Source organism: Asparagus officinalis, chromosome 8, assembly GCF_001876935.1.
Source record: "Asparagus officinalis chromosome 8, Aspof.V1, whole genome shotgun sequence".
NCBI classification, from domain to species: domain Eukaryota; kingdom Viridiplantae; phylum Streptophyta; class Magnoliopsida; order Asparagales; family Asparagaceae; genus Asparagus; species Asparagus officinalis.
In genome coordinates, this window is record NC_033801.1 from 79,938,810 (window position 1) to 80,010,898 (window position 72,089).

A 72,089-nucleotide genomic window follows, 5' to 3' on the forward strand; every position below is an offset into this window, starting at 1 on the left:
TCCATATGAGTCAGTTGATCGGTTATTAATTGGTAATGGAAATAGCTGAGAAATAGCTTGTGCAACACACTTGAGCTTTATAGGCTACATCTTTAGTGACAAAACCTTTATTTTATGTTACTTGAGACCTTAGACACTTAGGTTATTATAGATGATGACTTTATAAGAGATTATTTTTTATTTGATTGTCATTTTCTCATCTATATGCATAGTTGGGATTAGTTATGTCTTATTATTGATCACTTATTATGGCATGGATTTTATTGTATATGATGCATATATGGTGCACAAAGTGCACTATGTGTACTATAAGAAAGTTACATTAGCAGGTTAGAAATTATATTAGACAAAAGTGTTAGATCTCATGTTTATGAGCCTATTATCTAATCTTGTTTTGATGATTAACAAATATTTTCTAATCTTGTTTTCTAGTATTTATGTTTTCCTCCAACATGCATCCAAGTTGGATTTGCGCCTTAACGACGATATCTTGGAGGTTGGTAAAAATTGGAATAAAGCTTTGCGCATTCAAGTTAAGACTTACTATCATGCTTCATCCCGCTACCAAGATCGAGATTCATGAAGATCATTAGCTTGGTACAGTGTTTATTAGTCTTAGGTATTTATACTTTATGTGTTTAATACTTAAAGCTCAAATTATACACACACACATTATTTGATTTATCACATTATATACATTTTTTAGTTTATTGACTTTATCATATAGTTTTACATCTTTTCCAAAGTCTATAAATCCATTAAAAAGAATCTCAAAACTTGTTTGAAAGAATTTCATCAAAATCAAGTGTTTAACAATTTCGTGTTTTTGATCGTATTTGCAAAATGATGATTTTTCACAAATGGGAAATGTTATTTTAGAAATTCCTTCTCTAATATGTTTATTTTTATATATATAAACATTTTTCCAAGTTTTACTATTTTTGGTTATTTTAGTTTGAATTTAGAAAATTAACTCTTCAAGAAAAACAAAGTATCTGAAATATCATGTTATCAGTTGACCGATTGAAGAAACCAATCAACCGACCAGAGCAATTTTTATAGCCATTCTTTTAAAGTCTAAATCAATCAACCAATAAACTTGATCAGTCGACCGATCAACGGTCATCTTACTATAACAGCTAGTTTTTATTTCTTGTTGTTTGAGAGGCTATAAATAGTCCTCAAGCTTTATTTGATGAACCAAGTTTGTTTGGCTAGTTTTTGGTCTGGTTTTTCAAGAGTTTAAGTGTGTTTTGGTTTATGCAAAAAGTGTTTTACAAAGCGAAGGATTTTAATTTCGGTTTTGAGGTGTTCAACCTCAACTCTCCATATTTAAATCTCTTTGTTTGGAGAAGTTTTCTAAACTCAATCTCTACCTAATTTATATTTTGATTATCATATATAAGATAGAATTAATTGAGTTTGATTTTGTTTCATTCATTGTTTACATAACCAATTGAGCTTTGGTATTTCACATATAGTATACACTAGTAGAAAACAGGGCATTGGCGACGGGGAAATCCGTCACCAATGCCCCAAAATCCGTCACAAATACATATTGGCGACGGGCTTCTTTCCGTCGCCAATAAATCCGTCGCCAATAAGTATTGGCGACGGGTTTACCCGTCGCCAATACTTATTGGCGACGTACGACTATTGGTGATGGATTTCTTTGGCGACGGGTTACTTCCGTCGCTAATAAACATTGGCGACAGGGTAATCCGTCACCAATGTTTAAACATTAGCGACGGGGTAATCCGTCGCCAATGTTTAAACATTGGCGACCGGAAAATCCCCATTGGCGACGGGAAAATCCCGTCGCCAATAAACATTGGCGACGGAGTGATCCGTCGCCAATGTTTACACATCGGCGACGGGTTACCTGTCGCCAATAAACATTGGCGACAGGAAAATCCGTCGCCAATGTGTTAAACATTAGCAACGGGGATCTACCCGTCGCCGATGTTTGAAACATTGGCGACGGATTACCCCGTCACCAATGTTTAAAACATTGGCGACGGATATTCCCGTCGCCAATGTTTATTGGTGATGGGGAAATCCATCGCCAATGTATATATTTACGCAAAAAATTTTTTTTTAGATTCTGGCAGCCTCCCATACGAGAGAATACACATATAACCTGTATCAACATCAATTCAATGACAATATTTACCAACATATCATAAAATCAATCATGATATTCATTCACATTCCAAATGAATACTCATTCAATTTCATCCATCAATCCACAATATCAAATAATACTCATCATATATCACAATCACAATATATCTCACATGCTCAAATAATATTCATTCACTACGCAATAAAATCACAAATATACTACATATATGTAAAATCCAAAAGTCATAATATGTATTAACACACAAGTATCACTCATTCCTCGTCGTTGTCGGCATCCCTGTTATCAGCATCATTAGAACGTCGTATCGTATTGCTGCTCCCTACGGGAGTACCTCCTCCAACCTGAAAATATTATCACTCCACATAAGATATATATATATATATACAAAAAATATCATAATAAATACACTTAGCCAAAAATTGCCTTTTACTTTTCCAAATCTCTCAACTTTTATAAGGGACTGTTGTTGAAAGAAGAATGGCTAAAGCTTCCTAATCAAGAAAAGATGTATCCAAAGATTCTTTAGAAGCATAAAGATGAAGGCTTTTGTAGTGATTTGCTTTAGTAGCTTCCTTTTATTTTTGTTAAAGGGTGAGTATTTTTGTAAGGAATGAACCATCGGTGTGCTACTTTTTCTACTAACATTTAATTAAGCTTTTGTTTCCCTAAGATTTGCTTGGCATTTGTTCAAATGTACTTTATGTATCTTCTTTCCTATATTAATAGGAATTTATAAAATTGTGATATTTGTATGTTCCATTTGCACTGATCAGAAGTGATGTTGTATGTTCCAAAATGCTTAAGCTTATGAATTATCGGTGAATAATGACAATGTTTATCAAGAAATATAGACATGTTGATGTTCATGAAAAGTATATCTACATGTTGATTAGAAGACGGTTTCATCTTTTATGACAGGATTACCAATAATAAGATATATATACCAAAAGTATCATAATAAATACATATATGTCACGTCATACATACCTCTTCATCACCATGAACTTCATGCTCATTAAACGCCAACTTAAATATCTCTAAGTATATCGACTCAGGAAGAATCTCCTTCAACGATGGACAATCACTGAGGCGCTGCACAACATCCCAAGTCGATTGTGCACCTCCTAGCTCGCGCGTAATAATGGGAATAAATTGAAAAAACATGGAGGGTTGAACATTGTCCATTAAATACCGTCCAATTTTAGCCACGACGTACGATGTCCCATATGGTCGCTTTGAGGTCACGGACGTGTTGTTTTGTATATTCCTGCTAGTGGAGACTATCCTAACTTTTGCACTTGATAAAGGCACCCTCCCTTTCTTGATTGGTCTAGAGCCATAAACTCCATCAACAATTTCCCTCCACTGCTCTCTAGTCATGCGATTAGGATCGGTAGGAGTGTTCTCTATGCTCTGAGACTGGGACAAGACAAAGTCTTGTGAAGCTTCAAGCGCCTCCTAAATAACAAATAGCAATAGAATAGTCATATAACAAATAACAAATAGCAATAGAATAACAAATAACAAATATGTACATCAGGAAGCAATAGATTGCTACACCTTAATTATTCAAATAAAAGCGCGAACTATTCATGTCAATAAAATATTTGATTTTTTTCCCTATGCATAATAAGTTAAAAGAATTAGAAATTACAGTTTGAAACAGTCTGAAAATAAGTATTGTGTCAACTGTTCTATATTGAACTGCAGAAAATTCACCTGTGGTTTTATTGAGCAGGTGGTTATTGTGCCTGGGGCTGAGAATTGAAGGCCCTTCGGCAATGAACACGGCGTATCGTCGTAATTGGACAACTAGCTAAAGCATATACTTGTCTAGAAATTGATTTTCAGAATAAAAGAAAGATGATTTTCAAATTTGAAGGTAACAAACACATTATTATGCATTCATTTTTTAAGTGAAATTAAATTACAGCTATTTGTCTTACAACGTGCGTTGATGGTTGTGAACCCCAGAAAAAACCCTAGAAGTTAAAAAACTAAAATTACTCACTAATTACTGATAATTGTCTCTCAAGTTAATTAATTTGATAATTATAGATGTGTATGTAATCATGCATATTTGCAACGAGGAAAGAGTGATTATCGTGGGCCACGCTGGTTCGCTTTTGTCATTACTGTCATAACATATAATAAGGTGATACTTGATTATTAATACCACTATTTCTTGGTCAATAAAAAGGTCCACAAATATTCGAATCTCCACACACATAAATAAATGGTATTCGAACATTGATGTATTCTAATTAGAAATACATTAGTGCCAATATTGAAATTAAGCTTATACTTACATGCTATCCTTAATTTTTGCATCTTTCCCTCCTTATCTATAGCGCCTCGGGTGGTGTATATTCTCTTTTAGCAAGAAGAGTTGGCGGCATAGTCAAGGCGTCCTGTGAATAATCAAATTTCAAGTTATTTCTAATAAAGTATGAAATAATAACATGAGTTAGGTGAAGAATAAAAATTGTCTTACAAAATGACTTTAAAAATGACTTAAAAAGTGCAAACTAATGTATCTATCTAGAACTAGAGATCATAGCTAACAAATTGATTGACAAACATAAAACCTATGAACACCAAGAATTGCATATAAACCAAAACAATCGGACATTTACGTGGTCTATTCTAAGTTTCAAATTGATTGAAGAATTCCCTCCTTTCAATGTCCTCCTCTCAACTTTCAAAAGCAAGTACATTTACGATTGTCCTATCTCAGTTTCCCAAAACCCATGTGTAGCCAGCCAACTATCAGCCAGAATCGGAAAATAATTAAATTATTAATTTAACTTGCTAAGTTTCCTATATATAACAGACTTGTTAGCAGCAGAAGATCACCACATTGCAGACTTTTAACGAGGAATAAAGTCTTTTTGGCCAGCAATGATTTCCCATCTCTTTCACCCCCTCAAAAATAACAATAACAAAATCTATACTCCCCTACGCTTTCTATCCCCCACCGTCTTTCCCCTCCTTAAACAAAATGTAGAAAGAGAAAAAAATGCCCGACCAAAAAATATTTGAAAAGAATGATTTTACAGCGAGGCGGGTCGCGGCGAACGCAGGTGGCTGATCCGGTGGAGGCGGGTCGCGGGCCGACGCAGGTGGCTGGATCGCGCGAGGCGGTCGCGGGCGCGCGAGGTGGCGTGGATCCTGCGGCGGCGGCTGCTAGTGATGAGATATGGAGAATGAGGAAAAACAGAGAGAGAGAGAGGGGCTGAGAATGAGTATAGTGGGCTAGGTTTGGTTTGGGAAACTTAGTTTTAACCCTTAAAGTTTTAATATTTTCAAATATTGCCCGTAAATCATCAGAAATTGCTAGTGCAACCCTCAAATTAACTATTATTATCAATTATCTTTTTACATCCTTAAGGGGGGGGGGGGGGTTATTCGTGGGTAAATTAGGGTAAATTGTTCAATGGGTAATTTTACCCAATAGAGATATTGAGTGGGATAAAGTGGGGGGATAATAGGACAATTTGAGTGGACAATTAGTATGACATCTTTTTATAATATTATATTTAAGTTCAATTAAATTCAAGTTTAACTTGATATAACATCAAATGATAAATAAATAATATTATAATATACAATATGTTATTTTTAAGATTATTTAATATAAAATATTAAAATAATATATAATATTAATAATATCAATAATATCATATTAATCAATCTTTAAATATTTTGATGTTTATTTTAACTATTATGCTATCTTAACAAATTTTTTATTGCAATAAATATTTATCATTCATACATCTATAACAACTTATATGATATATATTTTTTTCCAGATAGAAGGTGGACGTTAAATCACCCATAATCCATTTAAATACATCCATAACCAACATTAAATTAACTACTAGGCTGAAGAGTTCACACAAAAATACAAGATAAAACATTCAGATGATAATTACCAAGAATTTCTCGGATACAAGATAACTTACTTCTCATTTAGGCAGCACTTTTAAAAATGGAGATTTTTTTTAAAAAAAGCACTTTTACAAATTACTCACCCAAATCATGAAAATTTCTATAATACCTCTCAAAACATCACAATATTTATAATTAGTTAAAACGTTAAATTTAAAGAAATATTCCTTTAAATAAATATTTTATCAGTTTCTCCTTAACTTTAAACGTGGAAAACCAAGTCACCCCCCCCCCCCCCCCCCCCCCCCCCCCCTTAAAAAAAAATTCTTTAATATATATATATCATATTCGCTCGAACTCAATTTCGACGGCTCTTTCTCCTCTTAACCTTATAAAAACTCCAAGAGAACTCTATCCAAACTATTTTCATCCGGTTTTTAGTGATTAAATCTAATTTAGCTCTTCTCAAATTCATTAATGATGTTTACAGGCTCAAGTTCATATGTAAACGAAGCCAATAGTAGTAGAGGTCATCTAATCTACTAGCATAAAGAATAAAAATAAATAAATTTTAAAATTAACATATATAATTCCTAATTAGTTAAAAAGGGCTATGATAAGTTCTGGTATATCAATAGCAAGATCAATATGGTTACATGTTCGTACCACGTATAACTAAAAATGATATTCTCATTGGTATCTCACCATTTTCTCATCATTTTTACTTTAAATAAATTTTGATATTAACTATCTAAATAATATGAAATACCTTTAGTTTGGATTCACTGAGATTAGCCAATAGTAGTAGCACACCTAACTAATTGTATGCATTCTTTACAATCAAGATCGTAGAGAATCCGAGATGTCAAGTTAAGAAAGCTTTCATAGCATTAAAAATAGTTCACAGGGTTATGACAGAAACGGCCCAAGTGAAGGAGTAGTTTGTGAAATTTAGCCCTTATTTATTCATATAGGAAACTTGCATCAAACATCCATTCATTTATTAACGAGAAAACTACTAGATTCGTTCTCCAAGCAAATTCAAATTCAGGAAGCATACATCACTTCTCTCTGAAGAAGAGACATGCCTCCAGTGACATAGTTGTGACTACAGCCTCCTCGACGGTGACGCTAGAGGGGAGCAGGGGGCCCTTGAGAAGGTTGCCAAACAACTGTCCTGGGTCATAGTAGACTTCCACGTCCTCAGCTCTCAAGCTATCATCTACCTGCGTGGAACAAAATAGTATTGGACAAAAGCAATCGGACATTTACGTGGTCCTATTCTCAAGTTTCCCAAAACCCATGTGTAGCCAAGCCAACTATCACGCCAGGAATCGGAAAAATAATTAAAATATTATTAATTTAACTTGCTAAGTTCTCCTATATATAACAGACTTGTTAGCAAGCAGAGATCACCACATTGCAGACTTTTAACGAGGAATAAAGTCATTTTTTGGCCAGCAGATGATTTCCCATCAATTTTTTATGATGGACACATTAGCATTGACGACGGATCACCAATAAGTATTGGCGACGGATTCGAATACATTGCCAATAAGTATTAGTGACGTATTTGAATCCGTCACCAATAAGTATTCGCGACGGAACATTGGCGACGGATTAGATCCGTCGCCAACACGTATTGGCGACGGATTAGATCCGTCGCCAATAAGTATTGGCGATGGATCTAATCTGTCACCAATACATATTGGCGACGGAACATAGGCGACGGGTCAAATCCGTCTCTAATAAGTACTGGCGACGGATTTGAATCCGTCGCCAATATGTATTGGCGACGGATCTAATCTGTCTCCAATACTTATTGGCGACGGAATATTGACGACGGGCCGAATCCGTCGCCAATAAGTATTGGCGATGGATCTAATTCGTCACCAATACGTATTGGCGACGGAACATTGGCGACGGATAAAATCCGTCGCCAATAAGTATTAGCGTCGGATTTGAATCCGTCGCCAATAAGTATTGGCGACGGATTAGATTCGTCGCCAATACTTATTGGCGACGGAACATTGGCGACGGATCTAATCCGTCGCCAATAGTTATTGGCGACGGATGTTATCCGTCTCCAATACTTATTGGCGACGGAATTGATCTGTCGCCAATGTTTTTTCGTCGCCAATACTTATTGGCGACGGAAAAACATTGGCGACGGATCAAATCCGTCGCCAATACAAACAATGGCGACGGGACTCTCCCCGTCGCCAATGTTCCGTCGCCAATGTTTGTATTGGCGACGGATATCAAATCCGTCGCCAATACCCCGTCGCCAATACTCAGTTTTCTACTAGTGATATTTGGGTTATGAGAGTGTTTTCATTGAGAGAGCTTACAAATTCGTTCACACTTGTTTAGAGAACAAAATCTTTATTCGAGATTATAGTTAAACACGTTGTAATATACAATGACACTTAGAGAAGTGGTTGGAGAGATACCAAGGTTAATTCTAAGAGGAGTGGGTTGGTAGTAAAGCCTAGGAGAGGTTGTAAATCCAAACACTTGAGGAAGGTAACACGGGTAGTCCAACACTTAGAGGAGTGTGGCTTGTGGGATTGATAACGTGTATTGTAAACGTTATCGGTGAACATTAAAAACCATTATTGTGTAGTTCGTGTTGATATAGTGGAGATCTCCTTGAGGTGAGGAGGGGAGACGTAGGTCGTAGGTTGACCGAACTCCGTGATCAATTCTTGTTTTTTTGCGATTGTGTTTTTGGCGCACTATTTCTCTTTATATCTTATTCTTATTGTTTATATCACCTATTGTATAATTGTTTATCCTTGCATATCCTCTAGCATATCATATTGTCAAGGACTTTGCATTATTAGTTTTAATTTGGCATCTAAATCTGATTAGATTAGCAATTATCCTATTCACCCCCTAGGGTACTTTAAAAAAGATCCCCTTTAAAGATTTGGTATTTGCCAAAGCTGAGACTGAGTACTAGATGTAACGCAACATGAAAGTAAAAAGCCTCAGAATCTATCAAGCGTTGTTCTTTAAATACAAAAAGATATAGCTACAAGAATCAAACCCACAAAGTAATTTAAACGAAAATGTTATTGAAGAAAGATAATGATTCTAGGGCTTATAATTCTCTGCTTAAAAAAAACAAATAAGACTCCTACTAGAACTAAGATTTATCAAAAATAGAAAAATAAAAACCTACCCTAAAAGACTACCTATGATTGAGGAAATAAATTAGTCAAATTTAAAATCAAACCATATTCGTTTCCTAATCAAAACAGACTTCTAAAATATTACCCAAAATATTAAAATGATAAAAAGTCTGATATCTCTCAATTTGGAGGAAATCTCATGAAGAGACAACTATAGACCGAACAATAGTGCATTTGGTTGACTCTGCCTTGCAAAAAATACATAATTTTCAGCTACTACTTGTGCAATTCTGATGCACAGTTTGGAAGATATGACATATTCTTCATTGTGGGTCAAATTATTTTGTGAAGCCCTCGTTTTGACTTATAACAATCTATATTCTCAATGAATGCATCCGCTGTGCACTCTACTTCAAGATGTTATTTGGCTTGGAGTAGTGATACAACTATCATAGTACTGGGTATGGTGATAGTCGTAGTGCTCTATTAGTTGTCTTGACTAGGTTAAGATAAGGTAGTTGTCTATTTATATGCCAAAGCAACCAAAGTTGCAGCTTCACATCAATTGTACCTATTTGCTAATAGCTAGACTAAGGGGTCTAACTGGGCAAATAGGTGTAGGCTTGTCAGGAGATCATAGGCATATCGTGGGGCGATATGATCGGACAAGTTCATTACAAGTAATGGGACTTAAGACTAAACGATATTCATTTAATGATGTGTGCTTTCAAGGTGGGGGTGGGGGGAGGAGATGAAATATTGTATCACATTATCATGCGACATGCGCTTTGGTCGAATATAAGGAGATCAAGTGATGGATCCCTACTCCTTTGGTGTCTAAGCCGTTATACATGATCACCAGTAATGGAGGCCAGTCAACTATACGCTTAGAGACATTAGGATATTTAGAAAGGCTGCTATGAGTGTCTGCTAGTTTGGCTGCTATTTCCTACCATGATGAGACAATACCGCACATACATGATAGTATTAGAAAAGCAAGTAATTAGCACACTTAACTATTCAAGGCTAGAGGAAGAACGATTGACATCTCCTAATTGCAACACATGTGCAACTCTTATTTATGCTAGTGTTAAGATTTAAGGGTGCGATGAAACAAGGATAGACCATGGTCTTTATGTACGTTTTTTTAGGGATCGAAGGCACTTTAGTAGATACGGTTGATCAGATCTGGAGTACAAGATACCACATACTTACACTTTTGGTTTGTATAATTTTATTTTTAGGGAGATTCTTATATCAGTCCTAACAAAATATGGCAATGAGAGTATACGCTTACAGGTTCTCAAAAGTCCATGCTAGACTAATGATGTATGGACATATTATTGATAAAGAAGGAGAATCTTAGGGATATTTTGACTTGAGGAGTCAATGGTTTAGGGAGTTGTCTTAGAGATTGTTAGATGACACCCACTTATTTGTCAAAATGCGAGTATGTTAATAATTGTGTTGCCCAATTGAGTGGGTGAATCCTAAGAGGGCTCAAATTGGTCTTTACTAAACCACTTGCTAATCCTGAAGGGTTAGGTTTTATCTTCTGCTTTATGTATATGTACTTATATAGAGATTAAAATATGGAGAAAACATGCTATTGTCATCTTCTTCCTCTCTCAATTCTATGATTTATGTGTTAGTCATGGGGGTGATATGCAGGGGCTTCTCACCGAAGCAACAGTGTGGTCACCTTCCGGCCATTGTTCAAAGGTCAAAAAGAGATGCATGGCAATCCTTCACGTGATGTGGGGTAGGTAATCTCTAATCAAGATATTTTTATATTCATATATGATCATGAATACTTTACAGTGATGAAGGAGGAGAAAAACCAAGACCACGTTTCAGTGGAGATACAACATGAACTATCTATCGAGGACTTTCTCAAAAAAAAAAAAATGATAGAATTATGATATTAGTTAGTTAAACACACTAGCTTATGCATCAAAAGGCATAAGGATCTAGGTGCACATTGTTATGTAATATGTTGATGTGTGTCTTATGTTTACTGCTTGTGGTTAGTTTCCTGGTTCATGTTTTCCTGATCATTGTGGTTGATCAAAATAAATAAATAAATAAATAAACAAATCATTCAACAAGACCAGCTAAATACAAGTGTCGGGCCATCAAAGACAGTTTAGTCATTTGATATGACCAAGGAACTCAATAATCAAACGAGTCCGTAAATTGGCTAAAGATGTAAACCTACAAAAAAAATACTCATGTCAAAATTGGCTGACATCAACTCAAGAAGGCAGAATTTGGATGCTAGCTCCGCGTGGCTGTTAACCCTGCATGACTGTTAACCCCACATGGCACTTAAGCTAACATGAGCTTAGCCCCACGTGACTCTTAACCCTATAAGGGGGATGATTTTAGTTCCAAAAATTTCATTGTACTTAAAGTATAGAAACATAATATTAAAAATATAACATGAAAACATATAAGTATGGTAACATAATCTAGAGTATAGCCTGAAAAGACATAAATATGGCTAAATAATGAAAGTATAGCAGGAAAATGCTGAAACTATAGCATAAAAAGACATAATTATAGAATTAAAATACTGAAATTACACCAAGATAAGACATAAGCATAGAAACAAAAATCAAAGTATAAGCAAGAAAGAAGATAACTATAGCAATTTCAGTACTAGTTTGTGAAATTTTTAGCGGGTTATTTGCACTTCAATACCGCAAAGTTTCATCATTTTTTAACTTTGATACCCTGTGAAGTTCAATTTTGAGAACTTGATACCCCCAAAGTGCAAAGAAAATACTTTTTTGTTCAAGAATATCAACACATAGAAAAGTAAATGATAAACAAATTTTCTTAACGTTTCCTTTTTTTTAACTACAGTATGGGGAGATTGAGGAACATAGTAAAGGTTTTGGGGGTATCAAATTGTTAAACTTACGTCAATTGTCAAAATAGAACTTTAGCATATATATCAAAAATAAATTAAAGACTGAAATTTTTGGGTAGTGAGGTGCAAATAAGTTAACTTTTAGGATTGTCGATTGTGAGTTGCTAAAGTCAGATGCTTTCTGTGTAGATGGCTACTTTGGCTACTTATTTTGGACTTGGACAGCAAAGGCACAGGTGACACTCTCTAGCTCTTCCTATATTTTGTGTTCCTTTTAAGAATTTTAGGTAAGTTTTTTGATATGGAAATCAATTGTTTACAGGAGCTTAAATTTCAGTTCCTGCTTGCGCTCAGAATGATGAGGAAGAAGGTGAAGAAGAAGGAGAAGAGGGCCTGAGTAAATGTATAGGGAAGGAGTTGAAGAAGCTTCTGCAGTGTCATAGCCATTGTAAATAATTTATGTAAAAGTTTGTAAACAATTTATGTATCTCTTTACTATTTTGTTGAATGTATTATTTGAATATAATAAAATTTGATATTGGAATATAATTAGATTGTGTTGGATATGAATATAATTTATTGTTCAATATCGTGTACACGCACTCAAAGTAGATTCTGCAAAAAAAAAAAAAAAAAAAACTACTGTAGCATAGCATCCTAGACGGAAATTCCGTCTAGGATGCTCAAATTCCGTCTAGGATAGCTTATTTTTTAAAAAAAAATTAAAAAACATCCTTCAGTCTAGGATGAGTATCCTAGACGGAAATTTTCGTCTAGAATACTCATCCTAAACAGAATTTTTTTCCGACTAGGATGAAGTATTCTAGACGGAATTTTCGTCTAGAATATTCCGTCTAGGATGTATTCTAGACGGTTTTGAATTCCGTCTAGAATATTCTGTCTAGGATGTATTCTAGACAGAATTTCGTCTACAATACTACATCCTAGACGGAAACTTCCTAGACGCGTATTCTAGATGGAATTCCGTCTAAAATACACATCCTAGACGGAATTCTGAGTATCCTAGATGGAATTTTCCGTCTAGGATACCTTATTTTTTACTTGTGCAACTTGATCCTTTAACACCAAAAGGCTTAAGTACAAAAGCAAACACATTGATAATTTCCATTTCACATTCAAAACTTACAAAAATATGTTGAAAATTTTCAAACTTACAAGAAGCATAATAGAAAATCATCGAACAAAAACATGCCACCAAATTTTTTTAAGGATTTGCAAGAAAAAACCTTGATGTTTAGGAATGTAAAAAATATCCCTGACAATTCAATATTTACAAAAAAGCCTAAAACTTTAAACCTATAAATAATACACCAAATATCCAGAAATTACAAACACCCCTCAAAAAATTACAATCTGAAAAAATATCTCGAAAAATTCAACAATTGCAAAAACACCCTAAAAATTTATAAAGCACTCTAAAAGGTTATAACTTACAAACATTTGTAAAAAACACAAGTTAATAAGTTTTGATCTTTCAAGGTGTTTTTGTAAATTTTAAAAAAATTGAGGGTGTTTTTGTATAATTTTTAAATCTTATTGGTGCTCTCTATAAATTCTAAATTTATTTGAGGGGGCTATTTATAATTCCTAGTTTGCAGCGTACTTTCTATATGTTTGAAAATTTTAGGATATTTTTCATAAGTTTTGAATTTGTAAGGTGTTTTATGCAATTCAAAACTTGTCGCATGTTTTTGCAAATTCCAATAATTTTAGAGGAGAGGGGAGGAGGATAAAATGGGATTTAAAAAAAATTATAGGGGGTGACAGTTATGTAGTGTATATGAGAGATTAGTTTAGAGAAGAGTACTGAAAGTTCTTTGGCTTTATGGGTACAAATAAAACAACTTGGGTTTAAAGTATATAATCAGAGTAAAACATTACATTTAAAGGCAAAAATCCAAACTTAATTATAAGTAGGATAGATTGATTAGTTTGTAAAAGTGAGAAGATAAAATAAAGTATTGTTCAAATCTTGGGTGCAGTTTGGCAAGGGATTAAATACATATGGTTAAAGAGAAGGATTAACATAGTTAATCCATCAGGAAGGATTAAAAATAATATAATTCCATTTATATTAGATAGTTAACATGAAGTCTAACTTTTCTATGTTTGGCAAATAAGGAAAGTTAAATAGGTTAACCCCTTTATTTTTCTTAAAAAATACCAGCTTTAACCTTATTAAGAGTATAAAATTTTCAAATAAGTTAATATATTAAGATAATTTTTTCCTAATATAACAAAAATATATTCCAATAGTGAAAATGATTAAAAAATTACCTTATAAAGATTTAGTATATCAACTGCCTTTGAGATATAAGAACAAATGATGAAGTAATCGGTGGCTTATGTGCGTTTGTATAAAAGATAAATTCCCTACACACAAATATCTTTCTCTATCAATATCTCCTCAAACTAAGGCTCCGTTTGGATACCATTGTGTTTTACTTATTTTCATGGTGTTTTTACCAAAAACAACACACCATGTATTTGGAAACCATGATGTTTTTTGAGCTATATCATCCTCAAACCAAAAACACAACACTTATTTCAAAACACCTTTTAGGTGTTTTAAGTTCGGTGTTTTGGTTTTGAGTTTGAAAAGGTGTTAATATAATATCTAACATAATATATTAAATCTAATCAATATAGAGTTATTATCGACATGTTTATTATATTATATTATACTATACTATATTATAGTTAATCTAATACATTAGTAATATTTATTAAATAATATAAAAATATAATAAATAAAATATCTTATATAATAATATAATAACATATTAAATACTAATATTATTTGTTAAATAAAGTATCTAATGTATAATAATAATAAGTAAATATAATAAACTAAAAAAAAAATAAGTTATTGAATAAATAATAATATATAATATTATATATAATATACTATACATAGTATAATACTATAATATTATTAACTTTTAAAAAAATAATTAATAAATTAATCAATTATAAAATTTAAATAATAGATAATATTATTTACAAATAATAAAAAATAATATAATAATATTAATATAATATATTGTATTAGTAAGTGCTAATATAATATATAAATATTACCATATTATATTAATAATAATATAATTTATTGTAAGTAAAATAATTTATTTGCTAACAAAATGTAAAATAATATATTCATAAATAATAATATTTGTCTATATCATAAAAATTATTATTATCAATTACTTAAAGTACTAATTAATTAAAAAAACCTCTAACATACTTAAAACTATACTATAATTATATAAATATTAAAATATTTATAATATATTAATTATTAATAACATACTAGTTATAACATAATTCTTTATTTTAATAAATAATATTATATATAATGAATTGTAATATAATAATTATTATAATATAATATAACTCATTAAAGTACAATATGATATTATAATACATTATACAATATTATATAATATTATATTTAATACTTATAATACTATGATAATGCAAACTAAATATTATAACATTTTATTTACAATATATTTATTATATTAATATATAATATATTAATAATATGTATAATACTAGTGTTGTAATGGGTCACACTAATGTTAACAAAAAATATTTAATATGGTGTTTTAAAAATATTTTAAGGGATAAACACAACACCATAGTGTTTTTTTATAAAAACACAACAAAAAACACCATGGTATTCAAATGAAGCCTAAAATATCTTTCATAATGTTTTTCACTCCACCAAAACATTCCCTCTATCAGATTACTATGACAATGTAATTATTTTTTATTGACATCTCTTGCGCTTGCCTGAGAAGGTGGAGTAGCTTACTTAGGTTAAGTGGTCCTAGTCACTTATTAAGGGTTAACAAATCCCTTAGACCTAATTTGATTTTCCAAACAGTGAGGCGTTTTAAAATAGTTCGGGCACACCTCCTCAGCCCTTGTTAGTTTTTTAATACGGTTCGGACTACTTTTAAGTGGGAATTACTTAATACCCAAGAAAGAGACTAAACTAAACTCATCCCACCCATACCTTTATATCAGGTATTAATAATCCAAGTGGGTTAGAAAATTTTTAATAAAATAGCCCACTTTCTCTTCTTTTTTCTTTCCGCTAATATTTTTCCGCCATTGTTTATTTTTTATGAAATATTTTTGTTTATGATTAATTTTTTAGGGAGTATCTATTCATATAAAAATGAAAAAAGAGAAAATTGATGCTCTTCTCATATCCGATTTCACATTTGTTGCTCTCATCCAGTGAAAATTCAACCCATTTTTGTTCCCTTTACATCTTCCAATCGATTGTGGTATGATTTTTTTTTACTTGTGTAGTTTCTAGATCTAGGGTTTGTATAGATTTTTTGTATTTTATTATAGTTGATCTTTTATCGATTTGTTGATGTATCATAAATGATGATTTCAAAAGGGGTATTGATTATATATAAAAACCCACCTATATTGTTTATGAAATAAAGATCTATAACACTTATCAAATTAATTATTAATCATGTATATGTATTTCACTTTTTTTATCATAATTGTTTAATAACATGCAGATAAAAATCCAAAAGTCTAAATAATTCTATGTCATGACGTATTTGAGATAATAGTACATAGTGAAAGAAGAATATTCATATAAACATCTAAAACTAGCGAACCCTTTTTCTACATCTAACGTTAATTTTTGTTAGTGGGACGCTACCCCTAGAAACCCCCGCTAGTCGCGAGTTCTTCTTTTGATATTAAAAGTTGGCTCTCGGTGACATGTAAATTTTGCATTATTGTGACATGAGGATATGTGAATGTGTATATCTGAGTTTCCTAGCATACTATATAGATTGGATTGAGCCTCACTTACTGCTAGTTTCTTTTTGGACTTTTCTTATTTGATAATATATAATTTTTTATAATCCACTATTCGCAAGTTCTCCCAAAAATATTTAATAAACACTCTTCTACATTAAAGCATTTGTTTTCATTTATTCATTCACCATTATGAAACATTAACTTTTTATTCCAGTTGAAAAAAAAATATAGATTCAAGTTTTTACAAAGTTTTGGGTTTTACTAGTTGATGAATTTTTTTATTTAATTCTAATAGGTGCATATGTGTTGTTCATGTATTTTTAGAGATGAGAAACCTTCAAGAATTCGTGGTTGTGTAATAAATTATGCTTACTTGTGCACCATCCTATCACAGTGCATGTTTTATAACTAATTAGTAGGTTGAGGAAAGATGAAAATGGTGAGAGATCGAGCAACTATGGTTTCTATAAGTAGAGAGGACAGATTATCAAGGAGAAGGAGGAGAATGGATTATCTTAATGACACAAATTAACGTTGTGTACTTAACATTGAGAGAACAATTAAGAATGACTAGGCATACATATGATCTATTGCGCCAATTGTTAGGAGTGAATGACTCGAAACATGTTACTGTTGAGGAACAACTATCGTTCTTTCTTCATATAGTTGTTGGCCATCATAAAAATAGAACTATTAAACATAGGATGTCAGGACAGATAGTAAGCAAGTGCTTCAATAATGCGCTTAAGGGAGTTCTCTGAATGCAAGGATAACTTTTAAAACAACCTGAACCTATTACAGAAGCATGCATCGTTAATAGGTGGAAGTGCTTTCAAGTAGAATACACCTTACTTTACACACAAATTCCTCTAAATCTTCATATATTAAAAAAAATTATTATGTCTAGAATTGTCTTGGAGTTCTTGATAGTACATATATTAGAGTGAGGGCACCCAAAAAAATCACCCAATATATAGGAGTAGGAAAGGTAACATTGCCACCAATGTATTAGGAGTGTGCACACCAGACATGTACTTCACTTTCATCTTTCCTTGATGAGAAGGATCAGCTGCAAATGGTAGTGTACTTTGAGATGCCATGACAAGAAGAAATGGATTAAAAGTGCCAACTAGTGAGATAGGTCAATCTACAGTTAATGTTCGTTCTTAATACTTTAAAAATATTTAAACTAATAGGTGTGTAATTTGATTCAGGATATCACTACCTTTGTGACACAGGTTACACAAATGGGGAGGGTTTTTTTGGCTCCTTATAGGGGTTAAATGTCCCACCTGACAACTTGGAGAGATAGGAAACAACCTGCATGTCCTGAAAAGTTCTTCAACATGACACACGCATTTGCCCGGAATGTTATGTAATGAGAATTTGGAGTTCTCAACTTCATTGGGCAACAGTCAGGGGTCCTTCATTTTACCTCGTCAACATTCAACGTCAGATTGCAACTGCAGTGGTACTTTTGCATGGCCTCATTTGTAGGGAGATGGGAGAGTAGGGATCCTATGGAAGCTAAGTATGATGTAGCTGCTACACATAATCATTTACCACTTGATTTTGAGTACAATTTAATTAATATTGTTGAAGCCACTGATGAATAGATTGATAATAAACACTAATGATTGTACTAATGTTTAATCAGTGGAGGGCAAGTAGGGTCTGTCCCTTCGTAAGGACAACCCTAACAACTATGATTTCTTATGAATTTGAGACTTGTGACAAACATCATAAGAAAAAATTGCTTCTTATGGATGTAACTATATAGTTTTTAGTGTTGAGCTCCTTGCATGTTCTAATATTTTAATAATGTAATATTTAAATTCCTTTTTTCCCTATGTTTGCACATTATTTATTAAAAGTTATACTTGGTGCAGACTTATTTTAATTTAGATATTGTTAATTTTATTTTTATTTTTTAATGTTGCTAATTGTTGGGTTTATTTTAACTTCATCTATGTGACAGCGATGGAAACTAACAGCAACCAAAGTTCCTAAATTTTGGTTACACGGCCAAGAGACAAGGTGAAAATTTCAAGGAGATCTTGGACTTTGATTGAGGAGAAAGCACTTATTGATTCTTACCACCACTTGATAGCTACAGGATGGAAACAATAGGATAACAATACTTTCAGACCTAGCTACATGAATGCTTTGGAAAAGTACATGTTAACGTTTTTGCCTACCACTGACTTGAGAACAAACGCACATCTCGATTTAAAAATTAAATACCGGAAAGAAGTGTATGGTTTCATTTATATTGCTTTAAGTACTAGTGGCATATTATGGAATAACACAACCAAAATGATCTCTATTGGCGACGGGGTATTGGCGACGGATTTCGAATCCGTCGCCAACACAAACATTGGTGACGGGAACAACCCTGTCGCCAATACCCCGTCGCCAATGTTTGCATTGGCGACGGGAATAACCCCGTCGCCAATGTTTTTCCGTCACCAATGAGTATTGGCGACAGGAAAACATTGGCGACGGATCTCATCCGTCGCCAATAAGTATTGGCGACGGATCGAATCCGTCGCCATACCATGGTTCGAATTGAAACTATAACTATAGTCCTCAGAGTTAATAAAATATATAATATATAAAAATTTCTACCCTAAACATAAGCTTGAATAAAAAGATTGTGAAAATATAAATTTTAATGTCAAAAGGTACATATCTGTTGAAAGAGATGAATCCGTCGCTAATACTCATTGGAGACGGATGCGTCTCGTCGCCAATACTAATGTGCCAATCGGAAAAATTTAACATTAGTGATTGATTATCCAATTGCTAACGAGTGACCCCCACAACAAATTAAGAATTATTTTAATGTTAGTCCCTCAAATATATAATATTTTAAAAGTAGTCCACTAATTTATGTAAATTGCTACATCTAGGATGTAAATGAACTAAATAATTAACAAATAGTTCGATAATTATTCAAATAAACTATTCAGTCATATTCGATTCGGTAGTTCATTTAACACATTCAAGTTTGCTAACGATTAGAATTTGACCAAATGTATATTCGATTCGTTTGTTTATTAAAGATTCGTTTACAATTAATCACATGTTATTATTTGTATTATTGTATATATGATGTCATATTTGTGAGTTTTTGGCTTCATCTTTGGTTAGTTTATAGAAAATGATGAGAAAAGTGTAAATGATGAGAAAATGGTAAATAATCAAATAATCTTAGATCTTAAATAATCTTAATCAAATAACTATTTCTACTTAAGTTTTATATACCGATTTTTAAACTCAAATAATCTTAAATCTATTTTCTAATTAAAATTTGATTTAAATATATACACATCATATATATAGTATAAAGGAATAATTTTTATTTATGAATTTTAATAATACTTGAAAAATAAATTCTTTAGCGGAATAAATATACTTTGATATTAAATAAGTATTCGTGAGTTTTTGACTTCGACTTTGATTAGTTAGAGAAAATGGCGTGAAAAGTGAAAATAATGAGAAAATGGTGAGATACCAATGAGAAGATCATTTTTAGTCATATGTGTTATGAACATGTAACCATATTGATCTTGCTAATGATATACTAGAACTTATCACAGCCCTTTTTAATTAATTAGGAATTATATGTTAATTTTAAAATTTATTTTCTTTTATTCTTTATGCTAGTAGATTCGATGACCCCCACTACTCTTAGCTTCATTTACGGATAAACCTGAGCCTGCAAACATCATTAATGAATCTGAGAGGATCTAAATTAGATTTAATCACTAAAGAAATGGATGAAAAATAGCTTGGATGAAGTTACTTTGGAGTTTTTATAAGGTTAAGAGGAGAAAGAGCCGTCAAAATTGAGTTATAGCGAATATGATATATGTTGAAAAAAGTCGTTTTTAATTAAAATTCAAGGGAAACTGGTAACAATAGTTTAATTTAAAGGATTATTTCTTTAAATCTAACCGGTGTTAACTAGGGGGCCTAATTGTAAACATTGTGATGATTTGAGGGATGTAATAGAAATTTCATTATTTGAGTGACTAATTTTGAAATATTGAAGATTTGAGGGACTACTTTGGAAATATTAAAGATTTGATGGACTAATATTGGACTAACCTAAACATTAACTTTGAAATTAAGGATGTAAAAGGAAATTTGATAATAATAACTGTAATTTGAGGGTTGCAATAGCAATTCACCTAAATGGCCTAATTTTAATTGTAATTTCACAAAAATCTAATATTACCCTAATTATAATTTTAATATCGTAATAATCCAACATTTAATATCGCATTCGTCGCCAATACTTATTGACGATGGATCGAATCTGTCGTCAATACTCATTGGTGAAGGATGCATTTTGTCGTCAATGCTAATGTGCCCATCGTAAAAAAATTAACATTAGTCATTGATTATCCCATTGTTAATGAATGGCCACTGCTCTTGGCTTCAAAACGAACATGTAACCATTTTGATCATTTTAAAATTTATTTTTGTTTATTCTTTATGCTAGCAGATTTGATGAGCTTCACTAATCTTGGCTTCATTTACGAATGAAATTGAGCATGCAAACATCATTAATGAATTTGAGAGGAGCTAAATGAGATTTAATCACAAAAAAATGGATGAAAATAGTTTGGATAAAGTTCTATTGGAGTTTTTATAAGGTTAATATGATAAAGAGTCGTCGAAATTGAGATAGAGCGAAGACGATATCTGTTGGATACAAAAAAGAAGTTTTTAATGTTTTTGGGTTTTCACATTTTAACGGGTCAACTAGGTCCAAAACGGATTTGATTTTTATAATTAAAAGTCAAGGAAAACTGGTAATACTAGTTAGATTTAAAGGAATATTTCTTTAAATCTAATAAGTGTTAACCAGGGGACCTAATTGTAAACATTGTGACGATTTGAGGGATGTAATAGAAATTTCGATGATTCGAGTGACTAATTTTGAAATATTAAAGATTTGTTAGTGTTTTTTATATATCCTTAAAACTTTTTATTAGTTTATTTCATTTTCCCCGAACTAAAAGAAAATAATTATTAACCACTATCTTCTAATTTGTTTTTGCTTTTTAATCCTTTTCATGAGTTAAAGAATTATTTTTAAATTACAAAAAATAATACATAAAAAATTTAAATTTTATTAATCTATTAAATATTTAATTATAGCTACATAATAAATCACATATTCAATACATAGTCTTAAAATTTAGTGCTCTAAATATATCCCCAAATAAAACATCACTCTTCCTCCGTTCTCTTGGTTAAGGGGTTGTTTGGATGTCTTTAGGAAACTAGTGTATTTATGACACAAAATAGAAAGTGGTTATCCACCTCACCACTTTCTATTCGAGTGTTTACATTATTTGGTTAGGAATCTTTGTGAATCCTAAAATAATAGTATTACATTGTTTGGATAGTATAATGTAAACTAGAATATTTATGACACAAAATGGAAAGTGGTTATCCACCTCACCACTTTCTACAAGGTTTTGATTTTTTTATTATTTTTTTGGACACATTTATGACATTGTGTAAGCTTTCCAACAAAATCACTCATAATTTTGGTGATTTTGCTTTCGGTGACACCTCATCAAAAGGTGTAAGCTTTTCATGTAAAAGAGAATTTAAACAAACAATGTAAAGTGATGAAAACTGACATTGGGACCCACTTTTTTACACTTTCCATCCTTTTACGTGATAAAAACATACAACCAAACAGCCCCTAACCAGCTTCCCCCCAAAATTTTCCCCCAAATTCTAAAATCCCGCCCTCTCTAAAATCCAGCCCCCTCTAAAATCCCTAACCCAATCTCTGTTCTCTCCGTTCTCTCCAACAGCCACCATCAACCTTCGTGCATCCTTCTTCTCCTCCTCCACTCCTCCTCCCTCTCGGACTCCCATCGTCTTCGTCCCTTCGACTCTCACGTGGCGGTCCTTCAGCTCCTGTATTCGTCGAACTTCGCCAACGTCGTGGTCTCTGTCTCCGACGCCCTCGATCTCCTCAACACCACCGCGACTGTCCCCCCTCCTCATCAGTGATGATCACCCCTTCCTCATCAACGATGACTTGTTGTAGCAAGCATAGTCCAGGTACTTGTGCATTCGTGCCTGGCCGTGGTCGCCGCCGCCGCGAAGAAGTCTGTGGCTGTGCTCAAGGGAAACTCCCAGGTCGAGGGCGTGGTCAACCTCCTTCAGGAGGATGATGGTTTGTTTCTTCTTTTCGTTCTAGCTCATTCTTTTCGTTAAAGTTTTGATTTTGATCCGTATTTGATTGCATCTGCCCTGATTGAGGTAGTGTAGCTATCGAATGCTGGGGATTGGGGGTTAAAGATTCATATTTTACGATAGAAGTTCACGAGAAAGGACACGAATAATAGTGTGTGGTCTACTTATCATACACCTTTTTTCGTCCCCTACTTAGTAACTAATATGACCCTGAAATATCATTTTGTTCATTGTATTAAGATCAGTTTGGGGGTTAGGTTAGCCAAGTAGGAGACAAATAGCATAGCAGTGTATGAATCATTAAACTGATATATATGCCACAGTGGGGATATACAAGTAGTGGATGATTTTTTCGGGACACGACATTGATGCGGCAATGCTAGTGAGCAGCAAGAAAAAGTTTTATTGCGGATGAACAAGTTTTGACTCTTCCTTCTTCCATAAATGATCTACGAAATGTCCTGAGTGTATATCTCTGATTCTCAAGTACTTCTCTCTTTTATCAGGTCCAACAACAGTAAAAGTTCGTGTCACTGGACTTACACCAGGACTTCATGGATTCCATCTTGTGAGTTTATTATTCATCCATCTATTATTTGAATCATTTGGGTGTGGCTTACATATCATGTTTATCCGACTTTACAGGAGGACATGAACTCAGCCTCAACACTGGGAATGCAGGGGGAAGATTAGCTTGCGGTGAGCAAATATTTTGTTTTCCCTTTCCAAAGAGCACTGAAATAAACATTATTTTTTGGTTGCCTTTCTCCATCTCTTTCTAACATTACCATTAAAGATGTTATATTTGACCGTAATCCTTTGTAAGTTTGTAGTATTGCACTAGTTTCCCCAATTTTTATCATTTTTCAGCAAGCTTGAAAATTCCTCATGAAGTCTTATTCATAATTCAAAGATTAATTACTCTTTGTTAAAGCATAAAGGATCTATTGGTAAATGTTTAATCTGAATATTATTCAGGCCTTTGACGATTCAAAATTATGATTTTGAACAAGACATGAAGTCTTAGGGGAAAAAAATCTCAAAAGTGGTTTGATTGAGTATTCATATTTATACATTACCCATTTGTTATGTTTGTATCAAATATCGTTTATTTGGTCTTCCGAATGTGCGAGTTTTGCCAAGGGACGTGCGTGTTTACAGAGCGTCATATGGGAAATAAAATAAGAATTCTCATGTTAAATCTTCTACAACTATAATGTTAACAGTTTTTGTTGAGGACTTTACATCATTTTATTTATGTTAATTATTTTAGGTAAGCTGCCTATTGTCATTTAATGTATTGCTTGCTTGAAATGTGCATGTGTTGTTGGGTTGACTCCAACTGAATGAGCTCTCATTTAATACATATTGAACCTCCTGCTTCTTCATCCTTGGAGTAAGGTTGAGGTTGCGTGCTTCTTTTCATGGGGAAGCAGGGTCTTCTTTGATTACTGTATTTGATTGGGGAGTTCATGATGAGTTGCTTACTTGTTGAACACGATTCATGTATTTGTACTGGTAATAAAATGACCTCATTGTAATTGCCCAAATTGAGGATTCATGTGATACTTGTCCGTCGTTGAAGGAGATTCTTCCCGAGTCGATATACTTAGCTATCTTTAAGTTGGCGTTTGACGAGAATGAAGTTCATGGTGGTGGAGAGGTATATATGATGTGACATATATGTATTTATTATGATATTTTTGGTATATATATATCTTATGTGGAGTGATAATCTTTTCAGGTTAGAGGAGGTACTCCCGTAGGGAGCAGCATATGATACGACGTTCTAATGTAGACGACGCTGATAACAGGGATGTCGACAACAACGATGACGAGGAGTGAGTGAGACTTGTGTTAAGACATATTATGACTTTTGAATTTTACATATATGTAATATGTTTGTGATTTTATTGTGTAGTGAATGAATATTATTTGAGCATGCGAGATGTATTGTGATTATATGATGAGTATTGTTCAATATTGTGGATTGACGGATGAAATTGGATGAGTATTTATTTGGAATGTGAATGTATATCATGGTTGATTTTATGATATATTGTTAAATATTGTCATTGGATTGATGTCGATACATGCTATATGTGTATTCTCGTATATGAGGCTACTAGAAAAGTAATTTTTTTTACGTAAATATATACATTAGCGACGGATTTCCTCGTCGCTAATGCACATTGGCGACAAGGTGATCCATCGCTAATGTTTAAAACATTGGTGACGGGTAAATCCTCGTCGACAATGTTTTAAACATTAGCGACGGATATACCCATCGCCAATGTGCATTGGCGACGGGGAAATTCGTCGCTAATGTTTAAAACATTGGCGACGGAGGAAATCCGTCGCTAATGTTTAAACATTAGCGACGGATTTTCCTGTCGCCAATGCACATTGGCGATGGGAACAACCCGTCGCCAAAGAAATTCGTCGCCAATAGTCATCCGTCGCTAATAAGTATTGGCAACGGGGAAACCCGTCGCCAATACTTATTGGCGACAGATTTATTAGCTACGGATCCATTTCCGTCACTAATATGTATTGGTGATGGATTTTGGGGTATTGGTGACGGATTTCCCCGTCGCCAATGCCCTGTTTTCTTCACTTCAACTATTTTTTGCTTTTAGTGGGGAGATAAAGCAGAGGGATACAGGCACGGCTATTTGGATGAGGTGTGGAGAAAGAATTTAATTTATAGTTTACTAATAATTTAATTTAATTTAATTGAAATATAATGTAACATTAAAATCGTTAGGAGTAAAATTGATCGTAGAAAGTTTTATCTAAACTCCTACTTTAAAGGGAGAATGATTTATCTATTTTTGAGGATCTAACTTTAGTTTGTACAAAAATTGTTTTATAATGCACATGCAATTTATGGAAGTTTGTTAATAATTTTGAGTTTATTAGGCATTGAGTAAAAGCATATAGTAGATTTTAATGTCAAATGAAGTAAATATTATTTTGTTCTTTAATTCTTTGAGCTCAAATAACTAACTAATTTCATTTTGACATTTAACTTTGCACCATATTCTTGTTAACGCCGTATGTTAATTTTGAACTATTGACCTTCCTTTAATTATTCCAAGTATCTAGATTTTTAAAATCAAAGGCAAATTAGTTACTCATTTTAATCATAAAACATAGTTTGCAATTTGTAAATAGAATTATTTCCAAATTACATAATAGCATTTTATTATTAAATTGCTTGATATTTTTTTTACATATGATCGGTATGTTTTAATATACCTACAACCAAGGTTTTAAATATCGGTTATCGGGGATTTATCGGACGGTCAAAATCCTTATCGGATAGCGAAAATCGGGGTTATATCGGGGATAACTAGTATTTATCGGAGTGATATAGTGGATGGTGTATATATAATATAATAACTAAAAAATATAATCTAACCATGCTTAATGAAATATAAACATACCAAAATATAAATAATCATGTTTAGAATCACTAACCAATTGTTGAAAGCAAAACTTGCATCTCGATCGCACGATGAAACCATTCAATTGCATAGCCTTGAAAAAAATATACTGTTAGTCAAAATGGAATAATAAACAAGCAAATAATAAGATAACATCAAGAATAAAGAACCATCTAGGCATCTACATAAGTATTGTGTAATTATGAGATTCATAAACTAACTAAGTTGATATTTAGTGGTTATGAGCTATATTAATATCCATAAACAAACAAAAACTAATCAACAATCAACCAAGTTCCAAAAGAAGTAACAAATAGTTCATAATTCTAAACATTTAAATAGCAAATCCAAAAGAAAGCAAAGCTGCAAAAGCAAAGATAACTAAATTAATCTTCATCGGAGATGAACGTTGGAATATTATCCATTCCCTCATCTGAATCAGACTCCGAAGATTCCATGTCTTTCTCCTCATCTTCCAAAGGCTCATTTCCCTTTGATGAAGATTCCCCGAACTTTTTATTTCTTTTATATTGTTTTGTTCTAACACTCTTCCTCTTTTTAGGATTAGCTCCAATGAGATCTCCATATTGCCTCCAAATAAGAGATTCCCCCGCAAACACTTCATCATTGCTCTCATCATGATGACCTCCTCTCTTCTTTGTAGTCATCAACCACTCGGAGGACCTTTCTTCATCATCAAAGGCAATTAAAGAATCTCTATCCTTGTTGGAATGCTTATTCTTCGACCTTGCATTGAACTTGACGTAGACCAAATCATGTAATTTCCAATACGTTAGTCTATTTCTCTTTTTTGTATGAATCTACAAATTAGAATCACAAAGAAGGAAAAATTAGTTTCAAATGTGATCCAATATGATTTAAAGTTAAAAAGAGCCATTACCATCTCGAAGGTGCTCCAATTCCTCTCACATGCCGAAGAGCTAGTTGTTAAGCTCAAAATTCTCATTGCCATCATCCTCAACTCGGAAGCGTCAGTGCCAAAACGTTTCCACCATATAACTAGTTAAGTCATAGTTGCAAACAATTAGTAACTTGTAACATTCAAACAAGAATTAGTCAAATCACCAAATTAATTTGAATAAAAAATGAAAATATACCCGGATTATTATTAGGCTTTTTTGCTTCTCTCTTTGCAAGTTCTCTCCCGAATGATCCTCTTTGATGCTGATAATCAGAGAGTTGGTCTCCAATCTTGCCAAGCATGTCACCATCATCTGAATAGAATTTGTTCATACAATCAACAAGGCAACTCAAGAAACTTCCATCCCTTTCAATTTCTATAAGATTTGGATAGTAGAAATAAGGATTTAAATAATATCCCGCTTTATGGAATGGTTCTTTAAGCTTGGCATCAAATCTCTTATCAATAATCTTCTCTATAAGAAGATATTTCTTCTCTTCATCTTGAAATGCCTCTTTGATCTCCTCCTTAGCCGTCATCATCTTTCCATACACAAACCCCATCGAGGTGATTTTATCACCATCTATTCTCCTTAGAACCTTCACCAAAGGAGAAAAAACTGTAAATGCAAGATCAACGTTGTCCCAAAACTTGTTGCTATGAATAATCTCGGCAACCTACAAAGTCAAAAAACAACATAATAATCAGTAATACAATAGAATTATATATTCTAAAGCAAATAAATATTTTTAGTTATTAGTTACAAACTTTAACTTTTAAATTGTATTGTACATTTTTCCCCGCTTTTTTTTTGAAAGCTCGCATTCCATCTATTCATTAGAGACAAACATTTACTTCAGCACTTTCTTTTTATCTTTTAATGACTCCAAAGCAAGGAATGCCTTAGCGAATCGTGTCACCCCGGGTCTAATAAGGTCCCCCCATGCAAATTCTCTCATCACATGAAGAGATTTCGTGTGGCTATAGATGTACACTGACACAGTTCTTCCCATTGCAATTGCACTAGGTCTTATTTTGGCTATATCGGCTAACATCAAATTAATAGTGTGTGCCACACAAGTTGTCCAAAATATATTTGGCTTCTTAATTGCTAAGCTTTTTGCGGCTGCCATGTTATTTGAAGCTCCATCTGTGATAATTTGCACGACATTTTGCACCCCCAACTCTTCAATTGTTTTCTCCACATAGTTACATATATAATTCGCATCATGCTTGTCTCCCGATGTATCACATGAACCCAAAAATGTTGTTCCTCCATCTGAATGGACAACAATATTCATAATACTTCTCATTTTCCTATCACTCCAAGCATCAGTCAGTATGGAGCATCCGTTAAGTGCGCAACTCTTCTTAAATTTTTTAATGATCTCCCTTGTCTTATCCACCTCTCTTTGCAGAATAGTCTCCCTCAATTCATATGGTGTCGGAGCATCCAAGAAGGCTTCAAACTTTCCAATAGCCTGCACCATTTGTATGAAAGAAGGAATACTTAAAGTATTAAAAGGGATGCCGGCTTCATAGAACCATCCCCCAATGTACCTGTTCACATCATCTCTTGCCTTCTTCCTATACTTGATGTCCATCACTGCTTGTTTTATTTTTAATACTACTTCGGCTGACTCCTTATGAGTGCAGCCTGCAAAAGCGTCCATTAGCCCTTTCGTCTTGAAGGAGGATGATGATGAGCTTCTCTGACTCTCAGTAGATGCGGTCACACTCCCTTCATATCTCTCTTCCTCCCATATATGAACATCATCGAGTAAATCTCGCATTTTCAACTCCTTTGCACCCTTATTCTTCTTGGCATTATCAATGATTTCATTTACTTTTTTCTTCACATCTTCGGGGACCTTCTCACATGGCAAACAGTTCAGCCAAGTGTTGTTTGAACCGACTTATGCCTCCACACATAGACTGCCCACAAAACTTGTAACGAACCTTTAAAGCATCATTACCAACCCGCTCAGTATATGCCCAACAAGAATCTTTACTGGGCTTTGGTGGTTTATTAGACGCTTGGCCTTCAGAAGACATTCTCCTTTCAACATGAGATAGTGAACCGTGAACACAAGTTTGAAAATAAAATAGCAACACAATTACACAATTGTATATTTATTTTATTTATTTCATCACGTCATAAAATTTTATGCCTAACACTGACTTGTTCTATTTTGTTGCAGACTTGAGATCAAAATGACATCAAGATTTCAAGGAATGAAGTAAGAAACTAAGGAAGACAACTTAAAATAGCAATTGTAAATCCAAGTTGTATATTTATTTTAGTTGTAAATTAATTGTAATTATAACTAAATTTTCTTATACAGTCTCACAAGTATTTTCTTAAAATTAATTACAAGTTTTCTGTAAACAACAAACAAGTCTCACAACATATTAAGTCTCACAACAATACTCAAAATTAGTTGCTCAAGTAAAAACCAATTGCTTAAAATTAATTGAAATTACAATTAAATTTGCTTATATAGTCTCACAAGTATTTTCTTAAAATTAATTACAAGGTATTTTCTATAAACAATAAGTCTCACAACAGAACAAGTCTCACAACAATTAATTACAGATTTACAGTCTCACAACAATTAATTACAGATTTACAGTCTCACAACAATTAATCCCAGTAATACAGTCTCACAACAAGTCTGAGAAGTCTCACAACAGAAATTCTATAAGATTAAAAAGGAAAAAAAATACCTGTTTGAGTAGATAATTCACGGAATTTCTTCACAAGAAGTCTCAGTGTCTCATAAGTCACAAGCAGAAAATATCCATTCAAAAAATCAACTTAAAAAATAAAAAACCACAGCATAGCCAGAGACGAAGGCTAGAAGAGAACAACAAAAATAAACTTAGCAAATAGCAGCAAACAGAGAGACGAAGGCCAGAACGACAAGATTAAACTTAGGAAACAGCAGCAGAGATAGAGACGAAGGCCAGAAGTGAACAAAAATGAACTTCGAAGGTGAGAAGAGATGAATGGTACCTGTTCGAACTTCGAAGGCGAGGCGAGCGTGGAGAGGCGAGGTTCTCAGGAATTCACGAAGACGAGAGAGGCAGTTTAGGGTTTGTTGGAGATTCACGAAGTCGACGCAAGAGAGGAAGTTGAGGATTCACGAAGTCGCTGCTCGCTGGAGATTCACGATGTCGCTGACTCGCTGCTCGCTGGAGATTCACGAAGTCGTGGTTGGCTGGAGATTGACGAAGGCGAGAGGAGAAGAACAACCGCCAGAGAGGAAGTCTAGGGTTTTCAGACTTGGATTCACAAAGGTTAGGGCTTAACTTTTCATTTTATTGTGAAAACGGGTCGGGTCGGCTTTCATATCTCAAACTCAACAACACAACTCTTGGCCGATAAATCCGATAAAAATAACTCTGTTATCGGATGATAATTCCCTTTTATCGACGATTTATCGCCGATAATGTGCCAAAAACAATAACCGATTACAATTTCAAGTTATCCTAGCGGCCAGCCCAAAAATCCGATATATCAGCGATAATATCGGATTATCGGCCGATATTTAAAACACTGCCTACAACATATTCCTGATTATTTGATCAAATATAGAAAAGGAATATAAATACACTGTATTCCAAAACATACATTTACAGTCTCTTTATCATTTTCATGCCATGGAAAAGATAAAAATGTAAAACAAGTATATATACATGCGACACACGTGCCCTAATATAGTAGAATATTAAAAAAATCTAGTAAAAATATCAAAAAAAATTTAAACATTAATCATCATCTTGCTCCTTGTAGTTAGAATACACCCCAAAAAAAGTATGAAGCACAACAGGTGCTGCGAAAAAGCTTGTTTTATGCCAAATGAAGGTACGGATCTTCTTAGCATTGAAGTTTCAAAATTCTCCAAAGAGAAGTTTTGTCTACAGGCTTGATCATAAATCCATCATCAATAAAACAAATCTAATGCTACCATGAGATAACATTTTATTCATATGACAACAAGGCAATTGTTCAACGAGTGTAACCTCCAGGACCACCATAACGGAATTGGTAACCGTCTGCGGTTTCGGATGCATAATTGTAATCAATGTTATAATATTCTGTAATATCAGCAATTGTGGCGACATGATAATCTTTTGGATCATAGAGCTCATTTCTTTCGTTTACTAACTGAACATTCAGAAAATAACATGTCTTGTTTCGACCTTCTTCAATTGGATGACCACTCCCCATCGGAGGACTAGGCTCGTTGAAGGGAGAGTAAACCGTACCACCATAGTCAACCTCAGTAGCTTTCTCTAAATTATTGAAAAGCTCCTTTGGCCAATATCCCACAAAAGATCTTTCATGTCCATATGTTAACCACCAATTTCCAGTTTCTTGATCCTACAGTTAAAAAGAAAATAATGGTTACTTATAGAAAAACCTCATGCATTATAGACCGGTATAGCTGATAACAACTGTTAATATTCTTTTTTTTAACACATAAATAATTCCGGTGATGCTGTTGTGTTTCATCCATTATCAAATTAGAATTCGAACACTGTGATAATGTTCTTGACATTTATTTTAATTTAACTTTCACATTATTACCACGAAGTTGAAAAGCAAACAAAAATAGCACATTCTCAAAATCATGGGATATATGTCCTAGTAAAGTATTCTATATATAAAAACCTAAGTATAGGAATGCAAACTCTATGTCAGTCTTAAATTTATAGAAATATCCCTTCCCTAACGCTAAACGTGCACATAAGATATAGAGAAAGCTAGACGGCTGACATAAATTTCCCAAAACAAAGTTAATACCTTGAAGATACTTATTTCAATTGATTTTTGTATCCCACCGTAGACAGAAAGCTCTGTTATTTCACTTCCAGGACCAAAGTCTGGAGACAGTGCAACAAATCCCGGACAGTTGAAGTTGAAGCAACCTGTTTTATATCCATCAGCCTGCACACATTATTAATCAACTTCTGTAAATCTCGATCGAGTACATATTTTATGTGATAAGGAACAAAATCTCATCTAAATTTAAGACGTAGTTATTAGATTATACCGTCCAAAACGTAGATAGATGGGTTAAAGAGTCACCATTTATACCAGGGTATACCTGAAATGTTATAAATGTATTTAGCACAAAATATTTAGTGGAAATCCAAAGTACTAATTTGTTTTCGAAAAAATAGAAAACTTTTTAAACAAATCTTAACAGTAATCTTACGGACATGCCATCCTGCTTGTACGGTGTTTATTTTATCTTCAGGTCCATGAGCGCCTCCTATGACCCATATTTGGCTTATGGTGATTTGATCAAGTTTAACATTTGGGAAGCCATAAACAATAAGCTTTGCACTTGCTCCATAATATTCGCCAAAGTCAGTTTTCATTACTGCATACTGTTTAACAACTAATTAATTCATTTTAAAGAAATTGATAATAGTTAACATGTGCAATACGAACCAGAACTGATAGAAATATATACCATAAACCGTAAGAGTCATAATTTATGGCTATTAATGTCCGGCAAATTACTTATACAAGCTCGTCGCAGAGTATATATAAGAGTTTTGCCTGGGCTAGATTGCTTAATATGTATTTTGATGTCTTGGTGTTCACATGTGATACCTCAGTTTTGAGAGTTGGAGGCAAATTTTTTGAAGCTGGGTGTGTAGATTCTAAGTTCATCAGGGGCTTATGTTGAGAGATGTCAATTGTACTCTAGGTAGGGGTGGATTCATTCGGGATAAAGCGTTGTTGCTCTTTGTATTTAGCCTAGGTAGATAATTACGAACCTCTTATATACTTAAAAGGGATAAAGCGTTGTTGCTCTTTGTATTTAGCCTAGGTAGATAATTACGAACCTCTTATATACTTAAAACGAGCATATGTCTACAGAGATCGTATGTCTTCAAGTTGCGCATGTTGAGAAATCCATCTAGAATGCTCCATCTACAAAAATTACTCAAGGAAAAAAATCCTCTATATTGTTACATCTTAGAGATCGTAGTTCAATTCTTTCCCTTTTTTTCCATTTTCTTTTTTGACTATCAATTGTGTGTGTGTATATATGTATATATGTAATTACTTTATCTTCTTTGTTGGTTCTATAATAGTATTATATCTAATTTATAGTCGACTTTACGGAGAAAGCTAAAAAAATTCATTGCGAAAATCATAATATTAAAATATTGTCAGTGCAGAGATATTGTCGTAATACCGAGCAAAATACAATTACGACACTATTCGTACTTCCGTTCTCAGCCTTTCGATATCTTAGAAGAGTGCTTGAATGAACAGAAAAGGTTAATATAATTCATTTTCATATGATTTTGATTAACAAGAAAGTTGGTAAACTATAGCTAAAATTGCAAAGTGAAAGAGGGTTACTCACATGGCTTCCGTCATTAATACTACTTTTGAAATTTGCACCGTGACTTTTCACATGATTTTGAAGAGTTTTGCCATATATTAAGTCATTCTTTGTAGTTCTGCGAATAAGAGCCGTTCCTGATGGACAAGTGCTATTTTGGCGCAAATTTGAGTTTATAGGCATGCCTTTTGGGAAACTGCTAGGCCACATCTGCATTAAGTAACTCATTGTTCAATTAATCAGTAAATAGAGATAAAGAAAAATGTCGATTATACTACTAAAACATTTAATTTTTTAGGCAAACCCGATTAAATGAGGATCTCTTAATTTGTCATCTCTCTCTGGTCAAAATGACACATGTATACTACCTCCTTCTATAAATTAATTATTATTAAATTCATTTCAGAGCAAACTAGATATTTTTTTACCAGTTAATTTTTCCTCCTATGTCTGTCTAATCTTTCTAGTAAACGTATATTGAGCCTATTTCGGTACTTACTTCATACTAAGAGGCTATAAGGTTACATAGCTAATAGTTTTTGTAATAATGGGAGGTTGTAACTTGTAAATTTACTTTCCGCAAATGGTTTCCAACCATTTCTTTAAAAAAGCACCGAAATGAGTTTCTTAGAATTGGGATCAAATCAACAGATAGAAGAGTGTCACCTCACCCTCTCTCTTGGTTTCCAAGTGCGAACTAAACACACATATATAAAAGTAAAGCATTACAGGAAATGGTTTCCCATAATGCAAATTTTTTGTTTTTCCTCACAACCAAACAGGCCAATGCATGTATCGAGATATTCTAGAATGGTATCATATAATATATGTCAGTCACAAAAATGAGCTAAAGTGAAGGTTTGAGTAGGGTCTGAATACTGCAACCTAAAAATTATAACCAAGTTCAGAATGTAGGAATTCAATTTGTACCTGAAGTTTGTGATCTTTCAGAAGAGGATTGTCAAAGGCTGGCTGTTTGTAGATATCAATACAATCATAAATATGTCCACTTTTAGACTGCAAAATAATAAACCTCCATCATCAGTGCATAAAATAAATGAAGCCCCACAGACAAAATTTATAAAGATGTTAAATGGTATTTGATTGGCATTGGTATTTAAAAAGCTACTGCTCAAAGATTTCACTGCGAACATATATAATTATTGCTGATATTTTGTTTGAGCATAAGAAATCTTATAACTGTTACTACGAATGTAGGATTAGATTTAGAGGAAAAATTGAAGAATGATCTGTGACATTAATTTAAAGTTAAAAAAGAAGTACCTGAAATGATTTTACAGGGGGCTTGTTAAGCACCTTCAGCTGTTTTTCAAGCTCCAAGTCTTCCTCCCCCTTCATGCTCCATCTACTCTCAACTCCTCTCGCACGAACATCGAGCGAGAATATTATAAGAAAAAATAGGGAGATTGATTTTCTCAAAGCCAAAGCCATGGATGAAGATTGAAGCACAGCTTCCTTCCCTACGTACGTACCCTCCTTTTATAGCATACTTGATTCTTACTTGGTAACAAATATTTTATTATTAAGATTCATAAATTGCCTTCTTCTAGAATATTTCCGTTGCATCAATTAGCTTTTATTACTTTCCATGGGAGAGAGATTTTATCCAATTTCAATGAATATTGTTGTCAATTACCCTTTTTGTATTACTATTTACGTCCGGAGATTATTTGCAACTGAAACTAAATTAAAAGCTATAAAAGTTAGATATAAATCAATCATTTACTCGTAGCATATCTATGTCACATTATCACGTATGCATAATCATTAACCATAACAAATGCTCATATGCTTATTTATGCGCCTCTTCTTGTAGTTGCAAATTTGCAGAAGAAAATGCAATCTTTGACAAAAAGGATTGATTTTTAGACAAGTAGTATACAAGTCTACAAGTATAGCTAGTTGTTGATGTCAAAAAATTGAGGTGTGATTTGGATACAAGTCTACAAGCAAGTCTACAAGTATAGCTAGTTGTTGATGTCAAAAAATTGAGGTGTGATTTGGATACAAGTCTACAAGTATAGCTAGTTGTTGATGTAAAAAAATTGAGGTGTGATTTGGGGGAGTTAAACTTTATTTTTGGGTCTCGTAATTGCCTTTGATGGTTAATCATTAGTTGAGGGTCTTGATATATACTTTGCTTTATTTTTGGGTCTCGTAATTGCCTTTGATGGTTAATCATTAGTTGAGGGTCTTGATATATACTTTGCGACACAAATAATAGAGGCTAGAGGCACCAAAGGTTGTTTCTTCCTCTATCCGACACTCAAGCCAATAACTATTTCTAGTTAATCTGGAACGAAAAATAGAGTATAGCCTTGTTGATTTTTTGTATGTAATATTGCATAACTTAGTTTGGTGGAGTTTACCATTGTTTATAGAGGGTTTATAGGGACACATTGCTAATTTTAATCGAGTGTGTGAAGTTTTGGTTCAAACCCTACAATACACGTGCCCGTAATTGATTGATCTAGTCACCTCTATACAATATCGGGAACGTTGGAGTAATGGCTTGTCCGAGAAGCTTTGAAGGGTCTTGCTCAAAAGGTCATTATGACTCTGATGCTGCATTACTTGTTGATGGTGACTGACCGGCGAAGTGCTAAGTCCCAAGAAATTCAAAGAGCATTTAAGAGAAGCTCAATAGTCTTAAATGAATTAAATACTAGAGAAATAAAGCCCACAAAGCCCATCTCTCAAGTATTGAATCAATGACGTAGATTATTTTGAGAGATTCTTTAGTTATGAGGATTACTTGGGGACTAAGTGAAATCCTATTGTTGTGAGGGTTATTTGGGGGTAAGACAAATCTAAAGATTGTGAAAGATTCTTACTATCTATAAATAGAGGGATAAAGTGAAGGTTTGAGAGTGTAAAAAAATTTATAAAAAAACTCTATTTGGAAGAAGAGTTTCTCTTAATTGAGAAGACCTTTCAAAAAAAAAATTCCAGTTAATAAAAAATTTTCTCAACCTTTTAAAATTTCTTTCTTTTTCTTTATTGATAGAGATGAAGATAGAGATATGCTTTCAAGAGCCATCCCCTTACAATGTATTTTTTTATTTTTCTATTTTATTTTCATGCTTTAAAAATTTATGCTTTAAATTTTTATTTTGTCTTTATTTTTGTTGGTAGAGTAGATTTATTTTATGTATTATAGCTTAGATTTACTTTCATGCTCTTTTATTTTTATCGTTTATTTTTATGCTACGTAGAAATTGCTTTTTTGTATTTTTTGGTAGTATAGATTTACTTTTATACTCTTTTAATTTTGTAAGTTAGATTTCATATATGCTCATAGTTAAGATCTTTATTACCTCATTTTTGTTGTTATCTTTGTAGTTAGTTTTTATTTTTATTTCCTTCCTCTTCTGCTTTTTAGCCTATATTGTATTTTCTTATTTATATTATTTAAAATGTGCAAATAAACCTTGTAGAATTCTAGAATTGTAGGAAACTAGTTAAAAAAATTTATTATAATTTTTGGATTGCTCTCTTGTGCTCAAATTAATCATGTTTAGAATAATCAACTAGAGAACTAATTGATAAAAGAAGAATTTGATTATCTATTTTAATCTTAAGTGGTTTGATAGGTTAAGCTTATGAAATCTAGAATTACTATCTAATTGTTGTTCTTTTTATAAAACGTGATTTTACTTAGATAATAATTTGATGGACTATAATTCTCTTAAGTAGTTTGATAGTCTATACTTAATAATTCTAAAGTAAAATGTGATAAAAAGAGAGTAGTTCATAAATACTAAATAAAATTAACTAGTGGATTAAATTCTAGATTTTTATCTTCTCTTTTGATTTCCTCCATATTTTATTTGTTTCAATTTTCCCCTTTATGGTTAATTTTTTAAATCTAAATTTTATTTTTTTTAATTTTCTTTATTTCTCCTCTTTGTTATTATTTATTTTCTTGTACTTATCCACTCTCTTTCTTCCCTCTTATTCTAATTTTTTTATGAGTAAATAATTACACACTCTTTATATCTCTTCTCTTTCACTCCTATTTTTCCACACACAACTCTAAGATCCAATTTAGAGTTTTTCCTACATACCTTTCTCGTGGGTTCAATATATTTCTATACTATAACTTGATAGTTGTGACCTTGTAACTTGACATTATTTAACCTCTATCACTTTAAACCTAAGACTCTTACTCTGTCACGAGCGCATCTTGTTATAAAAAATCTCACCATAATCAGACCATCTCTTCTCCTGCTTTGATGGCTTCCAATGCCCAACCAACAATTATATTCAATGAGGCCAAAGTCGCTTTATTGTGTTAGTATGACTTGAATGTGCTTACGAGTTGCTTGGAGTAGTACACCTAAAATTTTAACATCCCCAGTGCTTATACATTATCAAATTTATCATCATATATAACGGGGGTTTGGTGCCATTTTACTGGCATCATGTTAACTATGGCCTTCCGCTGCCGTTGCACCCATTCCTTTAGAAGGTCTTTAGGGCTTTGGTGGTTGCACCAGTGAATTTGACACCAAACTCAATCACTTTTCTAGGGCCTTTCTTGTCATCTACCATTATGTAGATGTTAGACTGATATTGGGCATGTGGAGCCACTTAGTGTGCATCAAGGCTGGTAATTAAGAGGTAGGGCCACTTTCATTTGCAAATAGTTGATGACTGCCGTCTAGTATCCAACATGCCCAAGACAAATAAAGGATTGTGGGAAAGATTCTTCTTCATCATGGGTGTTGATCCAATCCTGACTTGTCCTTCAGGTCCAAGATTAAGGAGGAGGACCTATGGACGAAGAATCATTTGAACACAGAGTTGCGAGACTTGGACAGGATCTGGACCTACAAGGGGTCACTGGTGCTAGGAGAACTTGTTTGACAACGCCGTCCTCCATGCGGCCAACATATCTATCGTATCTACTACTAGGACGGATTTGGCCCAAACTACGCTTCTATCTCTTGATGAGCAACTGATCAGTTGGCTCCCATTTTAGTACTCCTCTTGTGCCTCAAAAGTGACTCTGCAACAATCTAGAAGTAGAGGATATCTAGGTCTTGCTATAGTAGCCTGCCGCTGACATTACTACCAAATCTAGTTTGAGCGAATCTCTAGTTCAGACTGAGGGGTCCAAGAAGAGAAGGAAGAAGGTAGCCTCCAAGGGGCATTGCTAGGCTGAGAGTAGCACGCGGGAGCTATTCTCTCTTGGAGGTAGTTGAGGCTTGACCCCTGTAGATTGAGGTTTCACCTGGGTCGACTGGTGGGGTTGCAACTTTAGAATCTTTCCAAGATCCGTCTGAGTTTATTGAAGTGGAAGGAAATTCTCCGCATCCGATTCTTGATGATGAAGTCGGAGAGGAAGTTATTCTTGTCAGGGAGTAGGTAGGAAATGAGGACCCAGCTAATGTTAGAGTGAAGGGGTGTTGTCTGGACTGGAAGAGGGGGCACAAGTCATTTGGGGGACCTAAAAAAGAGTAGGTCATTGATGATCTTGTTGTTAAGGAGCATGTGCAATTTACTCTAGGATCCTTGCGTCTCTCGATTGCCGGGCATGAGGGTCGCTATGATTGGCCCTTTCCCATTGTGTCAGCGATCTCCACCCTTGTACTTAGGAGGAGGTGTGAGCCATCTTGAGGGGCCCTAGATCCCGTCCTCTCTATGAGAGAGAGTTGGAAGAGCATCCTTTCATCCCGAGTGTCGCATGGATGCAAGTGGTCAGTCCTAGAGTCCAGGACATGGTAGTGGAGTAGTTCCTTCTTCCTGCTAATGAGGCACCGCTACGTGAGATTTCTGACGTCGGTCTTTACTACTTAAAGGGTGAAAATAATATAAACTTGCATCCCACGAGGAAGATGTGTAGGAAGTATTCTAAACTTAATCTTATGTGGACAAAGAGAAGTGAAAGTGTGAAGATATAAAAAGTGTGTGAGAAATTAGAATAAGAGGGAAGAAAGAGAGTGAACAAATAAAAGAAAATGAAGATTAAAAAAGGAGGAAGAATAGGAAAATAGAAAAGAATCAAATAAAAAATAGAAGAAAATCATAAAAAAGAGCAAAATCAAAGTAAGTCAAAGATGTAGGAAATCGGGCAGAGAAATTAGGAACCTATAATTGAGTTCATTAATTTAATTTCATTTACTATTAATGAACTACTCTATTTTTTAATCATATTTTACTTTAGATTTACTAAATATAGATTATTAAACTACTAAAAGAAAGCACAATCTATCAAATTATTATTAAAGTAAAATTTCGTTCATGAAAAAACAACAATTAGATAATAGTTGTAGAATTCATAAGCATAACCTATCAAATTACTCAAAAGTATCATAGATTGTAAATTTTTTTCTACTAATTAATTATGTAGTTGATTATCCTAAACTTGATTATTTTTAGCACAAAGAGAGCAATTCATAGATCATAAAGAAAATCAAACTAGTTTCATACAATTCTAGAAATTTTAAAAGATTTTAGCACCTCATTTTATAAAATAAAAACATGGAAATAAAAGTTAGACTATAAGGCATAAAAGAGAGAGAGATATAATTATAACAAAAATTGAAACTATACTAAAAATGACAACAAGAATAAGAAAATAAAGATCTAAACTATAAGCACAAAAGAAAAAGAAAAATAAAAGAGCATAGAAATAAATCTACACTATAAAATAAAAATGCAAGTATAAAAGAGCATAAAAATAAATCTACACTATAAAATAAAAATTAAATACTACAAAGTGTAAAAAATAAATAATAAAATAAAAGAGCATGAAAGTAAATCTACACAACAAGACATCAAAATAAATCTAATCTACCAACATAAAAATAGAAAGAAAATAAAATCCTTTGATATGAAGCTCTAAAGCAAGAACATAAAGAAGAAAAATAAAAACTTACATTACAAGGGGTTGGTTCATTGAGAGTCAGTCTTCATTTTCACATTCATTAACAAATAGAAGGAAAAAAATTAAAAGGAGAATTTTTTTATTAATTGCAAATAAAGTTTATAATTTTTAAATGTCTTCTTAATTAAGAGTTACCTCCTCTCCAAATAGAGTTTTTATTAAAAAAATTTATACTCAAAACCCTCATCTTCTACCCCTATTTATAACCTACAACAATCAACGAGAACCCTTAGATTAGCCTTGGGCTCTAAGGAATTAATCTCAGCCATTTATTTGCTTTCGTTATAAAGCAATCGGTCAGCCATGGGTTAGCTAATTGGTTGGTCAATCGATTCGCTGGTCAACTTTTTGCCAATCGCTCGGTGAGCTAATTGGTTCCTAACAGAATTGATTCATTAGTTGACTTGTTGACTCGATATTTTCTTAATTCATTGGGCTTTTGTGTGCCTCTTCTTAGCTTGATATTGGGCTTCAATAGCTGATAGAAAATAAGAGAATTTGGTTCTTTTGGGACTTTATTCAATAATTCTTTATTTCTTATAAATTAAGAGAAAAATCCATTATTAGTGATATATTTATTCTAAAAAATAGATAGCAAGGGAATAAAAATCTAATAAAATATGATAACTATATACCCTTATTTGCGTCGAAAATTATTTTATTTGTTGAACTCATTACAAATCGTTTATCGAATACAATGAATTCAAATAAACAAGCCTTTTTATAAGACTTCTCGTTACAAACAAATAACCTTCTAGAGAAACACACGCAGATGATATTTATCACATGTTGCTTGCGTGAGATCTTTGCCTGTGCTGGGGGTGCGTTAGCCCGTGGACGACCGAATCATAGATCCAAGTTGAATCGTGAAGAATGCTTAAGGTCGAAGTTTCGTTTTAGAAATAAAGACAGAAGTGGATATCTTAGCAAAGTAAGATAAAACACTCTTCTCAAGATCAAGTCAAAGCTTAGATCTCGAGGGAACGCCAAAGGCTCTTGGAAGTGTTTGAAAACAATGAAGACTCTTTCTGTCTTGCTCAAAATCACCAAATTGCTTAAGTCCCTGCCTTTTCTGCCCTCGTCCTCATCAGTAATGGTCCTAGGAGGGTAACTATAACCCATAAGAATCGTAACTGAAGTCTGAAGTTGAAAATAAACTGTGTCGAAGAACCTGTGTTTTCAAAACACTCACGGCTATCTAATTACCATTATTCCAGCAGTTATGGACGTGATTTTCGCTTGTAATGGCTCCCCTACATTTATGGATGATCCCCAACAGTTATGTAGCCACGTGGATAGCACAAAACTTGAGAAAACCGTCGCCAAGTCCACTCTAGTTTCCGAGACAGTCACAAGTGTCTCGGAAACTATGATTTGCCTTCATAGCTTCCGAGACAGACGCAACTGTCTCAGAAACTATGAGTTTTCTTATAATTTCTGAGACATGTTCTGTGCCTCAAAACTTGTGTGGTGCTCTTCTTATGCATTCCTTAGTTGATCTTTGACTTTGGATGATCCTTTATAACTCAGATAATGACGTTTATCGCCTTCTCTTCATCTTGAGCTATGGATGGTAATCTATAGGTAATTTTTGATGCCTACAGATACCCCCTCCAAAGTGTTTCAGCCTTATTTTTTCATAGAGGATGATGGAATACTTTTGATATGATACACTCATACTTAAATTCATTTACTTCTTCATATTTTAATCTATTCAGTATTTTGTCGAATAGCTAAAATTTTTCCGGTGTTGCGTTTATCGTTTGACCGTTGTCGAAATCTTGAACTGAAGCTATTGTGTTGAAATGTGAATTAGCTCGTATCATTGAATTGATGATGAACTGATCATCTTGGTTAGGAATTCGTATCTGAATTGTGATTGAACTCCCAGGGATAATCCTTGGACTTGGAATAGATCTGCGTCTTGTTTCGGCAAAGTTATTGACGTGTTGACTGGCGTCGACCTTCATTGCGATGAAAACACAGTTTATACTCATACGTTAACTAGAGTCTACATAGTTTAGGCTCTAAAGGCATTGGAGCGGGGAGAATCAGTTTATACTCATGTACTCCTCAGAGTTTTCGGGAATCAGTTTAACCTCGTGTACCCGTTGGAGGTTCAAGGAGATGTAGTTTATACTCTTATACTCATCGAAGTGTTCAAATGTACTGAAAATGGGTCGAGAATGCCACGCGAATACAACTCTAACTCTCATTGAATTAGCCTATTTGCGAGACAGTCGCCACTGTCTCGGAAGCAAGAGACAATGTCACTGTCTTGGAAACGCAAGACAGTTACGACTGTCTCACGAATGGGCCGACAGAGAGTCGCTAGGCTTGTACGAAAGTCAAGACTTAGGCTATTTTTTTGCTCACTTTGTGCCACCTCTTTGCATTCAAAAACATCTTTAGATCTTCTCCAAAGAGTTCTTGAACTCGTCCTACTTCTTTTACCTTCGGATTTGATCGGGTTTTGCTCGAGAGATCTAGGGTTTCACGACTTTCCTTCGAGGTATGTTCTTCTAACTCTCATTTCTTTTCACCAAAGTTTATTTTTTGTTGATCCTTGATGAAAACCGAACCCCTAGTCATATCTTAGATCTTTTTGAAGCTTTGTTTAGGTTCCTAACAAACCTTGATGAAAACCGAACCCCTAGTCATATCTTAGATCTTTTTGAAGCTTTGTTTAGGTTCCTAACAAACCGTAGCTTCACCTTCAAGATTTCGGTTGAGACCCATTTTTCTACTATGCCTCCCAAGAGATCGAGAGTTCCCAAGGGTAAATTAGTAGCCCAATCACATGGAAAGGTGGAGGATGCTGACTCGTCATTCATAAGTGAGATTTTACCCCTTTGTCAGTTAAAAATTTAAGATTTTCCATATGCATCCTCGTTTGTTCTTCTTCGTGAGATCACTCGGGAAGAGCCGATATCCTCCTTCGTGGGGATCGATGCTTACTAGGAGTGTTTTGCATGATCAAAACACATCCTAATGTGAAAAGCCAGTTCCGTGTCTTTACAAATTCTTACCTTTGTTTATGTTCTCAAGCTTCGACCATGGGCCATGGTGAGGAAAAGCTTGCTCTTCTCCGGCTTATTCACTCGAAGGTTTGCATGGACAGCCTCGTATAGATTTACGATCTTTATGACATCCCCAGGACTCTTACATTGGTTGTACCTAAAAAGAGTGATCTAGTGTATTGTCATGGCGTGAATCGAGTGCCATTATATCTGACCCATCTGGAATATAGTTTACGGCTGCCTCTCCATTCTTTCATTAGGGAAGTACATGTTGCTTTAGGAGTTTCCCCCTCCCAATTTCATCCAAGTGTGGTTGGGATTTTGGTAGCCTTCATAGTTATCTGCCGTCGTATTGAAATCCAGCCAAGTATAAGGTTACTTAGTCATCTGTTCAGTGTTGAGTCGACTGAGAAAGACTCACACTACTTTTATCATTACTGAGGTGATTTCCAACTTATCACTGACACTTTGGAGCAGGATGAAGACTGGAGAGAGGAGTACGTGTCGGTTTATGGTGTCGACAACATCCTCGCCTGTTCGATTTGGCCTAAGGTGAATAGGGACGTGTTAAGTCCGGTTCCTCTAAATGGCTTAGAGAGGAATCATTTGAAAAAGATTCTGTCCTATGTCGAATCTTGAGAGAAGGATGACCTTTTCGACACAACATCTCTTCGAGTGTCGGGTGTGTCCATGACCTCACCTTCTATTGATGATCAGGCTAGGGTTAATCTTCTATTATTAGAAAATTTTGGGAGGACCACAATGGGTGAGGAATCAGGTTCTACCGCCAAGTCTCAGAAAAGATTAAGAGGGATCCTTGCTTCTGAAAAGGGGCTTGTGGGTAACCTTGACCACACGATAAGTCTCTCCGAAGCTGATCGCAAGTTGAATTCTGAACTGCTATTCAAGCGCTGCTACAGGACCGACTGTTGGAGCTGGTTCATTTACAAGAATGACTTTTCATTCTCAAATTCCATTTATCCCTTTGTTGTTCAATTCAGATACTTATACAGAAATTTTGACTATAGGACCGGACACTGGTGTCGATACAACTACAGTTGTTGAAGCCTCAGAATAGGTCCAGCATTTAGGCTCTTCAAGTGCTAAGCGTATCGTAGCTGAGGTCGAGCCATCTTCTTTTCAACATCAAACTATTATGGAATCAGCTCTAATACTAACAGAGGTCCCAGCTGCTAAACCAACCGACAAAGCGGGTCGACCATAACAATTTCTGAGAATGCTCCAGCTACCCACAAAACTGAACTGACATCATCGGGGTAAGAAAGCCATGCTAAAAGTTCTTCTGTTGGACTTGGTACATTCCTATTTGATAATCACATTTTATTACAATTTTATACCCTCATTATCTATTTTATATGAATAAATACAGCACTAATAATTACTTTTATCTTTAATTGCAGGTTAATAAAGAATAAATCCCAAAAAACCCATCTCTCAACAAAGACCCTTGAGTAAATGAAGAAATAAGAGAATTAATTTTTGAAAATCACATGTGTGCAAGGAACCGGATTTGGACTTGGTTGCTTAAAAATGAATTGGACTTTTATGCAAAAATCACAAGCTGCTACAGTGGACCGGAACCAAGGCTGCAAAGTTTCAATTGGGCCGGACTTGTTTTAGCTTTTCATTTTCATTTTGGTAAATCATCAAGGGAAGCTAAAGTGGACCGGACTGCTTGGTGTGCAATCAAATGAATGGGCTGGATTTTCACAAGAAAAATATGCAATCAAATGAGTTGGAAACCCAAAAACAAATTACACTCCATGGTCGGATTTTTCTGCAGTTCTTCCTTTTCTATTTTGAAGATCAAATGACATTTAATTGGGCCGGACTTCATAGGACCTGCTGCATTTTTGGAGACTTGGAAAATCAAGGCTTGGGCTGGTTTTAGTTAGATTTGAAGTTTGAAGACCCAAAAAATGGAATGGGCCGGACTTGAGATTGCGATGAAAACACAGTTTATACTCATACGTTAACTAGAGTCTACAAAGTTTAGGCTCTAAAGGCATTGGAGTGGGGAGAATCAGTTTATACTCATGTACTCCTCAGAGTTTTCGGGAATCAGTTTAACCTTGTGTACCCGTTGGAGGTTCAAGGAGATGTAGTTTATACTCTTATACTCATCGAAGTGTTCAAATGTACTGAAAATGGGTCGAGAATGCCACGCGAATACAACTCTAACTCTCATTGAATTAGCCTATTTGCGAGACAGTCGCCACTGTCTCGGAAGCACGAGACAATGTCACTGTCTTGGAAATGCAAGATAGTTACGACTGTCTCACGAATGGGCCGACAGAGAGTCGCTAGGCTTGTATGAAAGTCAAGACTTAGGCTATTTTTTTTGCTCACTTTGTGCCACCTCTTTGCATTCAAAAACATCTTTAGATCTTCTCCAAAGAGTTCTTGAACTCGTCCTTCTTCTTTTACCTTCGGATTTGATCGGGTTTTGCTCGAGAGATCTAGGGTTTCACGACTTTCCTTCGAGGTATGTTCTTCTAACTCTCATTTCTTTTCACCAAAGTTTATTTTTTGTTGATCCTTGATGAAAACCGAACCCCTAGTCATATCTTAGATCTTTTTGAAGCTTTGTTTAGGTTCCTAACAAACCCTTGATGAAAACCGAACCCCTAGTCATATCTTAGATCTTTTTGAAGCTTTGTTTAGGTTCCTAACAAACCCTAGCTTCACCTTCAAGATTTCGGTTGAGACCCATTTTTCTACTATGCCTCCCAAGAGATCGAGAGTTCCCAAGGGTAAATTAGTAGCCCAATCACATGGAAAGGAGGAGGCTGCTGACTCATCATTCATAAGTGAGATTTTACCCCTTTGTCAGTTAAAAATTTAAGATTTTCCATATGCATCCTCGTTTGTTCTTCTTCGTGAGATCACTCGGGAAGAGCCGGTATCCTCCTTCGTGGGGATCGATGCTTACTAGGAGTGTTTTGCATGGTCAAAACACATCCTAATGTGAAAAGCCAGTTCCGTGTCTTTACAAATTCTTACCTTTGTTTATGTTCTCAAGCTTCGACCATGGGCCATAGTGAGGAAAAGCTTGCTCTTCTCCGGCTTATTCACTCGAAGGTTTGCATGGACAGCCTCGTATAGATTTACGATCTTTATGACATCCCCAGGACTCTTACATTGGTTGTACCTAAAAAGAGTGATCTAGTGTATTGTCATGGCGTGAATCGAGTGCCATTATATCTGACCCATCTGGAATATAGTTTACGGCTGCCTCTCCATTCTTTCATTAGGGAAGTACATGTTGCTTTAGGAGTTTCCCCCTCCCAATTTCATCCAAGTGTGGTTGGGATTTTGGTAGCCTTCATAGTTATCTGCCGTCGTATTGAAATCCAGCCAAGTATAAGGTTACTTAGTCATCTGTTCAGTGTTGAGTCGACTGAGAAAGACTCACACTACTTTTATCATTACTGAGGTGATTTCCAACTTATCACTGACACTTTGGAGCAAGATGAAGACTGGAGAGAGGAGTACGTGTCGGTTTATGGTGTCGACAACATCCTCGCCTGTTCGACTTGGCCTAAGGTGAATAGGGACGTGTTAAGTACGGTTCCTCTAAATGGCTTAGAGAGGAATCATTTGAAAAAGATTCTGTCCTATGTCGAATCTTGAGAGAAGGATGACCTTTTCGACACAACATCTCTTCGAGTGTCGGGTGTGTCCATGACCTCACCTTGTATTGATGATCAGGCTAGGGTTAATCTTCTATTATTAGAAAATTTTGGGAGGACCACAATGGGTGAGGAATTAGGTTCTACCGCCAAGCCTCAGAAAAGATTAAGAGGGATCCTTGCTTCTGAAAAGGGGCTTGTGGGTAACCTCGACCACACGATAAGTCTCTCCGAAGCTGATCGCAAGTTGAATTCTGAACTGCTATTCAAGTGCTGCTACAGGACCGACTGTTGGAGCTGGTTCATTTACAAGAATGACTTTTCATTCTCAAATTCCATTTATCCCTTTGTTGTTCAATTCAGATACTTATACAGAAATTTTGACTATAGGACCGGACACTGGTGCCGATACAACTACAGTTGTTGAAGCCTCAGAATAGGTCCAGCATTTAGGCTCTTCAAGTGCTAAGCGTATCGTAGCTGAGGTCGAGCCATCTTCTTTTCAACCTCAAACTATTATGGAATCAGCTCCAATACTAACAGAGGTCCCAGCTGCTAAACCAACCGACAAAGCGGGTCGACCATAACAATTTCTGAGAATGCTCCAGCTACCCACAAAACTAAACTGACATCATCGGGGTAAGAAAGCCATGCTAAAAGTTCTTCTGTTGGACTTGGTACATTCCTATTTGATAATCACATTTTATTACAATTTTATACCCTCATTATCTATTTTATATGAATAAATACAGCACTAATAATTACTTTTATCTTTAATTGCAGGTTAATAAAGAATAAATCCCAAAAAACCCATCTCTCAACAAAGACCCTTGAGTAAATGAAGAAATAAGAGAATTAATTTTTGAAAATCACATGTGTGCAAGGAACCGGATTTGGACTTGGTTGCTTAAAAATGAATTGGACTTTTATGCAAAAATCACAAGCTGCTACAGTGGACCGGAACCAAGGCTGCAAAGTTTTAATTGGGCCGGACTTCATAGGACCTGCTGCATTTTTGGAGACTTGGAAAATCAAGGCTTGGGCTGGTTTTAGTTAGATTTGATGTTTGAAGACCCAAAAAATGAATGGGCCGGACTTGAGATTGGTTATGAAAATCAAATGTGAATGGGCTTTTAATTTGCTGCAGTGGATTTTCAAGTGAAGACCTGGCTTGTGATCAAATGAAGACCGGACCTACAGTTGGACTTTCATTTTGTTGTTTTGAAAATCAAGCTCAAGCAAAATATTTCATGAGGAAAAACACCGGACCTGCTGCAAAGAAATGAAGGGAATGCTGGACCGGACTTGTGATTTTCTTTTGAAAATCAAAATCATTTTAAATGAAGAAATGGGCCGGACTTTGGACTGCTGCAGTGATTGGATTTTCATTTTTCTTTTGAAAATCAAATGAATTAAATGGGCCTCTTATGTTGGGCTAGAGAAGAACAAAAAGCAAATTCAAAGGTGGAGATTGTTGCTTGGGGCTCAAGACAAATCCAATGGCTCATATTCATTATAGATTACTATAAATAGGGATAGAGAGTGAGGGGTTAAGGGTGTAAAAATTTTTGTAACTCCTTTTGGAGAGGAGGGCTACTCTTAATTGAGAAGGCCTTCCAAAATTATAACTTTAGTTGCAATTAATAATAATAATTTTTCTCTTCTTCTCTTTGTTGGATGATGAAGATGAAGATGAAGATGGAGAATTATTTGAAGGTTTGCATTTCTTTTCTTTTTCTCTTTTATTGCTTATTAGTTTAGATTTATTTCTATGCTTGTAGTTAGATTTTATTTTCTTGTTAAATAGCCAAGAGGCTAGAACCCTCTTGCCTTAGATTTATTTTATGCTTATAGAGTAGATTTATTTTCGTGCATTTAATTCTTGCAATTTTATTTTGTAGTTTAGATTTTACAATTTATTTTTTAGTTAGATTTAATTTCTTATACTATTCACCTTGAGGCTAGAACCCTCGTGGGTTTAGTTTTTCTTTTTGTTTATTTTTATTTTGTTTGATTCGCCTTTAGGCTAGAACCCTCTAGGGAATCACCCTTTTCTAAGAAGTGGGTTCAATTTTAGATTACACATATCTATAATTGAATCCACCATCTTTAATTTCTTGTATTTTCTTTTATTCTAGAGTTTTGTTCTTCATTCTTGATTTTTATTTGTTTCTTGATTTTATTCATATTTTTCCTTCTCACCTTATTGATCATACTCATTCTTTTTCAAATCCACTCTTACTTACATTTACACCTATTTACACACCATTTTCACTCTCTCAATCTCTTCACAATCACATTCACTTATCAATCTTATTTGTCACGCACACAACATAAGAACCGATTTTATATTTTCTCTTACAAAACACCTTCCTCGTGGGATCGATATCTTTATACTATAACTTGACACGGTTGTGCACTTGCAACCTTTTTGGTACATGTTTATGCTGCATCAAGTTTTTGGCGCCGTTGTCGGGGAAGGTGCTTAAGTAGGTTTTAATTATTTTGGTTCTTAAACTTGTGTGTTTCTTGTGAAAGAACAACTTGAAGATTAAAGATCGAGAATTGGAGATTGAGGAATTGGATATTCGCTTGTGGTAAGTCTTCTTCCTTATATTTTCAATTCCACACCTTTAGTTAGTTTCTCACAATTAGTGACAATTAGGATCTTAAAAAAAAAGATTTTATTTCCGTTGACCATAATAAAATTCACCCTTCACTTTGACAAATAATTTCCCCCTTCTCATTTGCTTGTTTGTTAACCCTAATTAAAAAAAAAGATTTTTCTTTTCCATCCTTTTTAGTTGCTTTTAATTCATAGGGTTGTATTTCATATTGATAGTAGGAATTCACCAAGTGATTTGAGCATCTTGATTTGGCACACACTTAAAAGTATCTTTAAGGGCAAAACCCCATAATCAAGATAAGGTGAGGGATTTCATTACTGTTTCCTTAGCCCAAAAATCACTAATTCCTCACTACACTACCTAAGCCTAATAAAACTCATTAGACGTTGGCCCCTAAGGATTCGAGCTCAATAAGGAACAAGAAATCCTTAAGTGAACCGGTTTAAGTTTTCTCAGATTAGTTGGTGTCTAAGGCAAGGTTTAGGGGTTGCGTAAAGCGTTCCGCAAGGAAAGAGGTACTTAATTGATCTTTGATCACCCTCTAGTACTATCCTTACCTGGCTAACTACCCGGGTAAAATTTTTATCTTTTCACTTAAGGAATTTTTGGTTAGGAGCTAGTCTAGTTGAGTTAGGCTTAACCCTAGAGTTAGAGTGATTGAAAAGTGATTGATTTTGATTTGTTTTAGTTAGGATTTTCCATTTTCTTCTTAAAAAAAACTAACTTTTTTTTTCCAAAAAAAAATTATATAAAAAGAAATTGTTTTTGGTGCATGCAAAACGTGGATTAGGGACAATACACATCAACAAATTCATTTTGAACAAATGGATAATCCACAAGTTTTTCAAAATTTATGTTATCCCAATAGAATTGAAATTTCCAATGAAGTACGGGAGTTTGTAGAGAGTCCATATAAGTATTCGGTAAATGATCCATTTTTTCCAACCTACAACCCAGGTTGGGCAAGTTACACAAACATTGCATGGAATCAGGGAAACCACTCCGAAACTCAAAACTTCACTCCCTCTTCGACCCAACATTTTCCTAGGAAAAATACAGTTCCTTTCAATTCTCATCCACAATTTCAACAACCCAGTCTGTCACATCAAAATCAGTCTCCTCATCATCAAGTTGTAACTCACACTCCTCTTGATACAGATCATGATGAACGTCTCAATTTTTTGGAAAAAGGTTTTGAAATCATTATTAAGGCCTCCACACTAGCCACGGATATGTTAATTCAAACATCCTACACGATGAACTCCTTTATGCAATCAACCGAACTCATACTTAACTCTAACACTCAGGCCCTAGCTAGATTAGAAACCCATATTGATCAACTAGCTAGTGCCATAAGTGAAGTAGAGGAAGGAGAAAAACTGAGTCAACACATGATCAATCCTAAGGACACTCAAATGAATACACTACAGTCAGGAAAACAGGTCGATAATCAGGAAAGAACACCTTTAAGCCAAATTCTTATCCCAATTCATTCTTCCCCTGATAATTCAATTCAGGAAAGACCGGCGGAAGAAGAAGAAGAGTCAGATCCAAGTTTTGAGGAAATTTATGGTGAGGAGCTGAATACATTAGGAGAAGCAGATCAGGTTTGTCAAAATAAGAAAACTGTGTTAAACAATTACTGCTTTGAAATGAATTTTGAAGAACTCTTTCTTGATAAACTAAGATTTTTGGAAAATAAACAACAACCAAATTTTTACACATCAACCATGAATCTTGGGGTTGAGAAATTTGTTAAAGAAAAATTGGTTGTTAGAGAACAAACATTCACAAATCAAGAATCTAAGTCCAATATGCATGACACCAATAATACCTACCTTCCATTACCACAAAAATCAGTGAACACCCCGCAATGCTTCAAATTTCACATTATTGATTATATCATTCTGAATTTGTTTAAAATCCGGGGAAGAATTTTTAGCAATAAGGTAGGAATTTGTTTAAAATCCGGGGAAGAATTTTTAGCAATAAGGTAGGATTCAATGTAGAACAGGAACTCTTCATGTTGAATATTTGAAGAATTTTTAGCAATAAGGTAGGATTCAATGTAGAACAGGAACTCTTCATGTTGAATATTTCATTCTATATTGTTTATTTTGTTTATTTTAGAATAATAAAAAGAATTTATTCTTCTCTCATTTGAAAGTTTCTTGTTCAGTTGTTTAAAAAAAGAAAAAAAAGAAAAAAAAAGAAAAAAAAGAAAAGAAAAAAAAGAAAAGAAAAAAAAAGAAAAAGAAGAATACAATTTTTTTCATCCTCCTCAGACCAAGGGTAATTGCAGATTTTTATCAGCCGACCAAATGTAAGTGCTTCACTTCTTATCTACTTTACTTTATACATCATAGAGTTTGCATTGAGGACAATGCAAAATTTAGGTGTGGGGGTGAGAATTAGTTATTTTTCTCTTTATTTTACATTTTTAGTTACATTTTTTTCCCTTTAAAAAAATTATAAAAATATCGTCACTTGCCAAATTGATAGAGTTATGTAATAATTAATTTATTTGATAAATTTGAAATTTTCTAATCCCTAGTTGGTTATTTACTTAAGTTCACTTTTTATGATAATTCTAAATAAATTTCTTAAGAAATGATTTTCAAAGTAGTATACTTTACTTAAGCCTTAACTTGGACTTTTATTTAAAATAATGAAATTTCTGCATGCCTAACTTAGAGTTGAAAATAATTTTTCAAAGTATCTTGATTTACATATTTTTTAAAATATATATACATATAAAAAAAATATTTGCAAAAGAAGAGTGCGAAAAATGGGCACAAAAAAAAACTCTTGAATTCGAGGTGATTCTATCTTATAAAGCCTAAGCTGACCGAGTAATTAAGCCCAAGGAGTATTTCCATACTTAATGACCTAAGCTCAATTGAGATGAGATCCATTGGCCCAAAACTCGTTAAATGGTCACTTAGAAAGCCTGTTAAAGTAGAAAAAATCACCAAGGGATCCATTGGCCCAAAACTCGTTAAATGGTCACTTAGAAAGCCTGTTAAAGTAGAAAAAATCACCAAGGAAAAAAGAGTGAAAAAAAACTAATAAATGTTTTATAGTTGTATATATGGTCTTGGAAAATATTTTAAATCAAGCAACTTGGAAATTATTTAAAACAAAGAGTTAGCATGTTCTTTTCAAAACTTTTAAATTAAATTTCTAAGTTTGGCTTGGTTTTGTATTGCTACAATGAGAAGATTTTCTTGAAAATATACCTTAGAGTTATATATAAAAATGTTTTCTTGAGTGATAACTGGCTCCAATTAGATTATCTAAAAGTTATCAAGTGAATTTAGTTATTTACTGACTTCTTTAATTTGGCAAGTTGACCGAATTTTGTGGGTATATTCACTGCAAACCCTCACGAGACTACAACTCGTCCACTAGGGTAACCTAGGGGTTTAAAGGCTTGTTGTATGCGCTAAATACAACCGCGATTCCTGCGAAAGTAAGTTAGGATTTTCTTTTTATTTTCTTTGCTAGAGGACTAGCAAAAGTTTAGGTGTGGGGGGATTTTATAATCACATTTTATTACAATTTTATACCCTCATTATCTATTTTATATGAATAAATACAGCACTAATAATTGTTTTTATCTTTAATTGCAGGTTAATAAAGAATAAATCCCAAAAAACCCATCTCTCAACAAAGACCCTTGAGTAAATGAAGAAATAAGAGAATTAATTTTTGAAAATCACATGTGTGCAAGGAACCGGATTTGGACTTGGTTGCTTAAAAATGAATTGGACTTTTATGCAAAAATCACAAGCTGCTACATTGGACCGGAACCAAGGCTGCAAAGTTTCAATTGGGCCAGACTTGTTTTAGCTTTTCATTTTCATTTTGGTAAATCATCAAGGGAAGCTAAAGTGGGCCGGACTGCTTGGTGTGCAATCAAATGAATGGGCTGGATTTTCACAAGAAAAGTATGCAATCAAATGAATTGGAAACCCAAAAACAAATTACTCTCCATGGCCGGATTTTTCTGCAGTTCTTCCTTTTCTATTTTGAAGATCAAATGACATTTAATTGGGCCGGACTTCATAGGACCTGCTGCATTTTTGGAGACTTGGAAAATCAAGGCTTGGGCCGGTTTTAGTTAGATTTGAAGTTTGAAGACCCAAAAAATGAATGGGCCGGACTTGAGATTGGTTTTGAAAATCAAATGTGAATGGGCTTTTAATTTGCTGCAGTGGATTTTCAAGTGAAGACCTGGCTTGTGATCAAATGAAGACCGGACCTACAGTTGGACTTTCATTTTGTTGTTTTGAAAATCAAGCTCAAGCAAAATATTTCATGAGGAAAAAACACCGGACCTGCTGCAAAGAAATGAAAGGAATGCTGGACCGGACTTGTGATTTTCTTTTGAAAATCAAAATCATTTTAAATGAAGAAATGGGCCGGGGGAATGCTGGACCGGACTTGTGATTTTCTTTTGAAAATCAAAATCATTTTAAATGAAGAAATGGGCCGGACTTTGGACTGCTGCAGTGATTGGATTTTAAGAAATGGGCCGGACTTTGGACTGCTGCAGTGATTGGATTTTCATTTTTCTTTTGAAAATCAAATGAATCAAATGGGCCTCTTATGCTGGGCTAGAGAAGAACAAAAAGCAAATTCAAAGGTGGAGATTGTTGCTTGGGGCTCAAGACAAATCTAATGGCTCATATTCATTGAAGATTACTATAAATAGGGGTAGAAAGTGAGGGGTTAAGGGTGTGAAAATTTTTGTAACTCCATTTGGAGAGGAGGGCTACTCTTAATTGAGAAGGCCTTCCAAAAATTGTAACTTTAGTTGCAATTAATAATAATAATTTTTTCACCACTTTAAATTTTTCTCTTCTTCTCTTTGTTGGATGATGAAGATGAAGATGAAGATGGAGAATTATTTGAAGGTTTGTATTTCTTTTCTTTTTCTCTTTTATTGCTTATTAGTTTAGATTTATTTCTATGCTTGTAGTTAGATTTTATTTTCTTTTTAAATAGCCAAGAGGCTAGAACCCTCTTGCCTTAGATTTATTTTATGCTTATAGAGTAGATTTATTTTCGTGTATTTAATTCTTGCAATTTTATTTTGTAATTTAGATTTTATAATTTATTTTTTAGTTAGATTTAATTTCTTACACTATTCACCTTGAGGCTAGAACCCTCTTGGGTTTAGTTTTTCTTTTTGTTTATTTTTATTTTGTTTGATTCGCCTTTAGGCTAGAACCCTCTAGGGAATCACCCTTTTCTAAGAAGTGGGTTCAATTTTAGATTACCCATATCTATAATTAAACCCACCATCTTTAATTTCTTGTATTTTCTTTTATTCTAGAATTTTGTTCTTCATTCTTGATTTTTATTTGTTTCTTGATTTTATTCATATTTTTCCTTCTCACCTTATTGATCATACTCATTCTTTTTCAAATCCACTCTCACTTACATTTATACCTATCTACACACCATTTTCACTCTCTCAATCTCTTCACAATCACATTCACTTATCAATCTTATTTGTCACGCACACAACATAAGAACCGATTTTATATTTTCTCCTACAAAACACCTTCCTTGTGGGATCGATATCTTTATACTATAACTTGACATGGTTGTGCACTTGCAACCTTTTTGGTACATGTTTATGCTGCATCACTATTCACCATTGCCTTCACATTCTATCTCAAACATTTATCCAACTGTTCTTTCGAATACTTATTTTCTTTGCTCCTGTTGCAGTGCCTCCTTCATCACTACTTGAGCCCATCAAAGTCTTGATATCAGATGAGGATCCGGACAAGAGTGTTATTATTTTAGATATTCAAAGCTTCGTTTACTTCCTAAACCTCATGATCGATCGAATTCTTCATAAAGGATCATCTTTTGACAGCTTTAGGAGTTCACTCGATCGACATGTGTTGGGGATTAAAGAAGATGGATACCCTGAGCTGGCTGATTCTATTGAAGCCTATTTGGTCCAGCTGAAACAACAAATCGAGTATATGAAGGATCTCCAGAATAGGTGTGTTTCTTCTTACATAGCTTCCCAGATAGATATAAGGCTGAAGGTATGGCATGACTCATAAAAATCAGCTGAACTCGAACTTTAGAGGTTACTGAGCTACGTGAACCAAATGAGATTGAGTATCGGCAAGAAAATGAAAGCTAAGGATGATTTGCTTCAGTCTTTAGAATCACGTCGAGCAGAGGTAGCCCACTTAGAAAAGGAACTCGCGGAGGCTAAGGATGCTGAGGGCATTTTGGAGCTTGATTTTACTAAGGCGGAACATGTTGAAACAGACCTATTCAGACAATTGGAGCTCTAAGACAAAAAACTTACTGAAATAGAACAAGAAGTTCTCAAGGCTTAGAATACCAGCGAGGAATGCTTAAAAGCTAGACTGATAGCTGAGTTTGAACAAGCTTACATGGAAAAGATTTCTACATTTGAGGCTCAAATCCGTAGCTACAAGTTGTCTTTAGATTAAGAATTCTTTCTTGTATCGGCACTTCTTTTGTATTTCCTTAAACTTTTTCTCGTAAATAAAGCACATTTTTTTGCTCATTCAAGTTTTATTATGATTACTCATTCTTCTTTAGAACAAATAAACATAATACTTGTAGATTTTTTGGCAAATTCTCAGCCATCATTGGATTTGATGTGCTTTTACTGATTACCGTCTAAATCGGGCTAGCATGTAGATTATCTAAATCTGTTCTACATGTAACGTTGTGCTAAAAGAATGAACTCTTTCAAACTTTATGCTACAATGTTGAATATGTAGGCTACAATATTAAGGGAACGAGATAACGTCCCTCATGCATAAAAGGCATGGATTGGGAGATTATTAATTTAACAATAATCACCGGCTACGATATTGAATACGTAGGCATTATCGTTTTTATGGTAACGTACCACCCGACAATATGTGTTAGACGCAGACTTATCTCTAATAAGGGATCGAGATAACATCCCCCATTCATAAAAGACATGGATTCGGAGATTATTAACTTAATAATAATCATCAGCTATGATATTGAATACGTAGACTTTGTCATTTTTACGGAAACGTACCACCCGATAATGTGTGTTAGACGTAGACTTATCTCTAATAAGGGATCGAGATAAAATCCCCTATGCGTGAAAGACATGGATTTTAGTGGTGTCTTCTCTTGGGGCAAAGAGGAACGCAGTGCCGGAGAGGAAGAATTTTATATTCTATCTCCATCTTGCCTTCTCTTAGGGCAAAGACGAACCCTTTGCTGGAGAGTAAGAATTTTATATTCTATCTCTTGCTGCAAAAGAAACTCAAAGTGAGATCTCCACTTCGAGAATCTAGAAGGTGAAACTAAGAGTGAGATCTCCACCCCAAGAATCAAAAAGATCCATATAATTCTAACTTTTATAGGATTGATTACCTAATCTGAAGATGAATATCTCATTTATCGAAATTAAATTCCAACTTTGGCCCTAACTATTTAAAGGTTTAATCAAGATGGGATTTGAGATGATCCTAACTGTTTAAAGGTTTGATCTTTCAATTTGAGTGGACCTCTCATTCATGGAAGGAATCGAGAGGGCATTTTGGTTTTGGCCCTAACTGTTTAAAGGTTTGACCATATAAGCATTTGAGACGACCATAATTGTTTAATGGTTTGATCGTTCAATTTGAATGGACCTCTCGTTCATGGAAGGAATCGAGAGGGAATTTTAGCTTTGGCCCTAACTGTTTAAAAGTTTGACCAAATGAGTAGTTTGAGACGACCCCAACTATTTAAAAGTTTGATCGTTCAATTTGAAAGTGGACCTCTCGTTAATTGAAGGAATCAAGACGGGATTTTGGCTTTGGCCCTAACTGTTTAAATGTTTGACAAAATAGGAGTTTGAGATGACCCTAACTATTTAAAGGTTTGATCGTTCAATTTAAAAGTTAACCTCTTGTTCATGAAAGGAATCGAGAGGGGATTTTGGCTTTGGCTCTAACTATTTAAAGGTTTGACTAAATAGGAGTTTGAGACGACCCTAACTATTTAAAGGTTTGATCGTTCAATTTGAATGTGGACCTCTCGTTCATGGAAGGAATCGAGAGGGGATTTTGACATTGGCCCTAACTGTTTAAATATTTGACCAAATAGGAGTTTGAGACGAGCCTAACTGTTTAAAGGTTTGATCGTTCAATTTGAAATTGGACCTCTCATTCATGGAAGGAATCAAGAGGGAATTTTGGCTTTGGCCTAAACTATTTAAAGATTTGATCAAATGAGCAGTTTGAGATGAGCCCAACTGTTTAAAGGTTTGATCGTTCAATTTGAAAGTGGACCTTTCGTTCATGGAAGGAATCGAGAGGGATTTTGGCTTTGGCCTAACTATTTAAATGTTTGACTAAATGGGAGTTTGAGACGACCCTAACTGTTTAAAGGTTCGATCGTACAATTTGAAAGTGGACCTCTCGTTTATGGAAGGAATCGAGAGGGGATTTTGGCTTTAACCCTAACTGTTTAAAGGTTTGACCAAATGGAAGTTTGAGACGACCCTAACTATTTAAAGGTTTGATCGTTCAATTTGAAAGTGGATCTCTCGTTCATGAAAGGAATCGAGAGGGGATTTTGGCTTCGGCCCTAACTGTTTAAAGGTTTGACCAAATGAGCAGTAGGAGTGGAGGTACAAATAACAGTGGGAATGTTGACTTCTACAAATCATTCAGTGGGGTTTTTGTTGTCTAGTGGCTAGGACTTAACACGAAGGGGTTTGATAATCACCATGGATTAGCAGATTAAAATTTAGGATGTCATGTCAGGACATTAGTATTAGGAGTGTTAAAGGCTTAGATACAGTGAGAGTTTGAATGGATTTAACCATAAAGAATTTTGGTGGACCCACCGTTAATTAATTTGAATAGTGAGAGATTTTGTGGTGGAGGGCCGTGAAACATTAAGCACTTCAAAATTACACCCTGAGAGTTTCATTTGGAAAGATTGACCAAATGCAGTCGTTGAATCTCATCTTAACAAAAGAGTGCTCCGAAAGTCACAGTAGGAGGGTTTTAATCATCTTAAAAATGATTAAATAACCACAGTGGGAGGTTCTTAATCATGATTAATAATGAATTATTCTGATGATTGGTTTTCACCTCGAATAATCAGTTTTGGGTTATCGTTAAGAATACCATGTGTAGTATTCTCCAGGAACTTCCCATTAGAATGCATTGAGGTATTCCACCCCAGCTCTGTGGCGAATCTGAATATAATTGTATTCAGTCACATTGTTTGGTTTCCTTATGAATATTAAGAGTAGCATTCTCCAGGAACTTCCCGTTGTTGGAAATAAGGGAATTAGTTTAACCTCATATATCCGTCGGAGGAGAGGGAGAAGCAGTTTATACTGTTATACTCTTTGGAGTTTTTACCGTTCTCATTTAGCTTGTTTCACCATTACGATGTCGGTGTAAATCAAGGCTTGGATTCTATTTTTGAGAACGAAACAAGCCTTGGTGGGATGAAGAACTCTCCTATCGTACGCATAGTATTTTAGGTTTGAACTCTTGTTGGCTTCCTCCGAATTTTTAATAGGTGGTAGCTCAATTTTGTCGTTATTCAGTAGATATTTGAAGATGGCTGGAACCTCATCGTCCTTGAAGAAGTACCGTTGCATTTGGCGACTGTTGTGGTGATTGTTGTCATGATTGTCACTGTAATGTTTGATTAGCATCCGCAACAATTACAGGCATCGTCGGTTGGCTTCTCTTAGCCTTCTTTATTTTGAGAAAGCATTCAGTCTGTTCACCGTGTAGCTTTAACTCTTTCCAAGTGGCTGAAGACACAACTCCTATGGTTTCCAACACATCAATGGAAAGGTTATTATGACAGGTTTGAAGTATGAACTCCTCTATGATTGGATCTCGACAGTTAATTGCCCTGTTACGGAAGCGTTTAACGAAGGTGTCGACTGACTCTCTACTCTTCTGCTTCTCATCCAAAAGGGTTCCGATTAACACATTGGTATCATCATCGAAGAAGTTGCTAAGGAACAGATTTTCCATGCCGTCCTAGCAGTTAACATTCCCTGGCTTGAGACGTCGATACTAATCGAAGGTGGCCCCACGAAGGGTGCCTTGCGAATGACCATATCATCAAGGTATCATTACCAGAAATCATACCCAAGTGAGACTTGAAGTAGATCAAGTGTTGAGTTGGCGAGCCTTTCCCGTTGAATGGCGTGAAAATGATCAAACTAAACTTCGACGGGTATGGAATTGACTCCTACTCCCTCGGGTATGGGCACGGAATACCGGTCTTTTTCACCTCTTGAGCCAACATCAAGGCGTTGACCTTGTCCTTAAGCTCTTCCATCATTTTATTATCTCTATCCTCATTTTTCTTTGGGGGACATTGAGAAGGAACAACCGGACCAACCCGAGTGTTATGGATGTAGGGAAGAATGTGTTCATCCACATCTATGTCGCTATCATCTACGTCATTTTGACCATGACAACTAGATTCAGCTTGCTGACTTAGCTTAGGTTGTTGATGAGACTGAGTCTGCAACTCCCTTATTTGGTGCATGGCTAATTCCATCTCCATCTTCATATCAGCTTGAATTTCTTCTTGCTGTTTAGATAGAGCTTCTTGAAGCATTTGAGCCAATTGATCAGGTGTGATGGTGAATGCCTCCCTAGCTTGCCTTATACTAGATGTTGTATCATTGGAAGTAACCGCGAAACAAGTATCTGAGGACTCATCATCTGAAGATAGCCCTTCGTGCATTCTCCTATAATCTCTGCGTCTAGTTGCCCTTAGCTGTAGCCATGACATTCTTTAACAGAGCCTTTGATCAACTCTTTCTCCTAGAGAAAAGTCGGGGTCAGAATTGGTAGCCTGTTGTTTCCCTTTATCAGCCATGTTGATAGTGAATTTTGGGAGTTCATCATCTTGAACAGCTGATCTTTTCTTTCGTAAACGTCTCGGTTTGGATTTTGATGTTTCAGTTGAAAGTCTCTAAAATATAGAAACCCTTGGTGGAGTGCCTCTAGAGCAGCTACATTTAGACAGTTGCTCTGATGAGTCTTTCACATGAGCAATGAGAACTTATTTCTCGAATAGTTCTCTTCCGAGATTTATTCTTACCTCCAGCCTGATAGTACAACTCGTCAGTATGATGATCGGAGCAAGTTATCAAATGTTAGTGTGGTTGAGCCTTGTTGACATTCTCAAGATGACTTGTCATCGCCTTTGAGCGATCTAAGGTCATACCAGGAGTCACACATTTAGACCTACCCTCTTGCGAGTGTGGACTCTCAACAGGCTCCCGAGTTTCAACATGCACCCCCAAGTGTGTGGAAATCGGAGTTTTCCTAACTTGTGATCTTTTTGACTTGGTGTGAGGATGCGTATGACCCCAGCGTGAGAAGTCACTTAGGATTTATTCACCGGACCCAAGCGTTCTTTGACCAAAGCTTTTCCTCGATCCTCGTGTAAAGGCCAAGGCAATCCGCCATTATAATTTTGAAGTTTGATAGGTCAGGACTGTCCTAAGGCTTCACTGGTGGCTTAGTAGATATGGTTGTAGCAGACAAATAAGGAGCGGACGTCGACGGAGTTGAAGGAGAGCCCTCGGGAGTTGGCCTTTGTCCTAGACACTTGTGTGTGTCTCGGATATGGCTCCCTTTGACGAGATAGATGCTAGTTGTAGGCTGTCTAAAAATCACAATAGATAGCCGATCCCTATCAAGCCCTGATAATGGAAGTTACAATCGGATGACTTTCTAATCACTGCATCCGCAACTCTGCAACCGCTATAAACACGACCTCATCTCTGAGATGATTGATCTTGATGGCTGCGACAACAGCATGACTAATACTATATTAGCAACTATTAGAGATGCTGATGAGCAGTGTAATGATTTCAGAAATAAAAGGTTGGACTTAGTTGGTGAGTCGCTTGGTAGAGAGCTGTGGGCAAATATCCATCTTCAAAACACTATGGATGTTGATTCCCGTCAAGCTCTCACAACGAAAGCTACAATCAAATAGCTTTCGGGTCGACAGTCGGAAAGGGCAAATAGGAGACTTTTCACACAGATCGAGAAGAGTTACAATTTGACGACGCTTCCGACAGCTGATGAAAAGCCTTCGCAATCAACAGTGAGAGTTACAATCTGACGACTCTCATATCCTATAACAGGCAAAGATCAATAAGCAATAGCCTTTGCAATGTTATAATGGATGAGGTTACAAGTCAACAACCTCTCTCAAACGCAGAAATTCACTTCTGTGTTTCTCGAATTCAAAAACGCACACAACCTGTGCGTTCCTCGGCAGACATTGAACTCTGTAACGCAGAGTTAAATCATGAAACACACACACCCTGTGCGTTCTCCAGCAAATATCTAACTCTGAAACACAGAGTTAAAGCACTAAACGCACACATAACGTGCGTTCTTCAACAGGCTCAACTATGTGCCCCAAACTCTGGACGCAGAGTTGAACTTCAATGCACCAGCGACCTGTGCGTTTCCAATTCCAGAACGCATGCGGCCTGTGCATCTCAAATCTCTAACAGAGATTTAACTCTGCGTCTCAAGCCTTGGACGCAGAGTTAAAGCCCAGAACGCCAATTGAGGCATTTGACTTGTTCAAACACAAACCGAACGACCTCAAAACCGTTATCCCACGTTCTGAGGGATCTTCGCCCACTTAGGAGCAGATTTAGGGGTTGGTTACGCCCCTAATCCCCCTATAAATAACCGACTTACTCAACTGAGTAAGGGGTTGATCGGTTTTCTAATAGTAAAACCGCATAAGGTTAAGGTGAGCTGGCATCAAAACCGCCTAAGGTCAACAAATCTCAGCAGTTCCGAATCCCAGAGGATTTCTTTATCAACGGCATAATTCACTTGGCAATTAACCGAATCTTCGGTTCCAACAACTCTTTTACAGAGTTCCAACTCACTCTGAGTTTTGAAACTCATTTAAGAGTTCGTGATTAAGCTTGCAACCCAACTTAATCACATCAAACCAGACATTCGGTTTTCAACAACTCTTGTCAGAGTTTTTAACTCATTCAGAGCTCCTTATGCTCGTCAAAAGTTCTAAACCAAATTCATCAAGCAATTCAATCGGTTTCGTGAGATAGAACGGTCGGATCGTCAACGGAGAGCAAGTTCAATACAAGCATTCGAAGGAGGCACTCCATCGCTGCCAAGAAGAACCCAGTTTTAAATAAAGGGGAGAATCAAATTCATTCTCCTCTCTTTTGTAATCGGAATCCAAATTGTAATTGATTTTGAGAGGAATACAAGTCAATTTTTCTTTCATTTCTTTTACTGCAAATTTCCAACAAACAAAAGATGGCGACTCCGCTGGGGACAAGCTTCTCTGACGAGGATGTGGTGACGCAATCTGACGTTCACCTTACTGGAACCACCGTCGAAACTCTCGTCGTAGAGTTCGACCAAGCCAAATATGAGGAGGTCCTCTCCTCCGGGTCGCTTAGCCCTAAAGCTAGGCGTGATACCCACAAGACCTCTAAGGAGGTCATCACTACTGCTGAGATGCCAAAGAAAGCCCTCTCCTTTGGTCAAGACCTTAAACTCGCTCTGCGAGTTGAAGACTCCTCCCCCGTATCACTACGGCACATAATAGGTCAAAAGAGACCTATGTCGGAGGAGAATCCGACCAACGCCGACGATGCTGCGGCCAAGGCCTTGAAACAGGCCAAGAAAAATGCTGCTCGACGAAGGAGAAGATCCTTACGGTGAGCGTACTTGCGGAATAGCCGAGCTACTGCCCAACGCAAAGACTGCGTTTCTGAGCCTGTGCCCGAAATGTGCGTTTCTGCTCCAGAACGCACACTTCGTGGCAATGAACCCGACTATGAGCCTTGGGTTATCCAACTCAAACGCGACCCTCAGTGGCGCGTTGTTCAACATAGACGCACACCTCAAGAGTGCGTCCCGAAACGTGGCTTCCAAAAGCACGTTCAATCATTCAAACGCACACCGTGTGTTCAATCAGAACAAGACCCTCAAGGGTCTGTTCAAATAACCAAACGCACACCACAAGGGTGCGTTCATCCTAAACAAGACCCCCAGGGGTCTGTTCAATCATCTAAACGCACACCACAGGTGTGCGTTCAATCAAAACCCGACCCTCAGGGGTCTGGGTCATCAACCAAACGCACATCACAAGTGTGCGTTCAAACAAAGAACGACCCTCAGGGGTCTATTTCATTATCAAAACGCACACCTCAAGTGTGCGTTCAACCAAAACAAGACCCGCATGGGTCTGTTTCAACATCAAAACGCACACCACAAGTGTGCGTTCAATCAGGACAAGATCCACAAGGATCTAGTCTATCAGTCAAACACAGGCCTCGGCCTCGTGTTTATAAACCTAAACGCGACTCTCGTGTTTCTTCTCAAGAACATGACACGGTCCGTCAGGTTCAAAAGGGACAGCATGGATTTAAGATTCGTGCCCAACCCATCCAAGGGCAGGGGGTTCCATCTCCACCTTCACGAAATCTTTCCCAGGTCTCTGACCTACGTGAGCTACTGTCAAGAGGAAGGCCAACACAGCAAGTGGCTCATTCATGCCAGTGTGAACGGCTCATTTCCGCTGTCCTCTCCGAATGCAGTTGTTGTTCACCTACGCCTAGACATTCGGTGTTCAATAGGTTAACGAATATTGTTAGACCTCCCAAACGACAACGGTGACAGAAGAAGACCTCTGAAATCGACTATCCCGAGGTTACTATCAACATGATTGGCAGAGGAAGAGCCTCACATTCCGATTCTGACGAGTCACAAAGAAGTCATTCCCCAACTGTTAGGGAAATTTGTGACCAGTTCGAAGGAGTATATCAGCATACCCGGACTCGGACAGGAGCTATTCGCCCGGTTAACTATCAAAAGTTAGCCAAAGGGATTACCACAAGTGATGAACATTCGGCAATAGCCGAATCTCAATCTTCGAGCTCGGTCGGACCACAAGAGGTATCTGCTTATATGGCGGGAAATCCCGAGGACATAGCCAAAAGAGTGGACGAACATCACGTCATGCTCTAGGCGCAACAAGAGACACTTCTCCAATTGAAGGACATGTTGGCCCAAGTTCTGGCAGAAAAAGGCCAAAAACCTGAATCTTCCCGGAGGACAACTTCCAAAGGAAAACAGAAAGTGACCGAGCATTCGGATCGTGAGACTCACAACCTAGGATCCTCTTCTGAAGGTGAGAAAGAGGTGGAAAAAGAACGGCACCCTTAGTCCACTAAAATGGATGAATTGGAAGCTCGCCTCAATGCAATCGCCAACAGAAGTGAGCTCCACGAAGAAGGAGTGGTGAGGCCTTATCCTGCTGAGTGGGATATAGCTCCATACCCACCGAAGTTCAAAGCTCCAACCTTGCAACCGTTCGATGGCACAGGATCGCCAAATTAACACATCTACTACTTCAAATCTCAAACTGGAGATGTGGTGGCGAACGATGCCATCCTGACACGCTTGTTCATTGGCACTACTAAAGGAGTGGCCTTTGAATGGTTTATGAAATTGCCTGCTGGATCTATTCAGAAATGGGTAGATTTGGAAAGGCTTTTCTTAGCTAGGTTCTTTGAGGATGATACAGAAGTTTCTGTCCCAACTCTTCTCGCCACCAAGCAGAGGAAGGGAGAATCCATCAAGGCTTACGTGGAGAGATTCCGTAGCATGGCATTGCGATGCCCCTCAGGTATGACTCAGTCAACCCTGGTTGAAACTTGCAGGCACAACTTGCAGACTCAGCTCCTTGCCCAGATGGGGGTAGCGGAGTGTCGCTCCTGGAGACAACTTGTTTCGCAAGGAGAACAAGCTGAAAAGATTGTAGCTCAGGTGAAAGCCGAAGAAGCTGCACAGCCCAAACCGCAACAGCAGCAGCAACGCAACCAGAACAACGCTCAGCGGTCTAAGGGAAAAGAGACCCTAGCAGCCGACTACTCTCAAGTACCACCGCCCACGAAGCAAGGCAAAGCTCCCAATAAGCAAAAAGTGCCCAAACAGTATTCTTTCAAGGAAGAGCATGTGGATACTTTATTCCAGCTACTGCGAAAGAATAACAAGTTACAACTTCCTAAAATTAGGAAGCCAGAGGAGGCAGGGAAGGTAGATGACCCTAATTACTGCCGCTATCACAGGTTCCTGGGGCATCCTACCAGAAGGTGTTACATCTTTAAGGACATCCTTCAGAATTTGGTGGACGCCAAAGTGCTTACTCTGAAACCTGAGCAGAAGACTGTCTCTACCAACATGATAGCAATCCAGTTCGGTGACTTCCCTCCGGTGACGACCGCAGATGGCGTTGTCCCCATCCACAAGGGAGAAATGCACCTGAAGAATACTGACTTGCACAGTCAGAAAGACAAGGGGTTGATACCCCTCACCACTTCGAAAGGAGAAATCATGTGGGTACACCCGGATCTAGTAGGAGACCAACAGTGGACGAATACCTCGTCCAAGAAGAAAAGAGGCAAGGCTAAATCTTCCAACATGATTAGCCCCTCCATTACTGAGAACGATGATCACCTCAAGACCCTCACAGATTCAGAGAAAGAGAGAATTGCCCTGGCTGCATATCCAGGAGATAACCCTGGCACTCGGTCAGGAAAGGCTTACTTGAAAGACTACAACCAGAATACTCAAGAAGCTGAAGAACATCCCCAAGACGCTGGGGGTTCTGTCCCAAAGAAGCCGACTGATAAGGGGAAACAAAAAGAACTCCGGTTCAACAGGAATCTCCACCAGGAACACGGGGAGTCGAGCACTCCCTTCCAATTTAATGTCATGGCACAGTTGGCTAACATACCAGCCAGAATTACGCTATATGAGCTCCTGAGGTTGTCCAAAACCACCAAGGAAGCTTTAATTGAAGCGTTGAAAAATACGGAGAGTTTTATCACCCAAGTCACTCCGATCGCCGAAGCTTCTGAAGATCAAACTTGTCGGCAATGTCTGCAAGCGGCAAGAAGTTTACCCTGCATATCATTTACTCAAGAAGACATGCAGGTCAAACACCTGGGGAAAATCAAACTCAGGTGTCAAATTGGAGACCTCAAATCCGAGGTGACATGCTACATCATAGATGCGGACACGTCCTACAATCTTTTGCTAGGACGACCATGGATACATGCAAACCGCATTGTCCCGTCTACCCTACATCAGGTCATGAAATATGCCAATGATGAAGGAGAAGTTCGAACCCTAATTGCGGAAAAGTATCCTTTCCGAGGGGTAGAAAACTTTCACACCGACTCTGTTTTCTACTTGGAATCTCAGGAGAAGGAAGATATTGACAGTGGCAATGAAGCTGATATCGAACCAGATCCTGAAGAAGATTGTCCCTGGGAATTGAACTTAGATGTAATGGGTCAGGATGAGAGTAATAATAATGTACCGAGCGAGGGTGAATGGTGCATTAATGAAGACTTTCTTTTAGCGTACTTGCCTGATGTGTCCTCTAAAAATAAATCAGTAGAGAATGATTCTAATGCAGGTACCAACCCATGGCACACACTGTGCATAGAGGCATCACTTACGTTGCCAATCAAATCTTTCTTTGCTTCAGATGAAGAAGCAGAAGACATACAGAAGGCTTTCTTCAAAGTCCCATCCAAAAGGAAAGGGCAAAAGCCGATCTGTTTTGGTAAAGTCAAACCCGAACAACTCAAACGAGGAAGTTCAGAGGAAGACGACGGAGTTCCCTAATTCCATTATCATGAACCCAATTCTATATACTTAATGAAGCAAATGGGGTATAACTTTAATGAGAAACATGGTCTGAACTTCGGGAAAGGTAGGCGAACCCCAATCCGGATGTCGCTAACCCCTGAAGGAAAACCTCCGGATTACTATCAAAAAACCGGAAGGGGTTTAGGTTATGTCACAACTCCTCCTGCCTCAGAAAATGAAATCAGTAATTATCTGCATCAGGATCATTCGTCCGGAACCTCTTCCTAGGAATCCGACGTCAGTGTTGGACCTTTCTTTAAAAGTTTGACTGTGAACATGGCTTCAACTAGTCACCCTGATGAAGATGCAGGGGGTGATGAAGAGTTAATCGAATTAACCGACGACCCTTGGATCAAACGTCTTAATATTTTGTGGGATATGCGCTTCGAACAACGCGAACCACCCACTGAAGATAAAGTAATTCAGGTCAACATGGGAGATGAATCTGATCCCAAGCCTATCTTTATAGCTGAAGACCTATCATCATCCGAGAAGGAAGACCTTATATCTCTCATCCGAGAATATATAGATGTCTTCGCTTGGAATTATGAAGATATGCCTGGTCTTGACCCGAAGGTGGCCATGCACCGTCTCAACATCGATCCGGATGTAAAACCCGTTAAACAACAACAACGCAGGTTTCGTCCAGAGATCATGGAATCAATTGAGTCAGAAGTTAAAAAGCTTATAGACTCAGGTTTTGTTAGGGAAGAACAACACCCTGACTGGGTGGCCAACATTGTTCCAGTTCCCAAGAAGAACGGTAAGGTCCGGATATGCATTGATTTCCGCGATCTTAACGCAGCCTGTCCAAAAGACGAGTTTCCTCTTCCCATCACTGATGTCATGATCGACAATACTTGCGGATATGAAAGGATGTCTTTTATGGACGGATTCTCCAGGTACAATCAGATCAAGATGCACCCGGACGACGAAAAACACACTGCTTTTAGAACACCACTGGGGGGTGTATAGCTACACAGTGATGCCCTTCGGCTTGAAAAATGCAGGTACAACTTATCAACGTGCAATGAACACAATCTTTCACGAACACCTATGAAAGAAGATCGAGTGCTACGTTGATGACATAGCAGTAAAGAGCCAATGTAAAGAAGATCATCTTACAGATCTGAAGACAATGTTCGAAATCATGCGAGCACATCAGCTGAAGATGAATCCGACAAAATCATTCCTCAGAGTTTCAAGTGGAAAATTCCTAGGATTTATCGTTACTTCCAAAGGAATCTTTCTTGACCCAGAAAAAGTGCGTGCCATCCAAGACATGCCACCTCCGAAGAATCTCAAAGAGCTCAGAGGTTTGCAAGGCAGACTGGCCTACATTCGAAGATTCATATCAAATCTTTCAGGGCGCTGCCAACCTTTCTCTAAGCTTATGAAGAAAGGAATATCCTTTGTTTGGGATGTAGAGTGTCAAAGAGCATTTGAGGAGATTAAGAGATATCTAACTCAACCGCCAGTTCCCGTGGCCCCGATATCAGGAAAACCATTCCTGTTGTATGTGAGGGCCATGGATCATTCTCTTGGTTCTTTATTAGCCTAGAACAATGATCAGGGTCAAGAGCAAGCCATCTATTACCTGAGTAGGACTATGATGGGAGCTGAACACCGGTACAATCCGGTCGAAAAAGAATGTCTCGCCTTGGTATTCGCAATCCAAAAGATGTGACATTACCTAGTTGGACAGACCATTCAGGGGAGCAATCACCGCGGGAGTAGGAGTAGTATTAATCTCTCCGAACGGCCATGTAATTCCCAGAGGATTCTCCTTAATCGAACCTTGCACTAACAACGTAGCCGAGTATAATGCTCTGCTATTGGGAATGCAATTTGCTGAAGAACTCAATGTTCGACACCTTGAGGCTTACGGTGACTCCCAACTCATCGTTAATCAGGTCCGAGGAGAATACGAAGTTCGTCATGAGGATTTGATCCCGTACTACCTCGCAGTGCTAGAGCAAGCTCAAAAGTTCGAAGGTTTCTTTATCGAATACGTGCCAAGAGCTCAGAATGCATATGCCGATGCTTTAGCCTCTTTGGCAACTTCGCTAGCCTTGCCCCCAGGGATCGAAACGACGATTCCGGTCATAGGACGTAAACTATATTCTTCCAAAATTCCTATGGAGGAAAACTCAAACGAGACGACGTCAGGAGAAGTCTGTACGGCATTTATGGAATTAGAATCTAGAGATTGGCGATTCCCGTACATCGACTATGCCTTATATGGAATTCTACCTGAGGACCCTAAGGAAGCGGCTGCAATCAAACGAAAAGCCCTCCGATTCTATTACGATGCAGTCTCTCAAGTCTTGTATCGTAAATCACATGATGGAGTCTTACTTCGATGCCTTTCTCGGAAGGAAGCGAAAGAGGCCCTCAAGGAAGCTCACGGCGGAATGTGCGGAGCTCATCAACCTGGAGCTAAATTAGGAGATTGTCTCCGACGAATCGGCTTTTATTGGCCGAAGATGTTTTCAGATGCGGTTGACTATGCTAAACGTTGTCACGCATGCCAAATTCATGGAGATTTTATCCACCAAGCACCGGGGAACTTACACCCCACATCGGCAACTTGGCCATTCGAAATGTGGGGCATGGATATCGTCGGACCGATCTCCCCTCCGACGTCCAAAGGACACCGGTTTATTCTAGCCGTGACCGATTATTTCTCCAAGTGGGCGGAAGCAATTCCGTTGAAAGAAGTCAAGACTTCAAACGTGATCAAGTTTATCAAACATCACGTCATCTATCGCTTTGGAGTCCCGATACGGATAGTTCACGACAACGGGACACAATTCGTCAGCTTTGGGTTTCAGAGATTTTGTGACAGATTCAGAATCCAAAGTGTCGCATCTACGGCGTATTACCCACCAGCAAATGGTCTTGCAGAAGCTTTCAATAAAACCATAGTGAAGCTTCTCAAAAAGTTTGTTTCCAAGAGCCGACGCGATTGGGACGAAAGACTTGGTGAATGTCTATGGGCTTACCGCACAACGGTGAGGACCCCTACAAGGGCTACCCCATTCTCTTTGGTATACGGCTACGAGGCTGTACTGCCATTGGAAATCCAGATCCCTTCTCTGAGAGTTGCTATTACAACGGGGCTAACAGAAGAAGAAAAGCATTAACGACGTCTGCAAGAACTTGAAGCCTTAGATGACAAACGACATCAAGCTAAACAACAGATCGAGCTATATCAAGCCCGTATTTCCAAAGCCTACAACAAAAAGGTTAAGGAACGGATTTTCAAGAAAGGTGATCTAGTTTTGGCCAACAGACGACCCATGGTGATGACACACAAAACCAAAGGGAAGTTCAATCCTAAATGGGAGGGGCCCTTCGTAATAGAATCAGTCTATTCGAATGGAGCTTATCGTCTCATCAATCAAAAAGGAGATAGGCTCATGATGCCAATCAATGGGAAGTTCCTTAAGAGATATTTCCCATAAATCATGTAGCCCCCTAAACCCCAGCTAAATCAGGTTGGGGGTTGCCTATTTATAGTGTATTTCTGTCTTGTATTTCGTCATGTTAACATTAAACCTCTGACGATTGAAATTTTCTAGAATTATTCTAATAAAGAGAATTTCGATTTCATGCCAAGTTAACACTATATATATGGCATTTGCTGTACTTTTCATTGTCCTGAACCAGATTTCAACAAAAGAGATGATGAAAAACCAAAATGATATCATTTTCATTCAATGCCGTTAAATGTGAATACAAAATGAGGACAGTCGAAACGAAAATGATACAAAATTATTCCCTAGCTAAAAGCAATCCAAGTCCTAAACATCGGGGCTCATCAGTCTAAAAGACTTGAGTTTAGATTTCAGCGCCAATATTTTCTCCTCACGAGCCTTTTTAACTTCCTCTGTTATCTTGCTCTTGAGCCCCTCTTCATTTGGTGCTGCTTCTGCAATCTCTTGCCTAATCTTGTCAGCAGCGACAAGCTCGTCACAAAAGCCCTTGAAGAGACCGTCGCAGAAAGTAATTAACCCTTTTATAACTTCCATATCGCCCGAGAAGCGATTAGTTATCTGAGATTGCTCCATACCAGCACGGGTAAGCTCAATCGCAGTGTCCCGAATACCTGTAGCAAAAGTGCCCAAGTCCACTTGCACTTGAAGATGTTCCCCGCGCAGGCGAGCGATACGAGAATCTGCTTCGTTTAGACTCTTCTGAAGAGCCTCTTGCTGCTGTACCTTCTGGTTCTATGTCGTCGCGTTGTAGCATTGAAACGAATTCCAATT

The 72,089-nt window shown here is 36.2% G+C and overlaps 2 protein-coding genes across 2 annotated transcripts; both read right to left on the minus strand.

The window, feature by feature from the left end:
• LOC109821425 lies at positions 27,819–29,524 on the minus strand. Its single transcript, XM_020387610.1, has 4 exons — positions 29,429–29,524; positions 28,333–29,340; positions 27,892–28,146; positions 27,819–27,845 (listed from the first exon to the last, which is right to left on the minus strand). The coding sequence occupies exons 1-4, from the start codon at positions 29,522–29,524 to the stop codon at positions 27,819–27,821; spliced, it is 1,386 nt and encodes a 461-aa protein (XP_020243199.1).
• Positions 31,482–35,295, minus strand: LOC109821426. The gene is made up of 7 exons (XM_020387611.1): positions 35,128–35,295; positions 34,774–34,860; positions 33,865–34,053; positions 32,699–32,869; positions 32,530–32,583; positions 32,280–32,423; positions 31,482–31,856 (listed from the first exon to the last, which is right to left on the minus strand). Exons 1-7 carry the CDS (start codon positions 35,293–35,295, stop codon positions 31,482–31,484), a joined length of 1,188 nt encoding a protein of 395 aa, XP_020243200.1.

Excerpts from the sequence above, each read along its gene's own strand:
- LOC109821426 (XM_020387611.1), bottom strand. The coding sequence starts at position 35,295 with ATGGCTTTGGCTTTGAGAAAATCAATCTCCCTATTTTTTCTTATAATA. Across the intron at positions 32,870-33,864 it reads GTATTAATGACGGAAGCCAT|TATGCAGTAATGAAAACTGA; the intron begins GTGAGTAACCCT and ends GTTGTTAAACAG. Across the intron at positions 32,584-32,698 it reads CCGTACAAGCAGGATGGCAT|GTATACCCTGGTATAAATGG; the intron begins GTCCGTAAGATT and ends ATAACATTTCAG.
- LOC109821425 (XM_020387610.1), bottom strand. The coding sequence starts at position 29,524 with ATGTCTTCTGAAGGCCAAGCGTCTAATAAACCACCAAAGCCCAGTAAA. Across the intron at positions 28,147-28,332 it reads CATTAAAAGATAAAAAGAAA|GTTGCCGAGATTATTCATAG; the intron begins GTGCTGAAGTAA and ends TTGACTTTGTAG. Across the intron at positions 27,846-27,891 it reads TTAAAGAACCATTCCATAAA|AAATTGAAAGGGATGGAAGT; the intron begins GCGGGATATTAT and ends CAAATCTTATAG.